This window comes from Gymnodraco acuticeps, unplaced genomic scaffold (assembly GCF_902827175.1).
Source record: "Gymnodraco acuticeps unplaced genomic scaffold, fGymAcu1.1, whole genome shotgun sequence".
Classification (NCBI taxonomy): Eukaryota; Metazoa; Chordata; class Actinopteri; order Perciformes; family Bathydraconidae; genus Gymnodraco; species Gymnodraco acuticeps.
The window spans coordinates 178539-250627 of NW_022991603.1; the positions used below are offsets into that span (position 1 = coordinate 178539).

Here is a 72089-nt window from a genome sequence, read left to right on the forward strand (position 1 = left end):
TGGCTGCTGGATAAACGCCGCCTGTGTAGGACAATAATTACAACTAATTTCATTGAAATAAAGTAAAATGTTGCTCAAGCACAAATAACAATGCACACATAAAAATAAAGTTTGGGACGACACACACATACGTATTTCCAGTTACTTTACATTCAGTATAAAATCACAGAAACACATATACATAGGCTACATCTGATTACAAAGTCTCATCTGTACAGGACGGTAAAATAATAACAGGCACACATATGAATAAATCTATGACAAAGTCTCATCTGTACAGAACAGTATGATAAAATAATCGATGGCAAAAACATGTCACTGTAAATGTCTCCGTTGTGGGACGAATAAATGATTAATTTAATCATCTACACATGTAATCTGACTTTACACACCAAAATAACGTTAACACAGAGTAAACGTTTGCTAATGGAGAGTCTATTTTGTCCAATAAAAAGTTCATGACTATCGATACAAAATATATATCAATAAACCTATTGTTCATTTTCGCGGTATTCCCCACACATTGCCAGTACACTATTACTATAATATTTACACTTACCCATGTCCAAATGGATCCTTGTTGTTGTCTTTGTATTCTTCTTCTTCAGAAGAGTCGAAGACTTCACGTTCTGAGGCTCTATCTTCACTGCTGCTAGCGAAAAAAACCTCTAGCGAAGTCGGCAACTGTAAAGTTTGTTTTAGCCATTTTATCTGTCTCTCTCTCTCTCTCTCCTCAAAGACGTAAACTGATGGGAGACACGTGGTTTATGTTTTGTTTACTTGGTGGGTAGGCCCTTAGTGATTTCTCGATGTCCATTGGTCATTTCAGACCATGATGGCTGCCGGCCGAGATTTCCTTGACGGGCACACAAATCCACCAATCCCACACAGTGTAAAGTCAAGCTGCTTTGAGCGGCCATATTGGCTGCAGTGCCCTGGTTACAGTCTCACAGGAGATACCGCTGGAAAGCTACTCATTCTAATTATTACTAGATACAACCATGGAGGATTCAAATATAACGCATGCATTTCAGCGTGTCACATTAACTATCGCGGGCCGCCAGAAACATTTCCAAGGGCCGCCATTGGCCCGCGGGCCGCACTTTGAGAACTCCTGGTGTAAAGGAAAGAATGAATGGGGCCATGTATCGTGAGATTTTGAGTGACAACCTCCTTCCATCAGCAAGGGCATTGAAGATGAAACGTGGCTGGGTCTTTCAGCATGACAATGATCCCAAACACACCGCCCGGGCAACGAAGGAGTGGCTTCGTAAGAAGCATTTCAAGGTCCTGGAGTGGCCTAGCCAGTCTCCAGATCTCAACCCCATAGAAAATCTTTGGAGGGAGTTGAAAGTCCGTGTTGCCCAGCGACAGCCCCAAAACATCACTGCTCTAGAGGAGGAATGGGCCAAAATACCAGCAACAGTGTGTGAAAACCTTGTGAAGACTTACAGAAAACGTTTGACCTCTGTCATTGCCAACAAAGGGTATATAACAAAGTATTGAGATTAACTTTTGTTATTGACAAAATACTTATTTTCCACCATAATTTACAAATAAATTCTTTAAAAATCAGACAATGTGATTTTCTGGATTTTTTTCTTCTCATTTTGTCTCTCATAGTTGAGGTAGCCTATACCTAGGATTACAATTACAGGCCTCTCTCATCTTTTTAAGTGGGAGAACTTGCACAATTGGTGGCTGACTAAATAGTTTTTTGCCCCACTGTATGTATAAAGCCATTTTAGGTAAGCTTCCACTGTACATATGTGCCAGATTTGCTCCAGTTTGTGACTCTTACAACCTCAGAACCAGTGCCTGGATACGGTTCCAGGTTCCTGCTGTGCGGACTGAGGCTGGAAAAAGGAGTTTTTTTCATTATGGTCCTTGGTTTTGGAATGACCTTCAATCACGCCTCAAACTGAGGACACTTGTCCCTATAGCCTGTTTTAAATTGAAGTTGTCTGAGGTTCTTACCACCAGCTGCTCTTGCAGTAATAAGTAGTGTACCTTTCTACTGTCCAAAATGTGCACAATGTAGTGACTGCTTTTCGTTTGTTGTTTTTGTTTACTTAGTTGTGTTCTCTGTATTTTATATGTCCGTGTTATGTGCAAAAATGTGCAACGTTGCTGCCTTCTTGGCCAGGTCATCATTGTAAATGATATTTTACCTCAATGCTTTTTATCTGGTTAAATAAAGGTAAAAAAAAAAAATCTATTTAATATATTTAGTTACTTTACAGATTTGGATTAATGATGTGAACAACACACAACATCATTCAATGCTAATACTTTGTACTTTTACTCGAGTATCATTTTGAACGCAGGACTTTACTTGTAACAGAGTATTCCTACCCTCTGAAGCTCTGATACTTCTACTTTTACTAAAGTACAAGATGAGTAGTACTTCTTCCACCTCTGGTTCTAGTAATAATGTCTGGGCACATACAATGGCACGTACCTCTGAGTTTGGCTAACATTAGCCATGTTTTACCGTGTTGTCCCGCTGTTTTCATGTTTGATAATCCTCTCAGAAAGATGTTTGATATTGTAGTGCCGTGAAAAGAGAGTCGGAGGCGGTGTATTAAGAATGGAGTTCCAATCTTTATTATCCATTACTTTCAGAGAGGTTAACACATGCACTGCTCTGCCTGATGAGCTAGCAGGAATGGCAGCTAAAGCTACAGGTGTTCCCCACTAAAGGGTCCGTGTGGCAACACAATAAGCAAGGTGAATTATGTCCAATAACGTGTCACCACACAAGCCCCCCCAGAATTCACACATAAACAAAATCAGCATGGCGGGGAGGAACGACACGCCGACCCCCACGACTGCTGAGCACGGGAGTCGGAAAAGTGACTCCCGCCTGTGCGGCCCCCGGAAGGGGAGGGACCGGAACAACAGGTCTTAAATCCGTGACAGGGGACGAGGCCGGGGGGCGGCCCCGTCGCGGAGGTGACCACCAGGTGCTTGTCCCCGTGCTCCAAGACCCGGAAAGGCCCATCATAAGGGGGCTGCAGGGGGCCTCTGTGCGCATCGTGCCGGATGAACACGTGCTCCGCCGAGCGGAGCTCTGCGGGAACCTGGGACACCTGAGTACCGTGCTGAGTAGTAGGGATCGGAGCAAAGGCCTCAGCGGCATCACGCAGGAAAGCCCGCTGGGCCGACGCCGACCAGGGAGCCGATGCATTTGGGAGGAAATCCCCCGGAACTCTCAGCGGCTGACCGTAGACCATCTCCGCTGTAGAACACTGCAGATCTTCCTTAGGTGCGGTCCTCAGGCCCAGCATCACCCAGGGCAGCTTGTCGACCCAGTTACCGTCCGTAAGGCCAGCCTTGAGGGCCGCCTTCATGGAGCGATGAAAGCGCTCGCAGAGGCCGTTAGCCTGAGGGTGGTAAGCGGTAGACCTGTGCAGCTTAACCCCCAAACCGCCTGCCACAGTGTTCCAGAGCTCGGACGTGAACTGAGAGCCCCTGTCTGAGGAAATGTCTGACGGGGTACCAAAACGACACACCCACGTTGCAATGAAGGCCCGGGCAACGTCTGCGGCTGATGTCGAAACGAGCGGAACCGCCTCCGGCCAACGGGTCGTTCTGTCCACCATGGTGAGGAGGTATGAAAACCCCTGAGAGGAAGGCAACGGACCAACCAGGTCAATGTTGACGTGATCAAACCTCCTCTCAGGCACCAGGAAACGCTCCAACGGGGCCTTCGTGTGGCGGTGCACCTTAGCGTGTTGACAAGCCACGCACTCCCTGGCCCAAGTCCTCACGTCCCTTTTCAGTCCTTGAACTTCGCCGCTACCAAACGCACCGAAGGTTTAACGCCGGGGTGTGACAGGCCGTGCACAGCCTCGAACACAGGACGCCTCCAGCTGGCAGGGACGACATGCCGCGCCAGGCCCGTAGAGACGTCACACAGGAGAGTAATGCCCGCGTCGCCGAACACCACGTCCTCCAAGCGCAGCCCCGCGCTCTCCACCTTCAGGGCCTGGACACCGGGATCTGTGACCTGGTCTGCCGCCATGCGAGTATAGTCCAGGCCCAACTGGACGGCACCGATGACGACCCTGGAGAGGCAATCAGCAACCAGGTTCGACTTGCCAGCCACGTGCTTAAGTCCGTAGTGAACTCCGATATGTAGGACAGCTGCCGCTGCTGACGTGCCGACCAAGGCTCCGCCACTTTTGACATGGCGAAGGTGAGCGGCTTGTGGTCGACAAACGCCGTAAATTCACGGCCTTCCAGCATGAAACGGAAGTGCCGCACGGCCAAATAAAGTCCGAGGAGCTCCCGGTCAAAGGCGCTGTATTTGCGTTCTCTAGGCATCAGCTGGCGGCTGAAAAAGGCGAGCGGCTGCCAAGCGCCCTCCACCCACTGCTCGTGCACTGCGCCAACCGCGTAGTCTGACGCGTCCGTGGTGATGGCGATGGGAGCCGTAGATGATGGGTGTGCCAGCAAAGCCGCCTGAGCCAACGCGGTCTTGACCTCAGCAAAAGCGCCGTCCGCCTCTGCTGTCCAGTCGATCTCCTGGACGGGGGTCTTGCCTTTCAACGCTTCATACAGCGGCCGCATGATGTGTGCGGCCCGGGCGATGAAACGGTGGTAGAAAGTCACCATCCCCAGAAACTCACGGAGCGACCGGGCTGTGAGCGGGCGAGGAAACGCCGCAACAGCCTCCACCTTCGCTGGCAGAGGTGTCGCACCGCCCTTGGTGACGCGGTGCCCCAGGAAATCGATGTCCGACACCCCGAACTGGCACTTTGCAGGATTGATGATTAATCCGTGTTCGTTGAGCCGTGTGAAAAGGGCTCGGAGGTGGGACAGGTGCTCCTGCACTGAAGCGCTGGCGACGAGTATGTCGTTGAGGTAAACAAACACAAACGGCAGGTCCCGCAGCACCGAATCCATCAGGCGCTGGAACGTCTGAGCGGCATTCTTGAGTCCAAAAGGCATCCGCAGGAACTCAAAAAGTCCAAAAGGCGTTATCACTGCTGTCTTGGGAATGTCCAGGGGGTGCATGGGCACCTGGTGGTATCCACGCACCAGGTCCACCTTGGAAAACACCCCCGTACCGGCCAGATGCGCCGAAAAGTCCTGAATGTGCGGCACCGGATAGCGGTCAGGCGTAGTGGCGTCGTTGAGTCGGCGATAATCCCCGCACGGGCGGAACCCGCCGTTCGATTTGGGAACGACGTGCAGGGGGGAAGCCCAAGGACTGTCGGAGAGGCGGACAATGCCCAGGCGCTCCATGGTTGCGAACTCCGCCCTCGCTACAGCCAGCTTAGAAGGGTTCAACCGCCGGGCCCTGGCATAGACAGGAGGCCCCCCGGTAGTGACGTGGTGTTCCACGCCATGCTTAGTGGTAAGCGCAGAGAAGGTGGGTAGCGACAGGTCTGGAAACTCGGCCAACAGTCTGAGAAACGTGTCTGCACCTGACAGCGAGCCTGACAGCTATCAAGTGTACACACGAGGGAAGAAAACGTTAAGGCATCAACCAAACGCCTATTCTTAACGTCCACTAAGAGTCCATGAGCACACAAAAAATCCGCTCCGAGGAGGGGAAAAGAAATGTCCGCTGTCACAAAATCCCAGCTGAAACGCTGTCCTCCGATGCACCAACACATAGGCCTCACGCCGTACGTGCGAATGGGACTGCCGTTAGCCGTCGTCAATCGCGGTCCATGCCCCCCACGGGCGACGTCTTCACTCGACGCTGGAACTACGCTCCGTTGAGCGCCCGTGTCACACAGAAACAAGCTCCCCGAAACGCTGTCGCTGACGAAGAGGAGCCTGCACATGCCGCCGACGCTCAGAGCCACTACTGAGCGCCGGCCCCTCCGTTTCCCGGGGGTTTGTAGCTGCACGGAGCGATGCATCTCTTCGCCCTTGTCCCGACACGTGCGTGGTAAACGCACTCTCCGGCGTCTCCACGCCGGCTAGCCACAGCCGTGTCCGGCCTCCGCCACGCTTTCTTGACTGCCGGTGGGCCGCTGAGCGTCGCGGCTAACGTCTCTGCCCCGGGCTGTTGCGTAGCCAGGAAAAAAACGATCCGCTTCCTCAGCCAAAGCACGGGGCTCCGTGACAGGCGTGTTGGCCAGCGCCGTCTGTACCCGGGGAGGCAAGTGACGCAGGAAAATCTCCGTGAATAAAATCCGGGGATCTTCCCCCCCTAGCAGATTTAGCATTTTCTCCATTAGATGGGATGGCTTGCTGTCTCCTAGGCCTTGAATGTCAAGTATCTGGCGGGCCCTCTCCTTAGCAGATAAGCTAAATGTCTTAAGGAGAAGGGCCTTAATCGCCTCATATTTGCCATGATGTGGGGGGGCTGCGATGAATCCCACCAACCTGGACGACGTGGAGCTCCCCAGCGCTGCTACCACATGGTAGTATTTTAGGTCCCCGTCACGGACCTGTCGGCAGGCGAAATGTGCCTCCACGTGTGCGAACCATGCCTCCGCGGCGTGCTGCCAGAATTCCGGCAGCTTTATGAAAACATCGCGCTCAGCCATGTTCGTTAATTTTCCGGAAACTTTCTCGGAAAAGTCGGGGTCACCAGTGTAGTGCCGTGAAAAGAGAGTCGGAGGCGGTGTATTAAGAATGGAGTTCCAATCTTTATTATCCATTACTTTCAGAGAGGTTAACACATGCACCGCTCTGCCTGATGAGCTAGCAGGAATGGCAGCTAAAGCTACAGGTGTTCCCCACTAAAGGGTCCGTGTGGCAACACAATAAGCAAGGTGAATTATGTCCAATAACGTGTCACCACAATATCCAGAAAGCCATTTCTTGAACACGTAGCCTATAATATAAATATAGAAAATACATGGGAAGCAAAAAAGCATATTCTGTATCAAGCAGTTAGCCTACTGTTCCCTGAGAACCACCACCGGTTTAATCTGATTATTTTTCACAAGAGGTTTGGTTTAACACTCGACTGGGACAAAGGTGTTTTATCTTGAAATTATCCTCAAAAGGCACAATTAAGGCACAGTTAACTTGTCTAATGTTGAAGATATACACATTTTTCACGGTGAGTCTCCTGCAGTAACTTATGTTTTTGTAAATAACTACCAATGGCTGACAGCCAATCAGATTGCAGCTGCTCGACAGGTGATTAGCCACACCTGGCATAAAATATGTGCCATTCTTTTTTATGTTAATCGTCATTTCATAATGCTCCCACACTGTTGAAACCCGACTTCGTGAGTAAATTAAAACATTACAAAAAGGTCCAATCAGTATAATGACAATAGAGGTATTTTGATTGTAATGAATACATATATTTGGAAGTTATATTGAGTGATTACCACTAACACCTATGTATGTCGCTGCCAGCAGGTGGGGCCATGCTCCTGCCCCTCATCCGGGTCCCCGGCAGTAACATGAGTTGCAGGATGGTACAGCCTCACAGTTGTTCCTTAATAGCTTTCCTTTCATTGTCAGCTATTTTATAATGTCCATTTCAAATGTAGAGGGTGTGAAATGTATTCTTCAAAACGCCATACAATGAGGCAGATGCTTGTTTTATTTATTCTAATGTGTGGCTTTTTAATTATGTACATTGCCCTTTTTGGTCCATGAGGTACCCCATGTTAAGTATTGTAATCTATTGACAAATAGGCAGTTCAGTCTCATTACAGTCTACATAAAATAAAATATAGCATTGTTTAATTTATCTTGAAGAAAGACATGAGCTACATTATGGCAGTTCACTTTCTGTTTGACGTATAGTAATATAAATATCCATAATAATCAAAGTAGTAATAATTTTTTATCCATAGTAAAAAAATTGTTTTACCATAATCATCGACCTACAGAAGCATCTGGGATACAGCTAATGTTAACATGAGTAACTGGTGGGAAAGAGAGCCCTCTGGAGGACAATCCATCTTTTATTTCTAAAATACATTTTAAAAAAACAGGCCTGAGTCTTTCATAGCAGTGCTGCTTATCCTTGCCTATCCTTGTTTTCTAAACCCTTATTTTTTTCTCAAATACAGATGAAAGGATGAATAGCATTACATTTTTTTAATAAAGAGCCAAATACAATTGCAATCATTGCACACATATATTTATGAAAAAGCATTTAACAGTAGACAAAGGCTGTTTTTTTACAACATATATTATGATATATAGATACTATAACTACTAGGCTTAAGTGGATTACATGAAGTTGTGATTTTTTTTCTTTACTTTTTTTTTACGAATAACAGAAATATGGCAAGGCACATGTTAGCATAGAAACATCAACACCGCTGTGAAGAAAACATTTGGCTCCAGGTTTTTCATAGTGGCTACAGTCATGACATGTCTGTATCAAAGTCCAATATCCAAGGCTGTTTATAGGCTGTCCTTACCGCCTCCAGTCTGCTTCACACTGAGATCCTATACTTTTTCAACACGTACAAAATGAGAAGCAAAAAGGGACACAGGCGAGAAGGCCATATTATAATGTGTCCAATCATTTTTAAGTGCTGTACTGAAAGGTTTCCAAAAGAACATACACAATTGTTTCTTAAGGAAAGGTAAAATACTGAGTGAGTTCCCACGGTGCAGCAGGAATACGGTAAAGCTGCCATGTTAATGCTGTTTGCGCTCAGGTTAATCCAAACCATTCATGCCGTTTATTGTAGTGTGGATATTACAAACACCTGGTGAGAAGCAGATACAAAAGGAACCAACACGAAGAGGCCAAACAGGAAACAGACAAAGCAAAGTGTATATGATCTGAACGCATTGTTAGACCAGTTTGAATATCAAAGTCTCTACACTAAATCCTCCGCTCATCAATGAAAGAAATCTTACCATCTCTATAGAGATAGGTCAAGCTAAGCATGTTCCCTTGTTTCCATTGTATAGGACGTTTTTGTTTAATGGAAAATGGACCAACAAATTCCTCAGAGCCTTGAAATGCACAATGCAGGATCAATCATTTCATTTACAGTAAGGATACTGTATTTCCTATATGGACATGGCTTCCCTTAAATTAGTACAGCTCTACAGGTTCGCCTTAGGAAAACAAAAAGGAACATATTATTTAAGATGCGTTATACAACAAGGCACAGATATATTTAATGTATATGAAGATATTTTAAGCTGCCGATCCGGCATGAAGGCACAAGAAAGTGTATATGGTCATGCTGATTGCTATATAAATTAATGTTTGGGTTGAAGCAAGATATATTTTAGGGTGTTCCCATGTAGGACCACGGAATATTGGAGAATGGAAAAGAGTATTTTTGTGTGAGGGATGCAGGTGGAATGGGCTGATTAATGACTTGTTTAATTCAGGCGATCCTCAATACTGCATCAAGTCAGTTGATTGCATTGTGTTTATCAGCCGTTTGCACTTGTAGACGTTTAGAAAATACATTAAATAAAGTGCACACCTCTGAGGGATGTAAATGAATAAGTCAGGCTGAGTCTCCACAAGTTAAAGTCATATATTACCTGAAACTACAATATTTCTTTCTTGCAATCACTGAGCATTTTGTTGAGATCAGTGCATAAAAGTTAAGGGGAGTATGGCGTTAAGTGATTTTTGATGGACTGATTTATTGAAGCTCAGGACTTGCAGTTTACTTTTAGTTCAATTGCTGTGAGTAAGATGCTTCTTAAAATAACCCACAAGTGTAGGTTTAGTTAGCAGCAGTGCATTCAAATCAACTCAACTGCAGCTATGCTTATTAAACTATGTCACTGAAATGGAAATAAAACAACATGTGAGAATATTTGCATTGCTCACAGTAGTTAGCAATTGTTCTTGATTTCTCTGCTTTTTTCTGCTGTGTTTACTGTCGCTCTTACATTTTGGGATTTGAGACATGTATGCATCCCTAACTGACAGGCGTTATCCAGAAAAGCACATTTTATACTGCACAGATTATCACAGATATCACATGCCGAGTATGTATATGAGAGATTGTTGTGAGCCAAAGCGGATCTCTTGGTGAAACAAATACTACTAATATAGTTACAGATTGTATTATACATTTACAATAACCACATTTAAGGGTTTCATTTAAAATACACAGATTATTTCATCTGTAATAATATTAATTTGAAGGTACAGCTGTGCTTTCAGGTAGGTCACTTTCAGCGATTCTGTACACTGATTACTGCAAAGATTTTCACGATGTCTTTTAGAAAAAGTCTCAACTTTATCAGCATTAAAGTGTAGAATGATTATATTTAATCAAAAACAAAGCAGTATGTTGAGTTTTTTTGTGTTTTTTAGGTATTTATACTTGGGAGATAATGGATGTCCCTGGCCTGGCTTCCCTTATAAAAACCTATTTCTTTGGCTCTTTGGATTCTCTTGACCAATCCTCCCAGCTGGCTCAAGCTCCATCCCGGTAAACGCGGCTTTATACTTCATTATTACTATAGTGTATCTTCACTAAAAACTGAAAGCCAAACATTTAAACATCACAGACTGGACAACATATAAATGATACAGTTATATAAAACACATGGCAATATGGGTAAGCATGAGAGTCTGTGGATAAGCACTGATACAGGCGAACTATATACTGAGATCTGTCCTTCTCCGGGGTTTTCTTTTCGCTACAGAAGTAACACGATGGCTGACTTCACTCTGTCAGGAACATGGCTACGTCACGGGAAGGAGTGGCAAACATCCCATTGAGTTCAGCGGAGACTCTCTCATCCTGCGGGATCAAGCAGAGAGCACACATGGTGAGTTTACGAAAACAAAGTTATTTCAAAATGTTGTATCAAGGAAGTACATCTATCTTTCTAAAGTAGTTATGTCTCTATTTTTTTGCAAAGAAACAAGCACAAATCAGGAAAATCTGAAAGCAGCTGTTTTTCTTTCTCAATACCTTCAACTTAATAATATTAAATATGTGCTGGAATAATTGGCCAAATACCCAACTAAAGAGCCAATGACAGAACATTTAAATGTTATTATTCTTATATTAAAAAATGACAAAACAAATGTGATTCCTGCTTCTTTAATAAGGAGAATCTTCTTTGTTGTATATCATGAAACGTAATTGTGGTATGGATGCATACATGAAGTCTCAGTACTATCTTTATATTTGAATATTACTACTTGTGGATCTGTTGCTATGTGTATTTCTGTTGTGTACAAGCTGTAAACAAATATCCTCTTGGGATCATAAATCTAAAATCGCCTGACAATAATCATTTTTCATTGATTTCTCCATTTCTGATCTTGTGGGGTGAGATGACTGTTTACCTGTGTGTGTCTGTGGCATTCCAGGTAGTGAGGAATGTTGAGTGTGTGGTCTGAGGAGGGCATGATGGGGGGGGGCCGTTAGAGGACTGATGTCAGCGTTCTCCTGGTTGATGGCGGACGATCCCACCACCGGCTCGCTGTGGCTCCACTGGAAGTAGCAGGACCCTTGAGGAGGACTCTGATCCAGGGACGGGTCGGCCCCCCTCAGGCCTGAAGTGCCAGAGAAAGCCCGGACGTCGACTCCTGCTGGCCCAGAAGAAAAGTGCTGTTCGAACATGCAGCTAATGTGAGTGGCTGCCTGACCGCACGTCAGCCCGCTCTGCTGAGCGTGGTTCAGTCCGGGGGCGCTCCGTGGCCAGAGGCCGGCACGCGGGAATGTTTGGCTTTCCTTAAGTTGGCTGTTGCACACTGGCATCAGTTTGTGTCCGTTCTGCATGATGCCAGAGTCAGGAAGCTGCTGCTGGCTCTGAGGCCACGGCTGCACCTGGGGGCTGTGCGTCTCAAAAGGGCCCCTTCCTTGCAGGGGATTTGTGGCAAAGGGAACAGGTATATTAGGCGTGCTAGCCGAAATAAAGTTAATGCAAGGAATCAGGGGTGGCAAAATGTCTATTACACCTGCGGCCACGTGGTTTGGTTGTTGAACAAAGCTCCGCAGTAAATGTCCGTTCGCTGCCATTGCAGGAGCTTGCACATTGTTTTGAGGACGCAGCAGGAACTGGCTGGACTGCGTCTGTGCAGAAATCCCACGAGTGCCGCCCATGTGGTTGTTAGATACCTGCCCGCAGGATTGAAACGGGGCTGAGGCTACACCAGCGATGTGGTTGGGGACAGTGAGCTCCGGGAGCTCTATAGACGGGCTGAAAATGTCATGGAGCTGCAGCTGCTGAAGAGGGAGCAGGTTGGTGTCGGCCTGAGAGATCAGGGGACCGTTGTGAGAGAGTTTCTGGGTGCTGCTGAATATCTGAGCAGACTTTGCTATCACTGGGCCATTCATTGATTCCTGCTGGTGAGCGTAGAGTCCATTCATCGGAGAGTAATTCAGTTCAGGGCTCATGGTCTGAAACAACTGCTGCTCCCTGAGTGCAGCGGCTGACAGCTGGGCAGTGAAGCGGTTCTGCTGGTTGTTGTTGGCCGCTGTCAGGCAGCTGGGCGGGCTGGTGCTCAGATCTTTCTCCTTCTCTTTGAACAAAACATTATCAATGTAGTCAAAAATGTCATCAGTGAGGATGGTGTCCAGGTCGGATTTGACGTTGTTTCGCTGATCATCGTCCTGACCTAATCTCTTGAGGGCATTTTCCCAGTCCATCAGCTCTGAATCACCCACCTCCAGGTCCTGCAGCGCTGCACAGAAGTCCCCGTCGTGAGTCAACTTCTCCAGGTTGCCAATGACGGCCATCACCGACCGCTTGGCTTCCTCTTTCACTACCACAGGCTCCGTTGTGCCTGTAGCTCCACTCTCCTGCCACGCCTTACCCACGTTGATCAGGGCCTCGCTGTCCATGAACACCTGATCCACAGGAAACTGGCTTTCCAATGCTGGCATGTAGGCCAACTCATCCTGCTTCATGAAGCAGTCCACCAGCGATCCGGGGATTACATGCTGGCTCATGTCGTTGGTGCTGCTGAACTTTTTGTCGAACTGATACTGCGCGAGGTCCACCGTTGGGCCGGTGTTGTAGAGGACGCCTTCTCCTGTGGTGTAGCTGAAGGGAAGCTGCAGGCTCCTCTGACGCAGATACTCCTCCCCCTCGGCGTTGCTGAAACACACCAAATAGCAAATGTTACATTACTGCCACCAGAGTTGGGTGTAACGCATGACAAAGTAACGCGTTACTGTAATAATATTACTTTTGGCGGTAACGGAGTAGTGTAACGCGTTACTTTTATAATTCAGTAATCACACTACAGTTACTAACATTGCCCCGACACGCGTTACTTCGTTACTTTTATAAAATAATCACACTCACTGACAGACAAGAGGGGTTTCCGCCGCAGGTTTATATACATGTAGGCCTATGTAATCTGCGCGATTTGCGAGACCACATCTCCACGTGCAGTGCTGCATAAACATGGCTGAGTCTTCTCATCTGTAAACTCCCTCAACGGGGCCGCTCGCTCTCTTTTGTTGATCGCCCTCTCACGGGTGAACAGTTCAATGTCCCGCTTCATTGTAGGAATTCTGCCGTGTCTCTACCACTTTAGTTTGAACATCTCTGTTACTAAGTTATGGAATACTAAATACATAAGTAATTAGATACCTTACCGTTATGCGCTCATAAAGAATGATAAGAATAATGCGTCTTGAACTGGTTTCATTAATTAGTGTCTTGACGTTTCACAGACTGTTAGCTTGTTGTGTGGCTGGTAGCCTATTTTAGAGCATATAAAAAGAAAGACTTGTGTTATGTCTTCCTTAATGCAATAGTAATTGGGGGTGCAAGTGGAGTCTCGCAGAGGCAAAACTGTGGCGTGCTTACACTGTAGGTGCGTCGCAGTCTGCGTGATCTGCCTGTAGGGAGGGGCGGGTCGGCCCTGCGAGTAAAGTAACGAGTAAAGTAACGAGTTACTTTATGTAGAGAGTAACGAATTAGTGTAATATATTACTTTTTTTTTAAAAGTAATATGTAATATATTACTTTTTTTTAGTAACGACCCCATCTCTGACTGCCACCAGGATAGGAGTCTTATTAAGGGGGTTGATTGAGCAAGTGTTTTTTTTGTTGCAGGTGCATCTAATGTTCTGCTGATGAAGTGCGCTATAGTAACATCTTTATTATCAACCCATGAAGCCACTGTTGTTAAAGGATCAAAAACTCACACTAAAGCTCTCTGGTCTGCGATGATGAAATCCGGTCTTCCATTTTTGAAGATCAGCTTGGCGTTGGATTTCACCCACACCCAGCCACTGCACTTACTGAGGAGCCTGAAGACAGTCAGACCGGTCTCCCCCGTTTTAATCACTGTGAGATAAAGAGAAAAACAACAACCGGGTTATCGGTAAGGTGGCCATGTATGTGTCTGCGTACATGTGGGTTTTTTCACGCCGAAAATCTGTAAGCTTGAAAGGTTATTGAAAACCTATAGATTCGTTTTTGTGGGGCAAGAATTGTCATGAAAAAATGTCATGTTCATTTTGGCAGTAGTCCAAATATTTGTAAGGTTTACACACATATACACAATATGTCAGAAAATAATATATTTATGAATATATACATTTAATATGGTTAATATATAAAAAGTTAGCAAAAGTGATTGAAACAATGTGGTTTTAAAATTCAATATTTGACAAAAAAACTATTACTTTTGGTTTAGTCTTTTTAATATTGTAATGGAGAAAAGTGACATACTGCGGATGTGGTTGTCGGCGCAGTACATCATGTCAGCAGCGTGGATGAATTGGTAGCCGGAGCCTTTCATACACAGTTCAGTCTCTGTATAACCCAGAATAATCTTCCCCCTGGAGAGTGACAGAAGAAAAACATTACGTTTGTTAAACTGGAAGATACTTGGAAGAAAGTGTTCACCCATTAGCTTGTCAAGATAATAAGAATAATTTGTTCTACCTGCTATCAACGCCCAATGGTGTGAAGTCCAGCTTGTGTTTGGTTTGAAAGAGGAGCATTTTAGATCTGATCTCCACGATGGTTGGAGGCTGGACGGGCATGGCGATGGAGAAGAGAGCCAGCTGAGGTTTGTTACCGTTCCCGTTGTCCCTCAGCAGCCTCTGGCCGTGGAGGTACTTCAGTCGCCCCTGGAACTTTAGAGCCTGGTATGGGTGAAAGAAAATCAGATGAGTAAGTCAGATCGAAAACAGGTCAACAAGATGTAATGGATAAATGGACTTCTATACTTAAACTGGTTAATTCAACTTCTCTATGTGCGCGTCACTGCTTAATTCAGTTCAAAGTGGTACATAGAGCTCATATTTCAAAAGTCAAACTATCCAAAATGTATCCTGATGTTAGTCCCTACTGTGATCCTGTCCCCGCCTAAGCACGTACTGGACGGAGATTTTCCAAACTCTATCCCAAGTGTTCAGTATTGAACTGGATCCAAATCCTCTGGCTGCCCTATTTGGGGTAATAGGAAAGGAGATGCGTTTAACTGCAGAATGGCGGCGATCTCTGTCTTTTGCTCTCCTCTTAGCTCGTCGAGCCATCCTGCTTAGATGGATAGACAGTATCCCGCCCACTCATCTACAGTAGTTGACAGATGTTATGTCCTGTATGAAACTTGAAAAATATCAGATACTCAGTTCTATACTCAAACAGCACATTTCAGGAAGCCTAGGGACCTTTTATAAATGCATTCCAAACTCTGTAAATCATTCTGTTATTGGTTTAGCTTAAGTGCAGCATATGTATGTATGTATACATGTGTATGTATACAGCAAATGTGTATGTGTAGCTTGCATGTGTGTATATGCATTTGTTTTACATGCATATATACTCATCCAACAATATGTCTGGCATATATTCGTGTGTATAAGGATCACTGGCAGTGATAGGGGATTACTTTAGTCGTTGTTATTGTTTGTCTGTGTTTTTCTTGTTTTGTTTTTTATTTTTCCAGCACAGACTAATGGCTCATTTGCATTGGCATATATTATGTTTACCATTACTATATGACAAACACTGCTTATTGATTGTCGAAACTAAATAAAAAGATTTTTGATTTGAACAAGATATAAAAGTTCATGCGTTTCCTGTAGGGCAGGGGTGTCCAAACTACGGCCCGGGGGCCAAATGCGGCCCGCGGACCATATTGAATCGGCCCTCAGCAAATTCAAAAAGTATAATGACTTAAGTATAATAAACTTCTGCACGTCTTATATTGTACTTCTTAAATATACATGTATAAATATATTACACAGTAGTATTCATGTGTTAATAAGCCCACTTTTCAAATAAATTCAGTCAATTAAAGTTGAAAATATGTTCTAACAAATCTAAGTTGATAACAAAAAAGCCCAATAACAAATTCACATAACCTTGAAATATACCCTTCATATTTCCTCTTCTTATCAGTAATCTGAAGCTTCTGTTTTAAGGAATGAGCTGCTAACACAATACATGAAACCCTCTGGAGAGCTGTGTTTTTCTTAAAGCATGTTCAAGTATCAAGAACAATTGACCTACATTGGATTGACTTTTCCAACTTATAACAGAACTTATGAGGCAAAATACCTCGCCTCTAGTGAGTGGCCCAGCCCTTCGTATATTTTTCTGTATGTGGCCCTCGGTGAAAAAGGTTTGGACACCCCTGCTGTAGGGGCTTCTGAGATGTTGTTTAAGAGTGGCTTTTATTGAATTCAAACAAACTTAAACAAACCACATTTTTCGGACAATTTAACTTGCTTTTCACATTTGTTGTACTAACCAGAAATCCAGAGGAGTTGTCCAGCAGGCAGCGGAAGCGACACACGAAGCTCCTCTCCAGGAAGGACGAGTTCTCTGGAGGAAGCTGATCAGGGTTGTACATCACCGTACTCCCAGAGGTCTTCATGACTGAGCACACGGGTAGAGATCACACGTAACACATCAGAATCATTCACCCCAAACATTGATTTAAGTCATGGCATAACAGGCCATAAGACTGTTGAACACCTGAACTAAGAACATCCATAACATTCACCTGTTTGTAACTTACACATTATGTATCACTTGTATATAGACTCTTATGGCACTACTTATATTCGATTTGATTGTATTTACTTGCACTATTTTATCTGTTTTATTGTGTTGTACTGTTGGAGGAGCCTGGGAGCTAAGATTTTCATCGACATAACTACACTGTAGCTATGTACTAGGGATGGGAATTTGAAAGCAAATGTATATTCGAATATTCGACCCCCAAAAAAACGGTTAATCAATTTAACCGATATGTACATATCCTATAAAAAGAAAAAAATGTGGGGAAAAAAAATTACAAAAAAATTACAATAATTTAGAAAAATAAATAAATACATGTTCAAATAAGTATAGAAACCAAGTCGAATTTGTCAAATGTCTTGAACTGGTGATCACAGTTTGAACAGTTGACAGCTATAGGCCTACAGCTTTCATGCTTAAAACATAACTTGGTTTTCTGATGGATTTGGACATAAACACGAGTGAAGTATAACCGGACGCGAGAGAGAGAGATCAGCACCTGCAGCTCTGCCCGCTGTGAGGGACCGGTGAGCAGAGCGAAACACACCTTTAGACCTAAAACATGTAGCTATGGCACTGTCGTATACATTGAATTATTCCATTTGATAATATGTAATCAACTTAGGCACCACTCCCAAAAAAATTATTTAAAAAAACAAAGAAATTTCAATAAAAATATTCTTAACTCATATTCTCATATTCGAATACCTGAATAATTTCGAATATTCGATTAATCGTTCCCATCCCTACTATGTACGAATTACAATAAAAGCCTTGAATCTTGAATTTTTAATGAGAGTGAGCTAAACAAGAATCATTCACAGTTCTTACCATCTCCTCCCGCTGCAGCAGTGGGGGGGTTCAGGGCAAAGTGGAGCTGCTGTCTGAACAAGGACCGGTCGTCAGTGTGAATGAGCTCAAACACACTCTGATGGACCACATCCGACTGAGGAGAGGAGACGCAACACTTCATCAGCAACTCATGTCATTTACACCTATTAGGGATCTACTTCCTGTGAAACAGTTCTCATATATTTAGCCTTTCTTTTCTTGCAAGCGTTTACAACAAGCTGAAATGACTGCTTTATGGTTTGGTCTATACAGCACACAATGGGTCAATAGATGGTTTGGTGAATAGTTCATAGAGATTAAATATGGATAGGAGTTTTTTGGATTCAATTGTTAGACAGCACTTTACACCACCATTTTAATGTGTCACCCCTCTCTTAAATGTAACTTACAAACTTCAAATAGGCCAACATTTTACCTCTACAAGGGCTGCCTTTTGAACACTCCTACACCTTCATGAACATCAAATCGAAGGACTTTTTAGGCCCAATTTCCTTCCACAGCCAGCAACCAAAACGGCATAGTTTAACACATGATTACTGTTCAACTACTGCCTTTCAGTGATGGAGACATAGACCTCTCAACAAGTTGAATAGCAAAGTAAAACAACATCTATTTCATTTCTTACACAATATATATACATTCTTATAATTTCATTAACACATGTCTATTAATGGCTGTTTCTTAAATGTGTTAAGGCCTTGATTTTTTCACCTCTGGAATTTATACACTTTCAAGGACTTTAACTGTGGGAACCATTAATGCTGCAAATAAATGTTGTTTATAAAATGATTAAGACAGCATCTCACCTCATGAAAGCCCAGGTAGTCCTTAATTGTGGAGGAAACATAAAACACGGATCCGTCTGACGTGACCACGATCACAAACCCGTTCAGCGCCTGCACAAAATAAATACAGTCAGGTTTGTTAAATAGCTTTAAAGTGATATTGGGGTTGTTTTTTTTTTAAACTTTGCATCACAAGCCATCATGTTTGATTATATTTCATAGATGACAGACACTCTACAGCTGCTCTTCAACACTGCAGATCAAAATATATCAATCTAGTTGGATATATGTCAGTTCAGGGTAGAGGAAAACAATATTCTTGATTGTTGGGTAAATTGTCCATATACAGTAAATTGTAGTGTTTGCTGTTACAATAGGGAAGTTCAGCTAGTTTACAGTAAACATGCTCCTCAGGGCACGGCTCAGAATATGCTCAACTTCAAAGAAGAATAACAGATTTGAATCAAACTCGTTTTTTTATAATTTAACTTTAGTTTCTACACAGTCCAAAAGAAAATACAGATTATCTCCCAATGTAACATCATTAAAAATGTTTCCAATTTCAATCTGAAATCCTGCCGCCTGTTTTGAATCTAGAGTAACCCCGACAGCTGCCGTTCTCAAAGCCCCTTTGTTTTACACACAATCACTGCCTGTTGTGGTCCTTCTGCAGGACGACGTGTGAAAATGTCCCTGACAGGTGAGCGTCAATAAACGAGGCGCAGGGCACTTTGACAAAGCACCGGTTTTGTGAAGCTCCACAGAGCGTGGCCGAGCTTTGGCAAGAGGCAGGAAGACGAGCAGCTCACCTGCCAAAACGTCCTCCTCCATGGACAGACCTGGATTACTTCCACACAGAGCCACCAGCTCACAAATAAACAAAGTGGAACAGTGCATTTATGCACCTGCTGGCCTCAGGCTGTCTGACTTGTTTCTATGTGCAGCAGTGACACTTAATAAACTATGTATTTAAACTGCTGTTGATTGATTGTGTGAGAGTTTGTGTAGCGATGCTTTCAGACTGACAGATTGGTTGGCAGTGGAACCGAGTGGGTAAAAGCACGTCATCTTACAAAGCTTCAAGACTGTGCTCTTCCTCACCTCAGTTTAATTTGGTTAGCTTCAGGTGTTTCTGTCAGGAGTTAGGAATTTCCCTATTGCATTTTACATTCATTTGACTTTTAGTTTATGCAACTGCTATAGGGCAAACACATGAAGAGAAAAAGAGAGACACAAGTAGCTGGTAAAGCATCTTAGAGACTCGGCTATATATTGTTTTCATCATACTAGACTTGATATCATATAAGATTTTGAATATCGTAATTTAAATATAATAATATAATAATAATAACAACGTAATATCGATATATGGCATGGTTGTTGTTTTCTCCTGGTTTTAAAGGCGGATTTGTTCTCAACTTTCCAGGCTATTATACCTGTTCTATAGTTTTGCCTTTAACCACCTAGTCATTATATTCACATTAATAATGATTATTTAGCAGCAAACTCATATATGTTAATATTTTGTGAAAGCACAGAATATATTATATATATATAAAATATTGTTGCAATATGGATATCAAGGTGTTTGATCAAATATATTGTGATTTTTGATATACAATATTGCCCACCCCCAATAACCAAACCAACAAGTTTTATGATAAATAATAAGCGTATGTCTAATATTAACTTTAATCTGAACGAGGATGTGAAGTTGGTTCCTACCTGGAGCAGCAGTTCCCCCTCGGAGAAGCTGCAGACGTCCATGCTGTTCCCATTCTGCCCATTGACTCCAGGAAACGTCAGACTGTTGTTGCTGTTGTTGTTGCTCTTTATGGTCGCTGCACAGAGGAGACAAACATAGAAGAGGTCAGCAAAGGGAAATTCACATATTGCATTTTCAGCAGGGTTACTTGTTATATAGGGTTATGGTCATGTGATCAGGATTCAAATAGGGGAAAGGATTGGGTTGACGAAAAGGAAAAAATGTGACATTTTTCTTTTAATATTTTTGCCGACTTTCATCTGTCATTCTGCATTTGTCTTTATTTTTCAAAGACACAGTCATTTCTGAGATCTGAGAACAAACCAACATCACTGGAATTGAGAATAATTCACATTTAAGTACAGTAGGTCGGGTTGGACCAGGGATAAGCTGTGCAAAGTCAATTGTAGGATTGCCTTTCACTTGGTTTTAATCATTTGGTTAAATGGGTCCGTCTGTCTTTTTGTATCGCTGCCCTACTGGACGTCTTTCCCACCACCGACCCTTACTTATTAACACGTCTTCCCTAAATGATCCTCCTCCTTAAAACACCAATAACACGGGTGACTCGTGCAATTTAACTAAAAAACATTAGAATATTATTTTTCCAAAGTCTGTTTCTTTTCAGGAAAGTTTGAGAAAGACCAGTTCTTAAATCTGCAGTTTGTATTAACTTTATTGTATTATTAAAATTATCTTGACAAAATGTCAAATCTGACGGTGAGCAGGCCACTGCAGTTCATTTCTTCAACACTATTAAAAACAGCTGCTTCAAAGACATTTTAATAAAGCAACATTTTTCCTTCTCTACTTTAACTCTGTCTTTTCTTAGAGCTGCTTCCCATCATTCATCACTGCCTTTGATAAAGTAGATATAATCATAATCATATTCACGTAGGGAAATAATGATGTCTTAAATGTGGCTTTAATGCAATTCCACAAAATATAGCTAACATATTAAGGCATTAAATGCTGCAGCAGGGTTAGGAGATTTAATTTAAAACATGAAATCACAAACACAGGCATGTTTGTTTGCTGTAATAACTGGTAGTGGTCTAATCTCTGGGTTTAAGTGTATATGCAGCGCAGAGCAGAGGAACACATAATGGCTCTCTCATAGTTTTCATTGCAGAGAATCACATGGCAGCAGCGTCACATTTAGCATATTGCCTGGAGACATGTTTGTAGTCTCTGTTCCAGATTCACAGTGTGCAGCTTGCTTGATTACTCCTTTGGATACAAAAGGTCTATCTGGTGACTCAGGACATGACTCGCTTCATATGCCTCGGCATGTCTGAGGCTGAGATCGGCTAAACAGGTTTGTTCTCTAAGGCTATAGATACACACTCCTCTGTTAGTACAATGCTGCCACTCAAACGGTTTGTCCACCAATCACATGTGTAACAAGCCAGCCCAGTGATCCCCACTTTCACCTGGACCACTTTAGAGGTCCTGCGACTTAGAACATTGAACGTAACAGGCACCACTGCATTCATTTGAGCCGCCGGGCGTAAAACATCAGCCGATGAACAAAGTCAGTTTACACAACCATTTCCCGGTATGAGATTACGAAAAAAACTTGGCAATGTTCCCCTTTTTTTTATTATGAGGAAACCTTTGGGTACCTTTGTTGCAAGCACCTAAACTCCCAGTGTAGGCAGAGGTTGCCTCACTGTTAATAATACTCAGGTTGTGCTTGGCATGTCCAAATCCAATGACAGGCTGCTGCACAAAGTACAACAATGACTCAGCTGCTCTGTTTGTGTTGGCTTTGCCTTGGCATCTTGGTAAAGTCACTGACTGAGCCCCTCGCTGAAAGCTCCTCACTGCTCAGCATTGTTCTCTGTGCAGCCACATCGTGTCACATCATGTTTAGATTCAAACGTGCAAGGTTTAAAAGCCTGGATGAGGTGCAACATTGTGCAAATAGAAGTGCAAGGTAGCTCTGGCTAACACACAGCAAGGCAAAAACAACATTCACTGTGGAGGCACTAAAGTTCATGTACTTAGTTACATTTAAAACTAGCAATAATAAGTGTGTACAACTCAGATTGATCCTGTTGTTATGATGTTTCTGTAAAAAATCCACAATAAATGGATATAGAATACAGTTCCTTTTGCACTACTTCCATGCCGTGGTGTAAAGTAACTAAGTACATTTACTTAAGTATATTTTTGACATCATTTTACTTTAATTGAGTATTTCCTTTTATACTCTTATTCTAATATGTAATGCAATATTGTACTTTTTACTCCACTACATTTATTTAACTTACTAGCTACGTTTTATATATAAAAACACACAATATGCTTATATGATATGATGCAGTTCTTCACTACTTATTGTATATTATAGTACAATAGTCTTTGAAAATGCTTTTGAATGTAATAAAAATGGAAAAATATAATATTCTTTGGTAATAAAATACTTCTGCATATTTGGTACATTTATTTTTGATACTAGAAGTATATTTGCATGCTAATACTTTTAAACGTACTCTTGTCAAGTCAGGATGTTTACGCATATTTTAAGTCCATAGTATTTTTACTTTTACTAAAGTACAGAAAGGAGTACTTTATCCACCTCTGCTTCCACGTAACCACACTAGGGCTGTCCTCTTTTTTCTTTAATCAATTAGTAATTCATTAAATGCTTTTTAGACAGTTCATTCCCAAAATAAACTTCTGAGCACAAAAGATTTAGAGTTTGTACGATTCTTTGTGGATAAAGAAAATCTATCAGAGGTCAACAAGTTGTGTGGGTCAATACATAATTGAATCGATGAACACAATTGTACCAAAGCTGAAAAAGCAAAGCAAGCTACCCTGCTTTAGCCGAGCTTTAAGTGTTGGTTCCCCGCCAGAAGACAGGTTTTCTCATTGCTGCAGAACACACACACACACACACACACACACACACACACACACACACACACACACACACACACACACACACACACACACACACACACACACACACACACACACACACACACACACACACACACACACACACACACACACACACACACACACACACACACACACACACACACACACACACACACACACACACACACCATATATACATCACTTCAGGGGACATTACATTGACTTACATGCATTTCCTGGAGACTTATCCTACACTATAACCAACACATGCCTAACCCTAACCCTTACCCTTACCCTAATCCTAAACCTAACCAAGTCTTCACCCTAAAATTAATGATTCCCCTCATGGGGACCTCCAATTTGTCCCCATAAGGGAGGCGAGTCCCCACACGTGACTGTGTAAACAGATTTAGGTCCCCACAAGTATAGTAATGCTAGGCCACACACACACACACACACACACACACACACACACACACACACACACACACACACACACACACACACACACACACACACACACACACACACACACACACACACACACACACACACACACACACACACACACACACACACACACACACACACACACACACACACGCACGCTCTCGCATCTGACCCTAGGGGTTTTCTGTAAGCAATAGCCGACAAGAGCGCTTCCCTTATCTGGACGGCCACTACAGGAAAATCCCAGGATATGGCCTCTCCCAACCCGTCCTTCCAGTCCAGTCACGCAACTTTTAAGGAGGGAAGAGGCCCCTGAACACTCACACACAGATACTCCCCACCCTTCAGCTAGAACTCACACAGTGTTTACACACACACTCCGACCTGCACAGCCTGACAATCACAAAGCGAGCTGCAGGCCTCACACACACAGGGGCCATGTACCGTCAGCATCAAATGTTACATGTGTGTGAGTACATCGACCCGAGTACTGTACTTAAATACAAGTTTGAGAGACTTGTACTTTACTTGAGTATTTCAACTGTGTGCTATTTTGTGCTATATAAATTGAAATTATTATTATTATTTGTGCTACAATTCAGAGATATCTTGTACTTTTACTCCACTAAATGTATTTAATACCTTTAGTTACTTTGCAGATTTGTTTAATGATGTCAAATATAAACACTTAAATAAGACTTTAGTTACACCTGGAGTAATTTCACAAGCTACCCTGCAGCATACATCATACTTAGGTTAGCTTCACCGTTGCTTTGATAACACTTGAATGCATCAATCATTATAATCAAAACATACATTATCATATATATTATTCTGAAATGAGTACTTTTTGGTACTTTAAGTATATTTCGATGCTAATACTTCTGTGCTTTTAGTTGAGGAACCTATTGATTGCAGGACTTTTACTTATAACAGAGTATTTTTACACTCTGGAACAATATCTGAGTACTTCTCCCACCTATGAGTGCAGCCAGTTCAGAGAGAAAACCACCATATTAGAAATAAACGCACGTGCACACATTCACAAGTCCAACACACACAGGCAGAAGTAAACCATGCCACTTCAAGTCGGATTTTTCTTTCCTCTATTCAGGGTTTGCATGAGTAAGTGGGCCTCTTTGTGGTGAACTCTGCATCGTGTTCTCCCTCCCGTCTTTTTCCACTGCTAACAGCTCAACAGTTTATGCGCTTACAGTTCTCCATGCGGCTGCAGGAAAGAATATGTTTAATGATACTTGTCCAGAGCTTGACCAGAAGTTGGAAAGACATTCCTGTAAGTTCGTGGGAGTCGGCAAAGGAAGAATAAAGCTAACATTAAACATACCTCCACACAGCAGGAAAGGGGTGTTGTTCGTGTATGACCGACACATTGTTGCAAAAATGATTCTTTATATACTTTGAAGGAAATCATTTGATGGTATCTGATGGTGTTTAAATGTCAAGAGACATATAAGTTAGATTTATTCTCCTTTTGTTGAGCTGTTGCTGCTGTGGTGGTCTTGCTAGTGATCGCACGAGAGCTGATTTACTGTACGGTTCAGCATGGGGTTTTCACCAGACGGTAGCAACATGAGTGTAGGGAAACTTAACCGATGAGAAATGGACAGTAAATTGACAAAAATGTCATTTTCTAAACGTGTTTTTCTATATTTATCCCACAGAAATGCTCAAGGATTCTCTGATAATGCTTCAGCTGTTTTCCTGTTTGATGGAAACCCCTGGTCTCTGTGGTGGGATGTAATCCTGAAACACCCATGAACCCCTGGAGAGTTCTAACTTCTGCCTCTGACATCTGAGCACTACAAAAACATACAGCAAAAGAAACAAAATCACAATGGGAAATGTACAATGTATGACTTTTGGCTTTTTAGTTTACCATATTTAACATGATTATACACTCCCATACTAAACCCTGCAGCCATAAAAGCTTCTTCCAATACTTAAACATGTAATTGGACACCAGAGGTCACTTTTAAGCATATAAGTGTAGCTTCCTGTTTCAGAAAACACGCCATTATGGGATTGGTGAAATGTAGTGCATGCCTTTGATGCAAGATTCACTCCAGGCGAACATCCCTGTCACTCTGGGAATGAGGTCGCCTTTAAAGGATTTGATGTCTTTTGATCATGGGGTAATTAAGTGAAATACAAAGAACCGCGAGAAGCCATAGAGGAGTTTTTCTAAAGGGGAAACATGTTAAAGCAAAGCAAAACAAGTCAGAGTAAAAAGTTGTGAACGTGAAGAATTAAAACACAGAAACAGACCTAAAATTATGTAAAAATAAAACCAACCAAATCTTGAAATGCTTCAACTAAACTAAAGAAAACGATGTACACACTCTCTACTTCAAAGTATTAGCATGGGGAGTTGGGACTAAGGAGAAAAAAAGGAAATGCTGTCACGGGTTGGACGTCTGCCAGATTCAGGGAGAGAGTATAAAGCATGCCAGCAATGCATAGGGGAATATTATCTTGATTTGAAAACATTTAGTTCCAGTAGATCCTGTACAGAGATCTGTGTTCTCACGCAGATGTGCAGGAAAGGGCAGTGCTTTGCAACAACTAACAGCCAATGAGCGGGGTCACTCAGTCCACAGGTTCAACCTCCCATTAGTCTTTTGATTAATGTCCCCGTGTACTTCCATGACTTTAGGGGAAGGAAACAGCCTCCACTTTTTCATGATCTGACAAGAGTGTCATGTAGGCATGTCAAGGAAGAGAGGAAAGAGCAGCTCTGGGTGGAAAACAGAGGCTTGCACAGGCTTATGGAGGCATTTTTAAAATAATAGGGACTTACTTTGGAAATTTTTGGATTTTAAAGAGCTAATAAAAGTAACGATGGGGTGTATGAAACATGGGGTTGTTTAGGGACAGCCAGAAGGTTTGGAAAGGGTTTGTTTGCTGCAGCGCGGGAACCCACAAGTGGACCTTGATGATCAAAATAAACACTGATTATATACTACATTTTACATTTCATTTCATTTAGCTGACGCTTTTATCCAAAGCGACTTACAATTACCAATTACAGGGACATTCTCCCTGGAGTAACTAAGGACTAAGTGCCTTACTCAAGGGCACACTAGTGGTGGTGTTCCTGGTGGGATTTGAACTCACAACCTTCCGATCTTCAGCCCACCTCACTATCCATTAGACCACCACTATCCCATACTATTCATGGCACAATGTCTGTTTTGGTGGTGGTGGTGTTGGTGGAGTCTGGGGGCATCTGTTTTTTTAATCAACACTGAGCTATTTTTGGCTCCTTTTATGTGCTTTGGGAGTCATTTCATTGGATGGGATTTGGCAAACAAAGCATTGCAATTGCTGTGTTGGGTGTGTCTCGCATTTCATATCACTACAATGATTCTTATCAGTCTTCTCTGCGAAAGTCAAAGCTCTGAGAGGGAAGGATCGTGTGCACAGTGGTGTAAAGTAATTAAGTACTTTCACGCAAGTGCTGTACTTAATTACAATTTGAGGTACCATTTTATACTACTTTCTACTTCTACTCCGAAGTAAATATTGAACTTTTTATTCCACATTTATTTGACACTTGCAGTTACTAGCTACTTTTTCTACATGATGTTTTTATACGATGTATATATTCACTTATTAACTCAGTAGAACACAAAGTATCCAAAATGTGTACTACGTGCATTGACTTCATATGTATGTGTTTATGTTGTCTCAGTACTCACAGATGGTGAGTACTTGAATGTTGATATTGGAAGTCCTGAAATATATGCAAATGATCAACACTGAAAGCTAATTTACACTCCTGGATAAAGAGCCCTGTTTATATTCTCCATCTGAACCCTGACAGATGTTGATCCGTCCTTAAATAAATCCAATAAAACATCTTCCGTGTTTCTGGCCCTCCAACCAAACGTTGAGTGGGAAGACAGCTGATTTCGTTTCGGCACATAAACAAACACAAGCGTTTTTTGGAAGACTCTAAATGTCACAGAAAGTCTCGGTGGGCGATCGTGGCTCCAGCCAAGAGGGGAACCGGGGGAACAAAATAAGTTTGGGTATGAAGGGAGATGTAGCGCTGTGGTTTTTGAAGCTGGAGAGAGACGGGGAAAGAAACCTTCCAGAGAATGGAAATTGGAAAAAAATAAAAACATGATTAAATCTGTCTCCCAGCGGTTGCTTGCATTCTCACGACATACTGAAAGGGGAGTCATGAATCAAGAGCCAACAGGCATCTTCTGTTACCCCAGAGATGTCCTCCTCTCGCATATTATTATACCGAGTTGACAGGTGAATTGTGATGAGGTTTTAAGGGCATGTATAGGTAAAACACACACAACAAAATGAGCCCATGAGCATTCAATAACAAACAAGAATGGGCTTCCCTGTACGGATATTCTCGTCCAAATATTTGCCAGAACTTCAAAAGTTATTCCTACCTCTTTATTCCTTCTGTTACAAGAGTGGCATGTGTATGGCTTTGTGCATACATGATTCAGATATCCCAAATACCAAATGATATCAAATTATAGCACATGATACGGTGTTACCACATCAACTGTGATTGCTAACAGGCCCTGGATGTTTTCAATGAACTTGGAAAGCAAGTCCACATTTTTCAGCAGCAGTGAGCCACAAGTCTTTCATAATATCCAGTATTGCCTCATAATGTCACGCGATGAGGCTAACAGTCCAGCTCTCTCCGAAAGATCTGCCGTTTCGAGACGGCCATAAATAGCTTGTTTCATTATCAGGTCTTTAATCTCCCTCGTATTCCTTTAAATTGCTTATGTTTGTTCCTTTCTCTAAAGCCTTTTCTTTTACCTAATGATGTACGAGATCATTATCTTACATTCTAGGCATGCCCACACATGAACACCCATCCTAGGTTTATGTTTAGACTGGGATAACCCCTGAGAGGCAGCTATGATGATCTCCCTTAGACATATAGAAAAGACTGGAAACCCACGATCTGTATAGAAGCATTGTAATAAAACATGAGGGGTGTTAACCGCAGATTTATCATGACAGAAAAGTACGATTCTTAATCAGCAATACAATAATATATGATATAACACAGTCAGACACAATAGGACTTTGATTGCATTTGACTCAGGGGCCTGCAATCTATCCATCCATCCATCTTCTCCCGCTTATCCGTGGTCGGGTCGCGGGGGTAGCAGTTCCGGCAGAGAGCCCCAAACTTTCTTTTCCCTGGCGACATCAACCAGCTCTGACTGGGGGATCCCAAGGCGCTCCCAGGCCAGCGAAGAGATATAATCCCTCCACCTGGTCCTAGGTCTACCCCTTGGTCTCTTCCCAGCTGGACGTGCCTGGAACACCTTCCTAGGGAGGCGCCCAGGTGGCATCCTAACTAGGTGCCCGAACCACCTCAACTGGCTCCTTTCGACGCGAAGGAGGAGCGGCTCAACTCCGAGTCCCTCCCTGATGACCGAACTTCTCACCTTATCCCTAAGGGAGACACCAGCCACCCTGCGGAGAAAACCCATCTCGGCCGCTTGTATCCGCGATCTCGTTCTTTCGGTCATGACCCATACTTCATGACCATAGGTGAGGGTAGGAACGAAAATGGCCCGGTAGACAGAGAGCTTTGCCTTGAACTCCTTCACTTGGGGTAAGGACTCATTCCCTACTTGGAGTGGACAGTCCATCGGTTTCCTGCTGAGAACCATGGCCTCAGATTTGGAGGTGCTGATCCTCATCCCAGCCGCTTCACACTCGGTTGCGAACCGATCCAGTGAGTGCTGAAGATCGCAGACCGATGAAGCCATTAGAACCACATCATCTGCAAAAAGCAGTGGTGCAATCCTTAGTCCACCGAACTGCAGACCCCCTCCCCCATGACTACGCCTCGAAATCCGATCCATGTATATTACAAACAGGATTGGTGACAAAGCGCAGCCCTGGCGGAGGCCAACCCTCACCGGAAATGGGTCCGACTTACTGCAGAGGACCCGGACACAGCTCTCGCTTTGGGAGTACAGAGATTGGATGGCCCTGAGTAGAGACCCCCTCACCCCATACTCCCGCAGCACCTCCCACAGTAACTCCCTGGGAACTCGGTCATACGCCTTCTCCAAGTCTACAAAACACATGTATACCGGATAAGCGTACTCCCAGGCCCCCTCCAGGATCCTTGCGAGAGTAAAAAGCTGATCCGTCGTTCCACGACCAGGACGGAATCCGCATTGTTCCTCCTCAATCTGAGGTTCGACAATCGGCCTGACCCTCCTTTCGAGTACCTTAGAGTAAACTTTCCCGGGGAGGCTGAGTAGTACTGAGTAGCCAAGCGTCAACGCAGGCCACTTGGCGGTGGGCGTGTCTTGAGCTTGGGGAGTTTACGCGAGCAACAACCAATCACATGAATCTCTCCTGTCAATTGCATAAAAGGTTTTACATGTCACACTTTATATGATGAACATTTATGACATGAATGCCTATGGTGCTATTTTACGCAACATTCCATGCTGGCTAAATACTGTCTATGCCTGCTAGCTGTCCATTCAAACGAAATACACTGGTTATAAACTCCCCAAACAGGCGAAAACCTACCAGTTTCACCCACTGTCTCTGCCACCTCCCTCCATGCCTGGCTCCTCCGGTTTGTATCCCGGTAGATGAACAGAGACTGATCATAAAGCACCGGTCTGGCTCTCCCAGCATACACGCGGTTTGATTGGCTAGCGCTTGTACTGGCAGATTTGCATAAATGGGATTTGATTGGCTGACGCCTCCGTCGAGGCGTCAAAAGTAGAACATTGCTCTACTTTTGCAGCGAGCACCGCGAGAAAAGCTATGCTTTGCTCCCACAATGCAGTTCGGCGAATCGTGACGTCACCCCATTCAAAGTGAATGGGCAGAAGCGTTGAAGCGGCAACGCACGCCGCCGTGTGTAGGGGCCGTAAGGAGAAAGTTGGCATGGTCAACTCTGCATATCATATCACAAGTCACGAAGCCTATAGGACAGGGGGATACCGGCTGTGTGTCCATGTGACGTGCGTTTATGTGTGTACAAACATTCAGGTGCATTCTGTTTTAATCCACACCCTACTATCACCTTTATGCAGGAGACAACCGTCTGGCCTTTTCATGTGACGCGACTATCGTGAGTTAATTTGACTCTTGTAGAGACTCAAGTCTGCAGTGCTACAATTTACTGCTAAACCATTTAATTACAATACATAACAAGTTAAGTCTGCTTTCTCTTGTTCTTTCTCACCCACACTCTTTCTCTACAAAGTTTAAAATGACTTTAAAGATCCCATGGTAGCCACACAGGGTTTCCCCCCCTCTCAGGTCAGGAGGAGTGTCATGAGGGCCGGCTGATGTGTGTGACCCAGATTTGACCCCCTGACTGTCAGTAATCAGAGGAAATGTCACATACATGATAATGCAGTTAAGTAGTATATTGATTTATTTCCATATAGTTAGAAGGCTCACGAGACACAGGTCGAAGGCAGAATAGTACAAACTGAAAGGAGCAGAGATAAGCATTTATTCTACATTTGAAAAGATATTATCAAAAGCAAACTTTCCCTGCCAGGAAAACATCAAAAACTTTGTGAATGAATGTTCCCGGTTAGTAACTCAAATCTGCTGATAAAGCTTAAATCATTGTATCGGACAAAGAGGGCATTATCCCTTGATCACAGGCTGGATAGCGCTCCTTATGACTGGGAAACTGACCTTTATGTGTGAAATTGGTAAAGCAGTATTGTGAGTTAAAGTGATAAGCACCAGAACTGAGATGTCCGTGTTGTAAAAAGGGCCTGTGAACACACTGAACCATTAATGGCCCTTTATCACCCGTAAACATACCAGAGATGTTCTGTTAATGTCATGACCTCTTCCATTGTTTTCTCACTTTTTATCGATGCTCTGAAAGCTAAAACACACTTCCTGTTCTTCCAGCTAACAGCCTGCAGAGTGCTGCGTCGTTATTCCAGACAACAATGAGCATCTTTTAATGGAGTCCAATGACCAACAAGGCTCCTAAGCAAGAAAAACTAAAAGAAAAATAGTCAAAAACAAAAGCGAACAATGATCCAGTATTAGCAACGCATTTGACCTTGAGTATCTGTCTAACTATTAGCCATCACTGGATCATTTTACATGTATTTACACAAACCAATGAGTAACAGAACATATCATTTCCTGCTGTGACAGCAACATAAACTAAACGTGTGAAATGGCCTCCAGTCAGCAAAGATCCACCGTGACAAAGCAGCGTTATTTATAGGGAGATGGGCTGCACATGGGCTGTGTGATGCGACATGTGATTTTGATCCTGCACTCCACTGCTACAGGGCACAGACCCACTCTCAGTGTGCCTGATATCTGCTGATGTCAAATGAACTCAAGGAGAGGGTGAAGAGTAGTGTCAGGGCATAAACACTGAGAAACTGCTGGGAAATATCTGCCGTGAATAAACTGAGTCCTATATCTGCAGTGAGAGGCTAACGTTGAGTTTTTCTTAAAAAAGGGTTTTCAATGAAGGTCATTGTTCGTCAAAGAACCACTGAATATAAAACATTTTGCAGTTGTTGTCAGCGATTCCCACAGTTTTAAAGTGTATTTGTGATCAAGAGACCAGTCAGCTGATGCATTCACAACCAACAAGGATTAGATATGCACCATTACCACATCATTTAAATTACAGGGTTCATACACAAAAAGTGTATGAACCCTGTAATTTAAATGATGACCAATGATTTTCAATGACTTTTCCATGACTTTTCAATGACCTTTACCTCATTTTCCATGACCAAAACAAAATGACCACTGAAAATGGTTTATTTGAACATGGAACAGGAAAATAAGGTCTGCATATGAAACATGTAATGCCTATCTCAAACAAATCAAATAGTAGGCTTACTAGCTTTTACACGCTGAAGCAACTGTAGTCAGGGATGCAAACTCATCAGGTATGAAAAAGGTGACAAGGACCCGAGCCCCCGACCCCACGGAATATCGGCTTTAAAATGAGGAACAGAGGATGTTAGCAGTCAGAACAACTAAAGCAGCAGGTAATAATAACAGAAACGCTAAAGAGTCACATCTAATAGAAATATATAAAAGCATTTATTTTAATTGTGTAGCAGTCAGTTTATAATTTTGGCAGCACTGTTGAGCATTTTGAAAATGTATTTTCATGCCTCTCTGCAAGGCTTAGTCTTTCTATCTTTATAGCCAGTGGTGTAAAGTAACTACGTTCATAAACTCAAGTACTATACTTGGGCACAATTTTTAGATACTTGTACTTTATTTAAGTATTTCAATGTTTTGCTACTGTGTACTTCTACTCCTCTACAGTTCAGAGGTACATGGTGTACTTTTCCTTTACAGTTACTTTACAGATGTGGATTATTGATGTGAAATATAATCAAGTGTTAAATCAGACTTTAGTTCCACCTGGAGTAAATTCACAAGCTACCCTGCAGTATACAAAGTCATTCAGACTAGCTGCTCCTTTACCAGCTTTGAGAACACTTTCATGATCAATCATTATAAAACATATCATATATATTATTCTGAAATGGACCAATCTGCACAACGACTACTTTTACTGTCGCTACTTTAACTATATTTTGATGAGAATACTTTTCTACTTTCACTTGAGGAACATTTTGAATGCAGGACTTTTACTGTGACAGAGTATTCCTACACTCTGGTACTTCTACTTTTACTCAAGTACAAGACCTGAGTACTTCTACTTTTACTCAAGTACAAGATCTGAGTACTTCTACTTTTACTCAAGAACAAGATCTGAGTACTTCTACTTTTACTCAAGAACAAGATCTGAGTACTTCTACTTTTACTCAAGAACAAGATCTGAGTACTTCTACTTTTACTCAAGAACAAGATCTGAGTACTTCTACTTTTACTCAAGTACAAGATCTGAGTACTTCTACTTTTACTCAAGAACAAGATCTGAGTACTTCTACTTTTACTCAAGAACAAGATCTGAGTACTTCTACTTTTACTCAAGAACAAGATCTGAGTACTTCTACTTTTACTCAAGAACAAGATCTGAGTACTTCTACTTTTACTCAAGCACAATATCTGAGTACTTCTACTTTTACTCAAGTACAAGACCTGAGTACTTCTACTTTTACTCAAGTACAAGATCTGAGTACTTCTACTTTTACTCAAGTACAAGATCTGAGTACTTCTACTTTTACTCAAGTACAAGATCTGAGTACTTCTACTAAAGTACAAGATCTGAGTACTTCTACTTTTACTCTAGTAAATATCTATACTTAGCCTATACCACCTCTGTTTATAGCCTATGAAAACAACTATTAGAAAACGAAGGCTAAAGCTAACGTTAGCAGATAGTGACAATGTATGCTAGCTAGCTAGCTCAACGATTCCTTAAATGATATTGCGACAGAAACACTTTTCAGTTCACATCACGCTCTGCCGCTCTGCTCTGAACACCTGAACTGCCCGTTCTAACAGCTGTTCACCAGCGGCTCAGTCTGTGCCACAGTGACCCTCATTCCGGAGCAGCAGAATTCAGCCGGCCCGACAGGCAGGAAGACTCGAGCACACAGCTCGCGCTTCATATATTAAAACATAATACCATGCGCGTCATGATGGCACATAACAGCTCGCGACCGCAGATTATTTCGGCAATTAGATAAAATGTAAATTATATTTGACGCAACTTTGGTTACATTTCCATTACTTTTCCAAAACTTTGGGAAAAATATTGTTTTCCATAACTTTTCCAGGGCCTGGAATTTGCATTTTGAATTTCCATGACTTTTCCAGGTTTTCAATGACCGTACGAACCCTAAAATTAGCACACACTTTCAAAAACTAACAAATCTTTTCTATGAGAAAAACATGAGCCAACATTTAGGTTGACTTTGACTAAAGCTAATAAATTACATTTAGAACAGTAGGATAAGAATATAGTTAAATGAGGAGGGCAGTAGTCTGTCATTATTAAAGGGGGACATATCACGCTCATTTTCATATATCTTTTTATTCTGTGTCTTTACTGTGACATGTCTCCATGCTTTAATGTTATCGGACCTCCTCCATCCCTACACCCCTTCTCGGAGTCTGCGGTCCTCAGACACGGGCCTGCTCTCCATCCCCCGCTCTCGCCTCCGAACTGTTGGTGACAGGGCGTTCAGTGTTGCGGCCCCCACCCTCTGGAATGCACTTCCTGCCGAGATCCGTAATGCTGCCTCCCTGGACATCTTCAAATTATCACTAAAACACACCTGTTCACCCTGGCCTTCGGGCCCTAGCCCTTTTCTGGTCCCCTGGCTTCCTTTAGTTATTTCTTTGGTTTGCCCGTTGATTGTCTGTTTGTTTTGTTTGTCCACCATGTACAGCGACCTTGGGTCCCTTGAAAGGCGCTATATAAATATCATTTATTATTATTATTATTATTAATGTTCAAAAAGCTCATTATTTTTCTCATAGTGCCTGTGCTGCAGCACCTCTTTTCACCCTCTGTCTGAAACCAGAGCCCAGTCTGCTCTGATTGGTTAGCTGGCCGGCTCTGTTGTGATTGGTCAACCCCTAAGAGATGTCCCGCCCCTTAGCCTATCACGTACAATGTGTTGGAGCGCTAGCCAATAGAGGCGCAAGTGTTACATAGTGACGACACTCTGGTGTGAACTTTGGAATGTTATCCTCTGCAGACCATTAACATGCACAGAAACCTATATAACACAGGAAAGGGAATACCCCCCCCAAAAAAAGCATATTAAGACGTTTTTAAAGTAATTCGAATTGCCATGGAGGGTTCAAGACCAGTGACCAGACGCGATGCGATTTTTGGGGGCAGAGTGATTACATGTAAAGTCAATACAGAGACGCGGAGAGACACGAATTCGCTCCGACGGTGCACATGAAGCGGTGGACGCGGCGCAAATCACGCGATTGAGGCGATTTGAAGGGGTCAAACGCGAGAGTTCATTTTTTTCAACTCGAGCGTCAAATTCACGTGACGCGTTCTCTCGAAAGCCAATCAGCGTTGGGATTCCCTCTGACGTTCTGCTGTTGATCAGTTGTAAAGATGGAAGAGATGATCGTTGTGGCTGTGAGTGGGTTCCCGGATATTTACGATACAATGTCGTAGCCTATATCTACCGGGACCGCAACAAAACGGAGCTGGCTTGGAGGAGAATAAGAACCCAGACACGGCGTTTGTTGCTACGTTTGTAGGACTTCCACAGAAGGTACAAAGCAGCAATAGTTGTTATATCCTCCATAGTCAAGGACAGAAATAACCAAAACAATCTTGCATGGAAGTGTAAACAACCTCAACTGTCCGTCAACGGCGCGGCGCGTCAACAGTATGTCTGTTTTGAATGACGGGATAAAACAAACTGCAAGCCGCGGTGAAACTTGAGCGATTGGAGCGAATATTCGCATCGCGTCCGGTGTGAACGCAGCATTAGGCTTCTGCACAACAACATTTAAGGCTTAATGTATTAAACCAGAACATTTCATACCATTCCTTTCATCACATTCATAAAGCCTCGTGCACATGTTGTTCTTTTTTGGAACGTAAATAGCGTGGGGTGTAAGCTGAACTTCAGATATTAGAAATAACCTCATCTTAATTTGCACTTCTTTTCATAGCCCTTTTTTGGCACTGTGTGAAGTATGTGTGAAGATAACAAATGACTGCATGTTCCCCATTTATCATCATGTTAGAGTGTGTGAGAAATGCATGGTCTGTGCATAGATCAAGTGTTAAAGGATGAATAAAACATCTCGCCCCAGGTGTTTGATGGGACTTTGACATGACTCCACTGATATTACACATGTGCTGTCTGTCTACATATAAATACAGAAGAGGAACAACCATGTAGAACATTCGTTGTATGGAAAAATAGCTTTTTTTGATGATTTACAACCACTTATTTGAATGTCATAAATGCTGTACATGGTAATGAAAGAACAGAGAGACATAAGCGGACTTACTTTTGGCAAACTTTTCAAAAAAACATTTCTTTACTCGGATCAAGCCAAAACTACCTATGAGTTATAGTTCCTGTTATCCACCAACTGCATGTTAAACATCTCAGAGAGATCTAGGAAACATCCTTGGGAAATAAATAGCTGATTATTTATACCAACTCAAAACTATCAATAGGAAAACATACCGCTAAAACAGGTAATCAAGGCTGGGGGAGAGTTTATTATATGTTAGAAATGCTAAGTGATAAAAACACTTTATTGAAACTGCTCTCTAAAAAGATGACATTGTGTACTTGAGTCTATCTCGCCTGCTTAGACAAGAAGTAGGCAAAAGGGTGTGAGAACAAGCAGCGCTGGAATGTCACAACTGCAGGTAACTCATCCATTCATGCTGGATGTTCACAGTGCACAACTACAACATGGCTCATTACAGTCTGCAGCTTCACACGTTTACGTCTAGCCATGTTAAACTAGCTGTGTAATAACAGGTTGTAAAATATACATTATAGACGGACGGCTGCTGTAGTGATGAAGCAACTGCTGTAAAGATATGTGTAAGATAATGAATACGACTATAAAGATGTCTATCTTGCGTGCACATTACTTAACTATCTAGCCACCAATTCATGTGAGATTCAGGGTTTTCGTTGAAGGAGAAAGTCAGTGCAACAGGTCAAACAACAAGATGCCACAGGCTAAACAATGCACAGAAAATGTTTTTAAAAAGCAACGAAGCGAGACACATGCATTTTAACAACCTCTGTGAAGCCAGAGGCAACCAGGCAGATTACTCAGCAGCCAGTCTGCCAACACCTCGACTAAAATGTCTGTTTGACAACAACCGCAAAATAATCTGCGGGTGGTGGAGATGTCATGTGTGTGACTCTAATTGAATCACACATCATGATTCATGTGATCATGATTCATCCGGCTTTCACAGCCAGGATGTCTGCAAGATTAATCAACTCATAGTGTTTACTTTCTACACATCCATAACTATTTTGTTATAGAGCCTATTGTAAGTGTTGCTAGGTGAAGGGTGGCATTACAAGTATTGAGGACGTGTTGTTTCCGAAAACCAGATTCCTGCATGCTTCTCATTCCTGGCTTGGCTGTCGGATGCACAGCCTTAACCTTTGAATATGTTTCACTCAGATCAGTTAAATGATTGTTTTAGCGCTGGCTGCTATAGGACCCAGGTTGATGCTCACCTCTGAAGTAGCTCTTGGCCCTCAGGTAACCCACGCTGAGGCGAAGCACCGACAGTTTGTCCAGACGAGAGCGGATGTCCCCGTTGAACGGCAGGAGCTCCGTCAGCCGGTCCAACTCCCCATTCAGCCGATCCCGGTGGCGCTTCGAAGGGTTTGATTTAACAACTTCATTTCTTTCAGGCTGCTTCTTTCTGCGGAGTGAACATAAAACACATGGTAAGTAATTGAAGAGTTCATTGAGATTAGACTCTGATTCAGTTCAGGCCTGGCCAACCGGCCGTGCCAGTCATACCATCTGGTGCGGTGTGCATTGTGACACATGCCAATTAAACATACGCATCAAACAGCTTCAAACATACTAAGGGAATAAAAACGCAGCCATTACATCTGTGAGTGACTAATACACACTGCAGTTCAGGTGAGTCAACAGGACATCAGCTCCAATGTTGACTTAAGATACAGGAATGCTGTCAAAGCCACATAAAAGAAAACTTGACCTTGTTTTAAAGAAATTACAAGATCCTTATTTAGCTTTGATCAAGTTTTGTCAAGTTAGCTTGACTCTATAAATAGCAGATAGAAACTCACTGGTATAGAAACAGGAAGTAGCATTGTGTTTGAATGTCCCGTACTGTTAAATCATATGATTGATATGTTTGATATATGGTCAATCAACTTTTTGAAGCTGAAGTCGGATTTTAAAGAGGCTCTAATGTGTTTTTTGGGGTTTTCCCTTTCCATGAAAATGGTCTGCAAAGGCTAAAATCCCAAACTTCCCTCCAAAGGAAGTTGTTCCCCCCCTACAACACCCCCTGAAACGCCTCCATTGGACTCCTTTGTCTACTTCTGTAACATAGAGACATCACTACGTAACACTCACGCTTCTATTGGCTGGCACTCCAACAGATTGAATGTGATAGGCTAAGGGGCGGGACATCTCTCAGCGGTTGACCAATCACAACATAGCCAGCCAGCTAAGTAAGCGAATAAAACCCCTAAATAGTCTTTGCAGTTGTGGACAGGATATTAAGTGGACATGTAGCAAGAGAAAAGGAAGCATCCCAAACCTAACATTATAAAATAGTTATTCATACAAAAATAAACAACAAAAGGTGATGTTCAAAAAAGTCAACTTCTTACTTAACTTTTGTTTTTGTATAGTAAAATGGAATTGATAAGCAAAACATTAAATAAAATAAATCTACCAACCCTGTTAATAAAGAGAAACTACTGGTAATGTTAAACTTTGGATATCTGACTCCTAATAAAACCATAGACACTTTTGCAGTTTAGCTGCTTAAGCTAACATTAGCATCTGCGAGAAAAGCTTTTTTCTTGAGAAAGATGGACAAGCTAAAAGATCTTCTCCTCTTAACTTGAAAACAATACCATGATTATTTTCCTCAAGGACACAATCTTCAGCCAAGAATAAATAGCAGAGACACCAGCATGCAACATATACAACGTTACCACAAGTCATTCCATTGACCACTTATGTCGTTTTTCAAAATGGAAACTATTTTTCAACATGACAGCGGCTTTATTTTCTCTGCCTTTCTCTCACTTTAAGGGCGACGGGGTCTGAGACCACCCATGCTCCAGTGCAACATGCAAACTTACATGGCTCGAGGACTCGTTACTCACAAATCAGACACATATGCTACACCGGGAGAGAAACCAAGTGTCAGTGAGAGGGTGGGACGGGACGACACATAACAACTGTCGTCATTCCTCCACTACAGACCTGCTGAGAAAAACACCTACTGCTAATATGGACATGGCAGTTCATTACTGACAGGAAATAAGGAAAGATACGTCTCAGAGTACGATAGCATCTGATGACATAGTACACCAAACTATGATAGCATTAAGATATATAGTGTATCAAATCCCATTTATGACTGACTCATCATTCTTAATTTTTTCGGTTGGTCGATTTATTTGATAACTTAGTTTAGTCTGTTTAGTATCAAAATGCAAAAATATAAATGAGATGAAACACAATTAAACATCTCTGCAAAAGTGTCAGCTACTGATTACGTTCATTTTTTAAAAATTGATTTAATTAAGTACCAAAGTTAACATGAATTAGTCATTTTGTGTGTGTGTGTGTGTGTGTGTGTGTGTGTGTGTGCGTACGTGCGTGCGTGTGGGTGGGGTCTAACGAGATAACAAGGTTATTCAGCAAATGAGACGAATGTGATGTTAATAAGAAAGGCCCATAGTGTACTTTAACCACGTTTATTGAACAAACCAAGTGCCATGTCCTCTGCCAAAAGCATGTCTTTAATCCACGTATTGACAATAGCTTCTCTGTTTGCACTGGGAAAGCAATTCATAATATGAAATATGAATTATGGAGGTCAATAAACTTAATTGGCGACTGCCGGTCAGACTGATCATTTATTAAGCATGAGACTGATTGTAGATGTTTAATTATCTTTGATAAGTCCACATTGACGACAGCAGAAGTGGAGACAGATTCTGTCCAAATGCATGTACATATGCAGAAACCCAATCATTGCCTCCCCTCAATGACAGCTTGGTTTTTACTTTTGGTTTGAAAAATGTACGTCACCTATTGTGTATGAAAACTGCTATATACATACATTTGATTTGGATTTAAATCTGTGTGGTTGAGACTGCACTCAAAGCATCAAACAATCAATACTTAGCAAGAATCAATCTGTATGTTTTATTTAGTCTGTTTACAATTAGGATCTTTGCACTGAAAGAACATTTATTCAAAAAGAGCACCGAACAGCAGGGTATCATCTGAGAGTGCTAACATGCATAGACAAATGTATTTTCAAAATCCATGGTATGATGACAATAACAGACGAGACACGATTACAATACATCTGTAAACTTGTCAGCACTCAGAAATAAGTATTATTTGTTCTTTGCGAGTTCTGACTACTTTTTATGCTAATGTTCGTTAGGCCACTCATTAAACTCTAAAAGACATTTGAGTTGAGCAAACAAGTTCTTTTGTTTGTTATACATGTGTTTAAGAGTAACTCTAAAACATTAAGTACAGGCTGTGGCTCTTTCAGATGTAATTTCTATACATATTTATTAACACGAACTAATAAGTGATCTGTCCGCCAAATCTGATCACATTAAATCAATTGGTTTCAGCCCTGAAACACATGCTAAGCATAAACAGCTTATCCAGGTCTATTACTACCAAAGCATGTCTGCAGTTTCAGGCTGCGAAATTCCCTGCCTAAATTCCTCCCTAAATTTCACTCTTTACCGAAACTTTGGCTAATGATAGGCTATAAAGTGTCCTCCTCTGCCACTGAATAGTCTGCAGGGAATGCAGCCTGAACTTGATTGCTGGCTTCAGACCCGAGCTGTACCGTCTCAGAAATAGAGCAGCACTGATCTCACTCTCGAGAAATGCCTAGAGGAGACAAAAGCCAGCATTCAGCACAATTTTTCCACCTTGATTTGCTCTGGATCACGGCGTTGAGTAACACACATCAGAACGTCCATTGTGAGAGAGGCAGATGTTTTAACTCATCCTTACAGTAGACTTTTATTTAGTTTACTTATCTCAAGATCAAAAGAGTAAAGATCTGAACCCAATCACCTCTGCCTCAGAGTCAAGGCTCCCCATGTAGCTCTCAGTAATGACACTGACACACATTTGTCTGCTCGAGGCAGGCGGAGCGTCAGCCAGATCCACAGGGATGACTCAGTGGATCAAAAGTAGGAAAAGCGTGCTTTCTATACACGTTTGGCTGCTCGAGAATAAGTAGGACGGTTTACAAAAGCGGGCCTAAGAGCTTTCCAGAGAGAGAAGTAAAAAATAGCATCGAGAACTCACACAAAACACATGTTGTCCGTGAATGTAGAAAACAAAGATGATGAGTGGGTTTCAGCGAGAGTAGCTCTACTTAAGAATAACCTTAAAAGTTGACTTGTATGCTCATGCTGAGATAAAAACTACCCTGGTTAAAGACACAGGAAATGTGGTCAAGTCTGCTCTCCAGTTGCATCATACAGCATAAAACTAAATTAAGAGGCAGCATGAAAGCATACAAAAAATCAAGGACCGATAGAATCTGATCACTTTGACAATACACTGCTACATTTGCTGTGTCCAGGGGAGCTTCAGAGATATGCAGAGGCCATAGCGTGACAACTAAATGATCTATTCAGCTGTGCCTACAGAAACAATACATGTGGAAGAGGGTTAGAAACATGTGGATACACATTGGAGAATTGGATGCAGAAGTTTCTATGCATGTTTGTTTGTCAGCTGCGACTCTGTGGGGGCACCGTGGATCCATTGAAGCTACCATCCTCTGGGAGAGGGCAGTCCCCAAACGCTTTAGTGCCCTTCAAACACTGGCTTCAGATCCCATTTGCACCAAAGGTTTTAAAAGCTCTCGGGCTGGGATTGGTTTGGGCTGAACTTTCTGTCCAGAGAGGAGAAACAGCCTATTATATTGCCAATAGGGAAAGAGAGGGGGGGGGGTGCTTCTATCTTGGTGTCCTGCATGCACAATTCATTATTTAGATTATATTTATTTGGCAAACACTTCTGTACTAAGCATCATTTTCCCCTAAACCTACACAAATCAAGAGCATTGTGGGTTAGGTTACTTCCTTTAAGGCCCTTCAACACGTGGACCAGAACAGCCGGGGTTCTAACTTTCAACGGTTAATGGCTGGCCAGCGTTACCACTTGAGCAACAGCCGACTTATTTATATTTGCCTTGCTCCACCACACAGGCAGACAGACATAATTATACATTAGGGTGCTTGAGAAACATTACAGCTTTCAAATTTAAATGAGATAATAACATAACAATAACGCATTGTATATGTATGTATATTTTACTTTTGTTAGCTGTACACAGGTTTTATTTCACAAACGGGGACATTTTTCCTGTAAGAGTGTTAGACTGGTATTTGTGAAGACTCGTCTTTGAAATGAAACAAAGGGCAAAGAACAAAGGGCAACTTTGTTGCTGTTCACCGGGAGTGTTCTGGCTTCCTGCCAAACCTCTTATCAGCACGTCTGCCTGTGTGTGCGTTTCTCACAATCCCCTTAGATTACCGTGCAAAACACATTTGCACTGGTGAATTTCCTTATCCTTTATTATTAAGGACACCATTGTTTGCTAAAGTAAATGCTTAGTCATTCTAGAAAGCTTATAACTCATAATCCACTTGCTCAGTGTTACGTACACATTGCCATTGTACGATGTGGGGGGGCTTTCATGAGCCGTATACACAATAATGAACTCATATTTTCACAGCAACTTGTAGGAGTGCTCTTGTTGAAATACCATAATGTAAAAAGCTGAGAAAGGAATAAGCCACTTCCAGATGAATTGTCTGTTTTGTTTTGTTTAGTTATTCAGCCAACTATTAGCATAAGCTATGCAATAGATCACCGTCCTCTGTTGTTGTTTAGTTAATTTGGGAGATTACAGGTTTTGTAGAGTTTTACATTTTGGACTCAATCTTGTTTTTTTGCAACCAGAGTGACACAAGAGGGTGGAGCAAAGAACACCCGAGACATTTTTTGCAGATCAAAACAAAAACGCAAAAAACACCCTGACTGGACACCGCAGCACAAAGCCATGAACCACAGCATTCCCTTCTTTAACAGCTTTTCAATCAAAATGGGGCCTTCATTTACAAAATGCACATCACGATGTATTGAAGAGGACTTGAAACTATAGCAATTGAGGCCATAAACTTGTCAGGAAAATGTTTACGGAGATAATTAATCAAGTGAGAAGTAGGGTCATTTTCTCATAGACTTCTATACAATTGGACTTATTTTTGCAAGGGGGTACACACTAATGGATATCAAATTTGAGGCAGTTCGGCATTCATTAACAGACCTCGAGGAGGCTGCCTTGTGATGACATGAGGAAGTTATGAGTTTGCATTTTGACAAGGAAAGACACAAGACAACAGTTAAACACATAAAACACAAATTGCTTGCAAACGGACTAAAACAGTTACTGTAAGAGCAGAGGACCTTTTCTCTGGTTGCACGTAAACATACTTTACATTTAATAATGCAGTTGGACACATGGCGGAGGACACTGGCAACATACACAGAAGGCGTCCTCGGTAATAAAAGCCAGAATTTGGATGGCCAGATCTGCCGTGGAATGCCCCTGTGTAGTGACCACAGCTTTGTACAGTCAGGCTCAATGGTGCCTTTGTGCAGCTGAGCCCAGCTGGCTGTCCAGGAAACCTCAGTCCTCGCTGCACAGCCCCACATCTTCAGACCCACAGACGGCTGCACACAGGCCACCTCTTTATTTTGGGAATGACACTGGGAACAGCCAATACCCACATTTCCAGACCCTTATAAGCACACATATGTTTATACTAGACTCAACGCTCATCTGTGTTAAAAAATATGATTCAATATCACTTGCTGAAATGGTCAAAACTCATTCATTGCCGCGACATGTTTTCCATTTAGTACTTATCTAAACAAACTTGGATTCAGTTGTTTTTGTTATTGTTAATCCCTGATTGAAATAGATAGTCAAGTAATAGCACTGTGTGGTCTGAGCGATGATGGAGGGTAGGTTCTTTGGTTAACATTTAGACCAGAAAATATGCCTTAATTAACAGTTGACCAACGTGACTATACTATACTTTTGCTTTAAGTTTCACATTTAAGGAGAAAACTTTAGGTCAGCTGATTAATGTTGAATATTCACTCTATTTTGGTCTCCTCCAACTCCAGAGAAAAAGATCTGTTTATTGTTTACTTCTGCCTCCGTTGTTAATGTTATGGACTTTTTTTCCCTCTTTTTTGAGAAGTTTCATAATCCAGAAAGAATTCTAGGAGATAATTGATGATAAAAATAACACTGCAACACTACCAATATGGTTTTTAAATAGTTAGACAAAAACATACCATAATGCAGTAATGAGACAAGGCCTGCAACTGGACAAACTCCACGTTTCAAATACTGCTTACTTTAATGCATCAATAATTCAGCACTGAAAATGTTTTTAACTAGTATTTTAGTATATTTCATTATGAAGTACATCCTGAAAACCATCTTCCTAAGAAATGCAGTTTCTCTATTGTGTGTATGACTATTATTAGTAGCCTACTTTTACCTATCTTTTTCTACCCTGCATGCGTACTTTTTATTTTATCCTAGTGTGCTTGCCTCTTTATTTTTTATCTGGAGTCTACACTGTTCCCTTTGCTGTCCCCTCTATGGGACTAATAACTAGGATTTATGTTTAGTAGCCTTAAAATACAGCATGTGTGTAGTTCTATATAGCTGTAAAATCATGGCTTGCTGTGGAACAAACTTTTACAAAGTAAGAAACTAGAGGGGTATAAAAGGAGTAGAACACACACACACACACACACACACACACACACACACACACACACACACACACACACACACACACACACACACACACATACGGCCATATCAGATTACAATAACATACTCGGAACCCGCGAGCCCTCTCCCTCCCCCCCGCCCTCCTCGGAGCATCGCGTGAGAGCAGCAGCCGACTCTCCAACTTGATTGTGATTAATGCGCGCGGGCAATATATCCATGCCAGATCCAAGCGAGCTAGACACATTCTTAAGGTGGTCCAGAGGAGAGGAGAAACAAAGCCAGCACACACCATAATCCTCCACACTAAACACCACACTTCACCGGGTGTGTGTTACAAGTTATTCAATCACAACTTTTTTTTCTTTCGAGTTATGAATATATAATTAAGATATATAAGTTTACAGGAGCATGTGGTCGAAATGTAACTTCATTTATCTTGCATTTTCTCAACGGTGTCTAATGTGATAACGTGAGCTAATCTAATTTATCACAACGTTTTACTTTAGAAATATGGATATTTAATGAAGACATGATACAAGTTTACAGGAGGATACGGTCTACCTTAACTTAGTTTACCTTCATTTTCTCAACGGCGTCTGATCAGATACTTTACCGACTGTAAACTAATCTAATTTGTAACAACTTTTCAAAAGAAAGCACATTCATTTTAACGCCCACCTTATTGTTTAATTTACAGCACTTAATGTAAGTGACTAAAAGTTAGTGACGCTCTTTAGGTGGTGCGTTCAGGTACTCAACTGTACCCTAACTTCCAAATGTAAGCCCATACTTTCGCATATCTACTCAGAATAGCGACACAAACTTAAAAAAAAAGTCAAGAGTAAAGTTTATAAGTCACACAACTCGAGTTTCTGACAAGTCTTACTGTTTGAGAACGGGCTTCTTCCTCTTCTTGTTCGCATAAGACCCTGGGTTTCCCAACATGGTTTCACTGCGTTTATCGCTCATTGAGTTGACTTTTTCGGGCTATTTCACTCCTTTGTTTATGAGGCTTCCTCGGGCTTCCTCCATCCGTACTGTTACAGTCTGTGGTGGTCCGTCGTGTATTCAGCCAGTGACTCAAACTCCCATGTTAGAAAAAAAAAATCCAGCCGGGGTCCACGGAGCCCGCGTTGCCAGTTCCCGTGGGCGGTCACTGACGCTGACCTTGGGTCGGTGAGATTGAGGCAGTAGTGTGGATACAAAGTTTAGTGAGGGGGGAGAAAAGGGAAATTTAGAACAGTTTTGGCAGAATTCAGCCTATGCCCAACCCCCCTTCGTTGGATAAACAAGGCAGCCTTATTATTATTATTCGGAGTCACTTGAGTTTTCCTTTTTTGTTTTGTTTCTCCTTCCACGGGGCGTTTTCAGGAAATGTGTATGAACAGTCTGTCAGAGCTGAGTGTTAAGGTGGACTGGAGACTTTGTGACTTTCAAGCCGTGTTTTGCTTCTGCTATTGTAATATCCAGAGTGTGCTGTGATTTTTTTGACTTAGTTGGGAAAGTTCTTTGGCTGAGTTTTCTCACCACAGCAGGAAATGTTATAGAAACTTTTCTTGTTTTTGTAACTCACTACCACTTGATTGGCCACTTTTGTATTAGCTTGTATCACTTTATGATGTTGATTTTTATTCAAACCTACTCTATACTCTTTATTATCAATTTAGAATAAACTAATGCATACAAACATATGTACACTAGTAAACTAGTAAAATAATGCTAATTAAATTCAAGGTACTCTTGTGATGGATTCAAAACCCTATCTTTGCATGTTAATGATTTTCATTTCAGCATTGGCCTGCACAGAGCTTCAAGCAATATAATGTTCACAGTGTGTAGTGTGGCCAAAAGCTGCTGCCCTAGTGTATAGTAAATACAAAAGCTATGTTAATGGGGGCTTTTCACTTGTAAATGGTGCCTTTTATTTTATTCTACGTTAAGCATGTCCAAATCTCTGACACTGGAACAAAAATATGTGCACATTCAAATATGATATATATTATTTAGCATATTTTTCCAAAAGAAAGGTAATTAATATGCTAATATCAGCCTTTATTCTACTTTACAGGCCTTGTACAATATATTTGGATTTACTCCCTTTAGTCACTTTAGTGAGATTGATCGCTGTTGTTGGCCGATGTTACCTTCCTGATGGTCTTGAATCTTTTCCACACCAAACTGGAAAAGCATTTTTTTTTACAAACCTGTCTTTGTGCATAGGCGCATTGTCATGTTGAAACAGGAAAGGGCCCTCCCCAATCTGCTGCCACAACACTGGATCACACTATTGTCTAAACTATGCTGCAGCATTAAGACCTCCCTTTTAAATGTCTAAGAACTAAGGAGCCAACCCCAAACCATCAAGTACATCCCTTTAGACCAAAACTACTCACAGATGTGTCCACATACATTTTGCCAAATAATGCATTTCTAAGCATCAGTCTTGGGTACAGTAGTCTATGTAGTGCATTTCACACTGGTACTGTAAAGCAGTAAAATAAGTCAGTATGCATACGAAATACTCTTAATGTTAATGTACTTGGTCATACTTTAGTTAAAGCCCCCTTTTTAACATGCAGTATTTAAAGATGTCATAGTTGGGTTAAGAGAACCTAATACATGTGGTTTGAAGCAACTATACACCCATTTAGGAATGTCATAATAATAAAAAATTCACAGTATTAACAGTTTTTACTTTTCCTATGAATATGTATTCTTTATAACTGTGTTTTAAGTATTTCCAATTTAATATTGTTTTCTACGCCAGCCTATGGGTGTACCATGTATACAAAATGAAAATAAAAAGAGTACACAGGATCATACACTCAAAAACATATACATCTACATTCCTCTGTGAAGAATGAAATGGAGGTTTGTGTTCACGTCTTAGATTTTGTCAAACCTTTTGTATGCTTTTTGTGACCAAATGTAAAATAATTGGTTGGATTTTGAGAAATGCATTTTTTCGCACTGAGAAAGTTGTAATTTTTTACCCCCCAAAAAGCCTTTTGGACATGAAGCTATTTTCGAGGTTCAAATCCTTAACACCTACTTATCATAACATTTTGCAGAGCATCCTACAAAAAGAGCACAACAAATCTAAAGGATTAAAAGGCAGGTTTTAAAGTGGTGTTGAACTTTATGATATTTTTGGAGGCGACAGTTTGTGTTGCTGTTTGACTGCATTGTGTTACCATTATTATTCAGTCCTTCCCATTTCTAGCAATGAGGTCAGACTAAATAGACAAATGCCTCACTGTTTGATGGTTTGATGTTTTGATTTCCTCAGTTATTTGGAAAGCAGCCTTTCATTTCACTTCACCACACATCAGTGACAGCTATAGACATGTTGCCAACAGTTGCCATGGAGACCATTCACACCATAAGCTCTTCCCATACTTCCTCTGCAAACAGCGCTGTGTATCTTGGGCACACTTTACTTCCTCATAACGCCTGTCATGTTCACATTCCCCGCAGAAACTTTGTCACTTATTCAAAAACTAGACGCTGTTTTCCTTGTAATCATGACAGACTGACATTGTAGACAAACCTGACTGCAGGGTTATATAGGGTCAGAAAACAAACAGACAGTACATAGGGAAATCAAGCTCGGGGATATTTGCATAATTTAAAAGTAGCCCACAGCCCTCAAATAACTATTCATATTTTACACTGCTCTGTAATTTTTTTTAATTAATTTATTCTATTTTAATTTGTTTGATTTTTATTGTGTTCTCTGGGCTTTTTAAGAACTGTTTTTAAATGTATTTCAATGTATTTATACCTGTCTAATTCCATTTTAATTAGATAAATTCCAAGTCAAATTTGAACACTAACAATTGTACCTCTAAATGCACAATTTCATGTTGACTTGTTTTTTGTTTTGCTGTGTTTTGACATACATAGTTGAATTTTGTGTGTGAAAACAAGAGTTATCATTCTAATTTGCATATGAAAAAGAGATAAACTGTCACACAAACACACAGCAACACAAGGCGAAAAACATCTTAAAAAAAGAGAAAAATAGACATGTGGTGCTTTCATCAGGAACCTCTGTGTTTGCAGTATTCATTTGACGGTTTGACTGCTGAGAGCCTGAGGTGGAGACGTGAAGCGCTGCCACGACTCAAAGAGAGGAAACACTTTGCCTGAATGCAGCCATCAAGAATGAAATTGGACAGGTAAAGTAAATACATTTTCCTTTTTAAAGGTCATGCATTTACTCTGTGGACAATACAATTTTTGTAATAGTTGGCAAACATCACAAATATCTTGAACTTTTTGTATCATTTGTTTGTAAAGTCCCCCAAGATCTTTGCAGATAAACCTGTGAAGATCAAAACTAAAAAGTAGAACCAAAGATTTTCCCATAATACATTTGAATTATGATTGATTTTATACCTACAGTATATCCCCATTGCATATCACATTATCACTTATCTCACTGACAGATACTATAGGTTTATTAACTCCCGTAATTAATTTACTTCCACATATCTGTGGCGTATTCATTATCCATCAGCCTCTGCATGAAGTAGATTTATGAAACAGCAGGTAATTATGATTATACACAATCATTACTTTATTTTAATGGTTTTGAAACACAACCGTCTACAAGTCACAATGATATTCCCACGGCTTCAAACTCCACAAACAATCAGCCCCTGATCAGAAAACACGCTCACAGCAAGGTGGTGGAAAAAGAGCCACTTCCTGAAGGAATAATGGTGAGAACTGCTTGGCCCGGTTACAAAAACATATTTTAGACCTGTCTAAAGTGTTTCACAAGTCATAATGTTGCTCTCATACATAGACATTCATTTTAAAAGTATTAAGAGGCTGTACTTAAAGAGGACATATTTTGCTCATTTTCAGCTTCATATTTGTATCTTGTGCCTCCACTGTGACATGTCTCCTGCTTTAATGTTCAAAAAGCTCTTTATTTTTCTCACACTGCCTGTGCTGCAGCACCTCTTTTCACCCTCTGTCTGAAACCAGAGCCCAGTCTGCTCTGATTCGTCAGTTGGCCGGCTTGGTTGGCTGTAGGAGATGTCCAGCCTGGTTGTTACATAGTGATGTCATTATGTTAAGTAAGGAAGCAAAGGAGTCCAATTGAGGAATTTAAGGCAGGGGGGAGTGTGTGAGAAACTTCCTCTGGAGGGAACTTGATTTGAGCCTTTAGAGATCAATTACATGCACAACAACCTATAACACACTACAGGAAGAAAGAGAAAAGCCCCTTTAAGTAAAAGGTTCAAGGTTCAAGGTTTGTATTGGTCATACGTGCATAGCTACAGTGTAGTTATGACAATAAATATCTTATGTCACAGGCTCCTCCAACAGTGCAACACAATAAAACAGATAAACAGAAAAAAATAGTGCAAGTAAATAGTAAATACAAAAGGAAAAATAGTGAAATAGTGCAAGTAATTGGAATGATATATTAGATCAATAATTTCTAAGTTAAAAGTAAAAAAGTCCTGTTATTAATGTCAAAGTAGTCCATAATTGGTCCTGGCTCTTTTTTTAGCTTAAATACTAAGCCATTGTGAGAGGCCAACTCAGAACTAATAGCCAGTTTCCATGGTAACAATCAGTGAAACCTTCAGTGACTAGTGTTTCCACGGGTACAATCAATTGCAAAAAACACAGACAACAAAACATGGCTTATGTTGTGGTTTTGTTAACAATGTCGTGGTGCAAGCAAAGACAAAGAGAAATATTTGAGTAACCACAATAAGATTTTGGAAATGTACAAAGTAAACATGAGGGCATTGTAAGTCATTTTTCTTTTTCTTTTAAAGTATTTTCATATATTGCCATATATGTTCAACAATTGGAGTCATTGGCAATCACATTCTTGTTGTCCTTGCTTTTTTCCAACACTTCTACTGCAACAAATAGGTATATAAAAGATGACAACCCAACACAAAATGTAACACAAAAAGTTGAAATAGTCTGCAGGAAGAAAATAAATCAAGGGCATGACTTTGTGGACATATTTCTTTTTTAAGTGACTATTTTGTTCCCCCATAATTCATACAAAAATTAGTCAGGAGACATTTTTTATTTGATTTACTTCATATAGATTTGGGGACAGTGTATGCTAATGAATATCAGTATAATAAATTAACTAAAAGTGATGAAGTTAGCAAAAATGCTATTACAATTAACCTCATAGTCCACAGGCAGGAAACAGAAGCGCACACAATACAAGTCCATCCATCCATCCATCCATCCATCTTCTCCCGCTTATCCGTGGTCGGGTCGCGGGGGTAGCAGTTCCAGCAGAGAGCCCCAAACTTTCTTTTCCCTGGCGACATCAACCAGCTCTGACTGGGGGATCCCAAGGCGCTCCCAGGCCAGCGAAGAGATATAATCCCTCCACCTGGTCCTAGGTCTACCCCTTGGTCTCTTCCCAGCTGGACGTGCCTGGAACACCTCCATAGGGAGGCGCCCAGGTGGCATCCTAACTAGGTGCCCGAACCACCTTAACTGGCTCCTTTCGACGCGAAGGAGGAGCGGCTCAACTCCGAGTCCCTCCCTGATGACCGAACTTCTCACCTTATCCCTAAGGGAGACACCAGCCACCCTGCGGAGAAAACCCATCTCGGCCGCTTGTATCCGCGATCTCGTTCTTTCGGTCATGACCCATCCTTCATGACCATAGGTGAGGGTAGGAACGAAAATGGCCCGGTAGACAGAGAGCTTTGCCTTCTGGCTCAGCTCCCTTTTCGTCACAACGGTGCGGTAAAGCGACTGCAGTACCGCTCCCGCTGCTCCGATTCTCCGGCCCATCTCACGCTCCATTGTTCCCTCACTCGAGAACAAGACCCCGAGATACTTGAACTCCTTCACTTGGGGTAAGGACTCATTCCCTACTTGAAGTGGACAGTCCATCGGTTTCCTGCTGAGAACCATGGCCTCAGATTTGGAGGTGCTGATCCTCATCCCAGCTGCTTCACACTCGGTTGCGAACCGATCCAGTGAGTGCTGAAGGTCGCAGACCGATGAAGCCATTAGAACCACATCATCTGCAAAAAGCAGTGGTGCAATCCTTAGTCCACCGAACTGCAGACCCCCTCCCCCACGACTACGCCTCGAAATCCGATCCATGTATATTACAAACAGGATTGGTGACAAAGCGCAGCCCTGGCGGAGGCCAACCCTCACCGGAAATGTGTCCGACTTACTGCCGAGGACCCGGACACAGCTCTCGCTTTGGGAGTACAGAGATTGGATGGCCCTGAGTAGAGACCCCCTCACCCCATACTCCCGCAGCACCTCCCACAGTAACTCCCTGGGAACTCGGTCATACGCCTTCTCCAAGTCTACAAAACACATGTAGACCGGATAAGCGTACTCCCAGGCCCCCTCCAGGATCCTTGCGAGAGTAAAAAGCTGATCCGTCGTTCCACGACCAGGACGGAATCCGCATTGTTCCTCCTCAATCTGAGGTTCGACAATCGGCCTGACCCTCCTTTCGAGTACCTTAGAGTAAACTTTCCTGGGGAGGCTGAGTAGTGTGATGCCTCTGTAATTGGCACACACCCTCTGATCCCCCTTTTTAAAAAGGGGAACCACCACCCCGGTCTGCCACTCCTTCGGTACTGTTTCCGACTTCCACGCAACGTTGAATAAAAGTCACAATATATTAAAACGTAGTTCTTTAAGGACAGCTTTGTGTTGCAGGTGAATTTAGATGTACATCTGAAGATAAAAGTACAAACTCAGGTTACATTAGGGAGAGTATGTGCAGCAAGACAGTCAGGCTGGAAAATGTAGACAAATGTCAGGGAACTATAAAGCAACAATTATCAATACTGTGCAGGTACTTTCTGAAATACCTTGTTTTCCCACATTCTAACAGTGAAAGTAAAAGGACAATAAATCAAGAGAGGTTTTCAGTGCTGCCTGACATTGTTACAGTATCTCTATCCGGCCGCTCCCATGAGAGCTAACTAAAGCTAACCTACCTGCCAATAGGCTGAGGAGAGACCCCCACATTCAGCAGGATAACAGGGCAGCTGAGGAACATGGGAAATGTGAACATGGCAGCTGCCGTGCCACAGAATTTGGCGTGTGGTTGCTGGTGAACGCTGCGCAACTGTTCCCATGCGTTTAATCCGCTCTGTGTGCTTATTTATTTGGCCCCGGTGCATTCCTGTGTGACAGCCATCGCTGCACAGCCAACACCAGGCTCGATGTCTTTATTTCACACTAACTTTAGAGTCATGTTTTATTCAGCCTGCCCTGTGGTGGTTTCCATCCAGGAAGGCCAACTACCTCCCTGCCTTTTATTGTTCTCCACCCACTGCATAACTTCCCTCACACTGCTCTTTACGGGTTTCATTTCACCATTGGAACAGTTCAATCTTGACCTGGGGTCTGGTGCACTCAGAGACAAAGTATTTCAAGCTGAAGCAATGAGATGTGCAATCTATGTGATTCATTATTATTCATTATTTGCTCTGAGCAAGATTTAAAGAAGATTATTCCCTCCTTGGTCAAAACATGCAGCCGAAATACAAATTCTCATCCGACAAAATTAGGGATCGAAGTCAAGTGATTTCTTAGTATATGATGTGTTAAATCAAATATGTGACACCATATCTCATCGTTATGACTAATAGGCTACACGGCAAATATATAATTATTAGAAAGTAAATCATAGTTATTATAAGATACATAAGAGTCATTATAATAATAATAATAATGCATTACATTTTTTATTAGAGCGCTTTTACAGGTGCTCAAAGCGCTTTACAATTACACATTACACATATTAGACATGTAAGAGTCATTACTGCGGACATTACCCACAGGAGCAAATGCAGGTGAAGCGTCTTGCCCAAGGACACAACGGCCTGACGCAGTGGCGGTTGATAAAGGTTGATTGTGATTTAATAGGAAGTATTTAAGAAATATTACCTCATAAAGTTGACGTACTTTGTGAAAATAATAAGAATAATGATAAAAATAAAAACTGCCATAAAAATGAAATAAAATAAAATGTAAAATAAATCATACAAAAATAATCACTAAAAATAAATATAAAAATGATTCCTTCTCATTAATCAATTTAATTATAAGTTATTAAACGTCCTATTTTATCTTTAAGAAAAAGAAACAGCCTTTTATCATCATTCCTCCAACACACATGACCTATGAGATTTCTGCCTTTCTATCAACTTAATTGGTGTACTTGTTTTCTTGGTGGGAAGGGGTTTCATAATGATTTGGTAAAGTGGACACCCTTGCATGGAGCATCAGATCCCGAGTGCAGAGTCCTTTTCAAACAGGCGGAGGCTTGACAAGAAGCAGGACTGCTGCCCTCTGGGAAGGGAAGAATCGCGTGTGAAGGACAGGAGGGCAGTTTTTAGCTGTAACTGAGATCCATTATACCCTCAACCACAGCGCTATAAAAGTGAACAGAAGGTCGTATAAAGCACCCTGTTTAGTGTCATGATTTCTGTTCATTCGCACTTGTGTGGGCAATTAGTTTCATATGTTATTAGTTAGCAGTGGAAGTACTGTGGTGTTGGTCTGACAGTGAGGGACCTCACTGTCAGGAAAAGTAGAGCAGTAAGTTAGATAGAAAGGCACAGGACACATATACCCTTAACAGGAAGTACATACAAACACACAGTAGTCATGTTTTGAAATCCTGTTTTTCCATACTGTATGTGTCCACTCAAACTCTATGTTACCACTAAGAGAAATCATGAGCCCAGTTCAGTGCTCAGTCTGAAAAGAATGCCCTCAAGTACTTTAAGCTGACTAAAATAACCATCATGCGCCTAGGGTGTATCTCGATGGAAAACAAATTACGGGAAATATAAAGATATATATATCCTTTCACATTGGACGTGGCATCCTCATGTGTCACTGTGATGATACACAAATTGGAGGTCATTACATTTAATCTGCAAATTAGCAGTATATTTTTAGGAGACAGCCACTCCATGCTTCCTCTAATTGACATTGAGCCACCTGCTGCTTCTTCTCATGAGGCACAAAGAGGTTCTCACTTTCCCCTTATTGCTTTTACATCCCTGAAACATGGGGCTCTTGGGCTGCATTAAACTGCTGATTATTGACATCATCCATCAATTTATCATCCAAGGTGATGTCAAAGCTAAAGATATTAAGTTTGCTATAAAGACAACGGAAATAATTAGTGAAGTTCAAAAGCTGTACTGGCAATTTTTTTGATTGATAAATGACTTAAAGGATACATCTTAACACTTAACTTGGCTTACTTCTGTAACCTATAGTGACATCACTATAACACTCACACTTCCATTGGCCAAAAAAATGTACAGTATAGGCGAAGGGAGGGACATCTCTAAATGGTTGACCAATCACAACAGAGCCGGCCAGCTAACCAATCAGAGCAGACAATCAGAGCAACAACAGCATCTTAGGTAAAACATTTTATTTATATTTTTCTGCTGTGTTGTTCTCACACATAAGACGCTGTGTAACATCATGTTCTAACATTGACAATACTTGTTTAGCTTTGAGTATAAAATAAATTACTACAACAGGAAATGATTCAAGGCATGAGCCACAAGCTGTCAATCAAGCAGTGACTTTGAAACGCTGGTGCCCATTTCAGATTTGAATACGCCACAAATAGCCTCTAAAATATATATCAGAGAGAATTAACAATACACCAGTCCACAATGCACTACAGATACACAATATAATCAGAAGCTGGAATACCGGTTGTTTTCTAAAGTCACAATGATCATGAAACTGCTGCTGTAGGTTCCTTAGTATGGTTTATAAGGCAGGTGTAGAGTTGGGCAGAAAATGTAAGCTGCTATTTGCGTTGCCATGCTTTTGAGTTGTTTTAATGAAAAACAATGCAGGCAGCCTCCTCCCTGCTGGCACTGTTAAACCAGTCCAAACTGCAGAGGAGTGAAATAAAACCTGCTGTAAAACCAGCGGAAATTTGGCACAGATAGATTTGCCAAACCCCTCCGCCGGCCTCACAGGGCTGCAGCCGTGAGACCTGAATGTGGAGTATTGTTGTTTTACTGTTGACTAATTACTCTGGGTCCTCCGGGGGGGGGGGGGGGGGGAGGGGATGGGAAAACAGGAACGTGTTGGTGCTCTACCTGTAACTGTGTGTGAGGTCATCTCTCAACATCGGCTGCAAAGACCTAATGGTTCAATACTTTTCTTTAACAGTAACCCCCACTGCCCTTGCACTTAACAACGTATTTGTACTTTTGCTCTTCAAGTCAACTTCTTTACCAGGTTCTTGTTAATCCATGGAATTAACAAAATATATCTAAAGGTGTTGATAACAGATAGAAAATGGTCCGAAAATGGTCCGACCCTAGCTCCAAAACAAGTGAAACCTTGAACGCTTTTAGCCTGACTGACATGTTGGATATTCATAGTCCCCAGAGGATGAATCACAATGTTTTTGGTGACCCCTTGACAATCCCGAAGTGTCAACAGCAGGTTCAAATGTCTGCTTGCACATAAGATATTTCTATCTATCTTTTGTCATTCTAAGACCCTGTTGATTATGAAGACCCTTGTGCAACACAGTGTTTTTCAGTGTAGTTTTGCCTAAAATGTTTTTGGACAGGAGTTATTCGTTCAGGGAAAGTTTATCCGTGCCGTTCACTCACTGCTTTGTAATTTTCTTCACAGACGTCATAGGGAGGGCTGGGGTTGGTGATACAGAGTCCAGAGCTTTGGCAATGGAAACATTTTGGTTAGGGAAATATCAGGTTTTGGTAAAAAGTAAACACATCCAGTCTCTTGTTGAGCCACAATCAAACATCTTTTCCAAAACCAAAACCAAGGATTTGAGTTTCCTAAACAAAACCTTGAGAAAGTTAAACATGATTGAGTTCCTAAGTGGATATTGTAGGGAAAACAAATATTTTGAAGATAACATCAGTTTAAACATAACGCAACTTTGCAGATGGTTGTGTTATATTATATTTTAGAAGCCAGGGTTGCCATGTGACTTTATCTATTGATCTATTCTGCAAACATGTGTTTACCATTACAAATGAAACATTTCAAATGGCTAAATAATCAATTTCATGTCATGTTGTGAAGTGGACTAAACCCCCTGGTCTGGCAGCAAATATTGGTGCTTGGACTTTAGTTCAGTAGGTTCAAGTAGTCTACATTATGAAGCGTGTTTAGAATGTGTTATGTCTAAAACAGGCTTGTAAAAGGAACAGGGTGCAGCTGTTAATATGACAAATACATGTGAAAAGAGATGCCATTGTTGGTGTTGTGTGCTTTGCCATGCTGAATTGCATTTAACTCTGCCACTCTGTTTTGTAGGAGCAGAGTTGACTGTGTGAAGCTGAAACACTAGCGCTCATACTGAATGGCCTATGAAATATGAAGCGGTGTAGTTCACTGTCAGCCGTGTTTACATTAGTGGTTTCCTAGCCTACAGAGGAAACAGCCAGTGAGTCACACTTGCATGCTGACAGACTGGAGGCGTTATGTAAAGTCTCGAGAATTCAGGTGTGAGTGCATTGAGCTCGTATAGCTGCGAGGGGAAGTGCAGGACGGGTGAAACGTAAAAACCTCCGAAGGTGATTAAATATAAGGGAAGTGAAACCAAAGTAATTACTAGAAGGAATTTGTTCTGGTGTCATTCTCTGCAGTGGTGGGAAGAAACTTTAATTCAGTATTTTTATTTTATTTCTGCCACTTAATTCTTCTTCTCTGCTTAATTTAAAGGGAAATACAGTCATTTTTTACTTCACTTTACAAGTATTTCACATATTTACCTAAATGCATAAAACACAAAAGTGTGTATATGTGATATTTTGTCATAAAGTAAACTTGCAGTTCACACAAGAAAAAGCAAGGTCGATTCATAAACTAGAGATAATTATAAGTAATTTTGTAATTATTCTGAATATTTTTGTGTGTGTTTAAGGAATCCAAATACTTCTCCCAACACTGTTTCTCTATGTTACAATAACAGCTTATCATGATCTTATCACCAGCATCTCTACCACACTATAGTGAATCATCTCTGAACTTCAAAGCCATGATGATATTAAAGGCTGGTTGATTGTTGTTGTGTTATGACCATGCACATTATGTACATTGCAGTGTAGTCATAAAGATGAAACAGACATATTTGTAGAATTACTTTGAGGGTTTTCCCCTTGGAGAGATGCTGAATTCAGGGCCGTAGTGACAAAAGAAGACACTGAGATCATGCTGCTACAGGCTGAACAAAGAGGGCCTTCAGGGGGGCGTTTCCTCCCCAGATACTGCTGTATCTCAAAGGATAATGTGGTTTAAATCCTGCTGCTCACCTCCTCAGATACACAACCTCAGAGATACTTTTCCCTTCCAGTGGTGTAATGTTATGGCTGCCTATATTTCTTGTGAGGAACAGATTTAACTTAATTATTTATCGCTTTTATCTCATGAACCTGGTCTAAGCCTTTTAGCTGTTCTCTCAAACCATGAGGATGAAATCACAAGGGCTTGTCTGAGAACCAGACCATTTGTAAACCTGACAGTGGTGGTAGCACAACTCGGATCTTAAAAGAAGTATTAGCAAATGTATTTCAAGTATCATAAGTTAAACTAATCATTGTGACTAAAACTGCTTATTATACTGTATTAATGGATAATTATTATGTATTTATGAATGTGTTCATTGCTTTAATGTGGCATCTTTGAGAGGTTGGTGCTAGTGTGTGTCATAATTATACTGTTGTGTAGTTAAGTCAGAAAATAATAGATCCTTATTCATGTGTTGATTTTAATTTGTAATCATAATTTTTGTCTGCAAAGTCCGTTGTAAGTAAATATGCTAAATCACTGTCAAAAGTAGCATTTTCCCTCCAAAATGTAGTAATATAGATATACTCAAGTACAACTAACACTAGCACTTTCTTTTCAAAACGTATCACTGCCTTTTTTTTGGGAGAGTTTTGGGATTGACATCAGTGGGAAAGCAGGATGTATTTAAATAAAAATGGATACTGCCACCTGCTGGTGTGAAAACAGACACACAGCATGCAATTGATCTCTATTAAAGGTTACCGGGACCTGACAATGATATGAGAATAGATTAAGCATGCATTAAAGACACTATTGATTAGTTGAGTTACTCCTTTGGGGGAAGCTTGCATATATGTAAGATATGTCAAGACAATAGTGATAAAAACAAAAAGGTAACATTTTAAGTTAAATATTTATCAAATACACTTGGCTCTGATTGCCTTCTTATCTTTACTCATTTTAAAAGTGGTGCCATATTGTTGTAATTAAGTAAACATAATATATAATAATACATATATTTATTCCGGCAATATTGAGACAAACTGCAAATAAGTGCTGCTTAATTTTCAAATGTTCAACATCTATTTATTTAATTGTATTCCCTTATTTCAATGATTGCAAGTGCAGACATACTTGGTTGATCACATATAAACACTTGCTTAAAAAAACATTATTCAGGCAACATTTAGACATACTCATACGAAATATACATGAGACACCCCCATGTAAAGACCCCACTCTCCCTCTGACGTGTTATTTAGTCGCCCGGTAGCTGTGTTTGTTTCGGGTCAGGTCGGAGGGTCTTTGGAGGACAGTTTATTCATCATGGCCCTGAGGGTGATCCGACAGATCGTCCCATCGGGAGCAGCTGCTCTTAGAGCTGCACACATCTCACAGAAGGTGAGGGCAGAAACACAGAAACTCTCATTTCTCCTTGTTCCCCTGTCAAGTTCACAAGGGCAAGCTAACTAGGCTAGGATGCTAACTAGCTGCTAGCATAACAGTCGCTCGCCAACAGGCTTTCTGCTGGTTTGTTATTGAAATGATTTTGTTTGGAGTTCAGAGCAAAGGCAATGAGCTGTTAATGGGACTGCATATGAGTACTTTTTAAATTATATTTTATTGATGCTTTCACGGTGTTCAATCTGCTGTTTGGTTAGGCTACTGCCAGCTAACTCTGTAGCATTTGGGGTTTTGACAGATCCATTACATTTAGCTGAGGCTTTATCCAAAGCGACATGTGTGCAATAAATCACAACGATTCAAATGAAGGACAACTGTCTTTTCCTGCTATACACTTGTTCTATAATATCTAAAATTATAAACATTGTAATCTATTTATGAATTTAGGGCAACGTAAAGAATGAGCTGTTGGAGGCATGTGGTTACCCAGATGTTACAGCTGTTCTTGTGTATTTCTTGTATGTCATGTTGCATAATGTGTTGTGATTATACAGCTGCCTGGTCTCTCTTGTGAATTGATCTCAATGAGACTTCCTGCTAAAATACATTTTTTTAAAAAGCTACCCATGGTTGATGAGGCCAAATGTTAAACTTTTAACCACATATTTGACCAGTTAAAGTTCTCATTAGCCTGATCACCTCAACACTGGCGATTGGTCTTTAATAGAGCTTCAACGATTAGTCAACTGAGCAGAGGAAATATATTAATATATTTGATTAATTGTTCCTATATGGCCGAAAATACTGCTTTCTCAAAATGAGGACTTCTCCTGCTCCTCTCTGTTTTATATCATATCAAACTTCATATCTTTAGGATTGTACTGCGGTAATACAAATGGAAATGGTAAAGTCCGGATGGTTGTTTGGGCCTTTGACCTTAACTTATGACACTCCTTGGGTTATATCTAGTTTTCAATCCTGTAATATGCCAGTTGAAATTATATGTCATATTCTCAAACAAATGTAAGTTTACATTTTCACAAATGAGTTAATTGTGCAAAGTAGTGTACATTAGGAAACAGGTTGTTTTTTTTTGGACCCAGGCAACATTTGATGCAGGGAATCTCTGTGAAATAATCTGGATCTGGTCAGTGCTACAATGTTTTTTTGTCTCTGTCATCCAGGCTGGTGTTCACACGAGCTCAGCGAGGAGCCTCAAGTACGGCTGGCTGACCTACTTTATGGGCGAGAGGACGACGCCACGGTTAACGTCGACCAGCAAAATCATCACCTTGGATGGAAACCTGGCCTCAGGGAAAGGAGCTCTGGCCTCCAAGCTGGCTGACACACTGGGTATTTATCTCACTGTTAGGATCAACTTTTAGATCAGTGATTCCCTTTAGGGTTACAGTCATACAGGAGACCGAGAAGGCACTTACAGGCTAAACCTTTTCTCAATCAGGGGGCTACATTTGCTGAAAACTTACTGTGATGCTTGCCTACCAGGAATTTGATATATCTTTGATAATTTGATATTGACGCTATCAGTCAGCCAATTTATTTATTCACAGGCTTTCCTATATACATAACTGCTTTGAAAGGATTACTCTGCATGTTTTTGTGGTATAATTACTTCAGAAACAGGTTTATTTCCAGGTAGGTTGACACGCACAAGCAGTTTGACTTGGGGTCGTGGTGCATACATACAATTTAAAATAAAAAAACACAGATAGAGAAATATTATAAGAAAACTATAATAACATTACAAATATACTAAAATATAGCAGTATTTACAATGCAATAGAATAAATTATGTGGAATAATAATATACAGATATTGTGTGCATTAATGTGATGCATAGAGCTGATGCAACTGGTTGTCCTAATGGGAGTTATGAGGATAAAAAGTTCACTCGGCAAATAACTTGGATACTTTTACGTAAAGATGGCATGGACAGTATTTGCGTTGAAAACAATAAAGTGTATTTCTGTATCTACAGGGATGCTGTACATGCCGGAGGTGGACAACCACTACATTGACAGGATGACCGGGCAGAAGGAGCCTCTTTCTGTGGTCTACAACGGGATGTGCAGCCTGGAGAAGTTCTACACGGATCCCAAAGCTGCGGACGGGAACAGCTACAGGCTGCAGCTGTGGATGTACAACATGAGGCTGCTGCAGTACGCAGACGCCATCGAACACATGCTCACCACAGGTATCATTGACATTTAGAGATTTAGTTTCCTGTGCAAAAGTTAGGTCATTTACATTGATGTAGCGAATTTTAGAATCTGGTTTATTACATTACATTTAGATGACGCTTTTATCCAAAGCGACGTACAATAAGTGCGTTCGACCAACAAAATACAAACTTGAAGAAAACAGAATCATATAAGTACATCAGGTTTCATAGAGCCAAACATTTCAAGTGCTACTCAACTGGCTTTAGGTAAGCCAGTCCTTTATTAGTATAAAAGTGCTTTGTTAATAGTTCTATCGCTCGAAGTGGAGTCGAAAGAGATGAGTTTTCAGTCTGCGCCGGAAGGTGTGTAAGCTATCTGCCGTCCTGATGTCAATGGGGAGCTCATTCCACCATTTTGGAGCCAGGATAGCAAACCCACGTGTTTTTGCTGATGGAAACTTGGGTCCCCTTCGCAGCGATGGTGCAGCGAGCTGTTTGGTTGATGCAGAGCGGAGTGCACGTGCTGGGGTGTACAGTTTAACCATGTCCTGGATGTAGGAAGGGCCAGATCCATTCGCAGCATGGTAAGCAAGTACCAGTGTCTTGAAGTGGATTCTAGCAGTCACCGGAAGCCAGTGAAGGGAGCGGAGGAGCAGAGTGGTGTGGGAGAATTTAGGAAGGTTGAAGACCAGACGAGCCGCTGCATTCTGGATGAGCTACAGAGGTCGGATGGCACATGCAGGTAGACCAGCCAGGAGGGAGTTGCAGTAGTCTAGGCGTGAGATGACGAGAGCCTGGACCAGAACCTGCGTCGCTTTCTGAGTCAGCTGGGGACGCATCCTCCTGATGTTGTAAAGCGTGTATCTGCAGCAGTGGGTTGTAGCAGCGATGTTTGCAGTGAAGGACAGGTTGTTATCTAGGGTCACACCCAGATTCCTTGCAGTCTGAGTCGGGGAAACAACTGAGGTGCCGATGTTGATTGCTAGGTTAAGAGTGGGACAATCTTTTCCCGGGAGGAAGAGCAGCTCAGTCTTGTCAAGGTTGAGCTTGAGGTGATGAGCAGACATCCACTGAGAGATGTCAGCTAGACAAGCAGAGATGCGTGCAACGACCTGGGTCTCTGAGCGGGGAAAGGACAGAATTAATTGGGTGTCGTCAGTAGTGCTGTAGCGACGCGTCGACTTCAAAATATCGTCGACGACATATTTCCGCGTCGACGCGTTGCCACCATAGACTGTATATATGGTCGCTACACACACGTGGGTCACCCAAAGCAACAAGCAGTTCGCAATCGCACTTCAAACACAATGGAGACTGAAACGGCTACCACCTCCTCCTCACAGGATTGCGCACGAAGCCCCCAAACGAAAACATCTCGCCCTAGGTCTTCAAAAGCATGGGAATATTTTAAAGTTAGTCCAAAACGCAAAGATATTTATTAGGGCCGGGACTCGATTAAAAAAATTAATCTAATTAATTAGAGGCTTTTAATTAATTAATCGAAATTAATCGCATTTTTAATCACATATAAATATTTGACCTAAGAACAGTGAGAAGCAATTTTTTTCACATGGATTTTAGTATACCATTAGGCGCATTCACACCGCAGTACTTTTCCCACAAAGGTTCATGAGAACTTAGTTCATGAGAACTCTTTGAACCTGGGGGTGGATTAGGCAAATGAAGCCGCTGACGTCACTTCTTCTTCTTCTGCTTTGGGTTTACTGGCAGGCCGCAAACCACTTCACGGCGTATACTGCCGCCCAAAGTCCCCGGCCGGAAGTCCCCGGAGTTGGGGACTGGCTTCAGTAGAAGCTGCTGGGACTCCCAGCAGCTTCTACTGAAGCCTTCCGAGTAAATCGCCAGAACGCCGACACCTCCTCATCTCCACCGCTCCCATGTTTTATGTTGTGTTGCCATAAGTTAGTCTCTCTGCGTTTCTGCGCTGGGCTAATGCTAATAATGCTAATGTGAGGATAATAAAATGGCGGCTTCACAAAACTTTTTGCGAGTTTTACGGGGCGTGGTTTGCAATCCGCCCAGCCAATCAGACATATAGCTCTTTTCTCACAAGAGAGCCGTACGAAAGCCCCTGCTCTCTAGCAGCTCTCTGCTCTCTAGCAGGGACTTTCGTGGGGGTAAAAAGGTTCTCATGAACTAATTTTAGTACCGGTTCTTTTTGGTGTGAATGCGATAAAAGAGGCTAACGTCCACGCTAGCTTCCACGCTAGCTGCTATATGTTTTGCATTGAGGTGATACTTGAGGCTTGATGTGCTGCGGTGATATGCGAATTCCTTTTTGCATAATTTGCACATAACCGTGCTCTTATCAACGCTTCCATCCGTCCGTTTTTTAAAACAACATTTCCCACTGTTGTTCACTGTGGTTTGTTGTTGTCTGAAGTCATGAACGTTAGTTGGTGCTCCAGTATAATCGGTACGCCTGAAACTCATCCAGTGAGAAACGTTCCGCGGTGCAAAAATAAGTGCGATTAAAATGCGTTAATTTTTTTAACGCGTTAATTTTTGTGTAATTAATTAATCTTAATTAACGCGTTAAAGTCCCGGCCCTAATATTTATATATTTATATCTCACTGAGACTGCTGCATAGCCTAGCAGAAGCAGCAGCTAGCTGTGGTGGCTACCATTAGCAGCTAGCATTTGCTCTCCGATTTTTACATAAAATGGAATTATGGATTATAAATTAAATCATTTTTTTATACATAGACGTTAAAAACCTATGGATTAACCGATTCAGCCGCGTTTTTTCTCATTTTAATGCCATTGAACACGTCTTTTGATCAGATTGACAGCTACTTGTGAGACGATCTCCCTAGAAGCTCTGTGAAGGTACGTGTTGTGATGACTGTATTTGCTTCCCCTGTCGCGAGTCCGGATCACTCAGTGATGATACTATATACCTACATAATCCGTGGAGTCTCAGCTTTAATCGGATATCTTGTATGTGCAGCTACGATAAGTAATAAGGGTACTTTTATCTTGAGTTCTGTGCCAATGTCCGTTAGCATTTTTCGCTCAGGGGTCATTTAGATGCTTCTTGTGAGACTTGTGTTTTGTTTTGGTAAACATGGTTTGTATCGTCAGTTAGCTGAGATTATTTCCGTTAATCTGGTATAACACATTAATAGGTTCTTAAATATTAAGATCCCCTGAGACACAGTATCGTGACATTTTTTTTGTTTACATTACGTTTTTTTTACATTACGTTTTTTATGAATTGAACAACAGAAAAATAATCGTTAGATTAGTCGACTAATCGATCAAATAATCGCCCGATTAATCGTTTTCAAAATAATCGTTTCCCCCCAGCACTAGTCGTCAGCGTAGCAGTGGTATGAAAAACCATGCAGGCTAATGACCGATCCGAGCGAGTTTCTGTACAAGGAGAAGAGGAGGGGACCAAGAACAGAGCCCTGAGGGACCCCTGTAGTTAATTGAAGGACTCCGACCCTCTCCAAGTTACCCTGTAGGTGCGGTCTTTGAGGTATGAGGTGAGGAGGGAATGTGCAGAGCCTGAAACTCCAAGTTCTTGGAGAGTGCGAAGGAGGATCTGATGATTCACCGTGTCGAATGCAGCAGACAGGTCCAAAAGGATGATGACAGAGGAGAGGGATGCAGTTTTGGCAGTGTGCAGTTCCTCAGAGACAGCAATGAGAGCAGTTTCTGTGGAGTGACCTGCCTTGAAACCAGACTGGTGCGGATCCAGAAGGTTGTTCTGATTGAGATAACAGGAGAGTTGTTTAAAGACAGCGTGTTCAAGTGTTTTAGACAGGAACGGGAGGAGAGAGACAGGCCTGTAGTTTATAACATCAGACGGGTTGAGAGTGGGTTTCTTTAGGAGAGGGTTTACTCTTGCCTCCTTAAGACTATTTGGAAAGTGACCAGAAGTTAGAGAAGTGTTGATGAAATGGGTGAGAAACAGTAGAATATCAGGAGCGATAGTCTGAAGGAGGTTTGAAGGGATAGGGTCCAGAGGACAGGTGGTAGGGCGGGCAGAGGTAATGAGGGTAAGAACCTCACTTGGAGAGAGAGGGGAAAAGGAGGTAAGTGTGTTGGTGGAAGGAGGGTCTGGTGACCCAGCGGTGAGTAAAGGTGAGTCAGAAAAAGAAGAGCGAATATCATCAACCTTTTTTTCAAAGTGGTTAACAAAGTCGCTTGACAGAAGGGAGGAGGGGGAAGGGGCTTTGGGAGGGTCCAAGAGGGTGGAGAAGATGGAAAATAGTTTTTTGGGATTGGAATAGGAAGATTGGATCTTATCTTGAAAGAAAGTGCTTTTTGCCTGAGAGATCGAAGCAGAGAAAGAGGAGAGGAGAGCCTGATAGGTTAGGAGGTCATCATGGTGTTTGGATTTCCACCGTTTCCGCTCAGCTGCCCGAAGGATGGTTCTATTAGCACACAGTGCGTCATTTAGCCAGGGAGCAGGAGGAGACTGACGAGCCTGCCGAGATGTGAGAGGACAGAGAGAGTCCAGAGTGGATGAGAGAGTAGAGAGGAGAGTTTCTGCAGCAGAGTTTGGAGGCAGGAGTTGGAACGAGTCAGAGGAAGGGAGGGCTGAGAGCACCGATGAGGCAAAGGTAGAGGGGGAGAGGGGATTTATTAGCAAGTAGGTCTATTCAAACAAGGAGATTGCTTTGGTGTATCATTATCATGGTGCATACATGAACACAGTAAGATATATTATTGAATCAACTACGAGCAAATATATTACAAAATAAAAAGTCTCTTGACAAGAAATATATAATAATATACAAAAAGGCAATACAATAACAATATAACAAAATATGTGCAGTATATGGGGATTGAAATTAATCGCACATTTTGTATCTGTTCTAAAATGTACCTTACAGGAATATTTTTTAAGTTTGTAATACTCTTATCAACATATGAGTGGACAAATATGCTTTATGCAAATGTTTGTTTATTATCATCAAATATTCTCCTGAATATTCTCAACACAACTCTCTCTCTCTCTCTCTCTCTCTCTCTCTCTCTCTCTCTCTCTCTCTCTCTCTCTCTCTCTCTCTCTCTCTCTCTCTCTCTCTCTCTCTCTCTCTCTCTCTCTATCTCTCTCTCTCTCTCTCTCTCTCTCAACCCTGTGTACTTCTTTGAACTGAGCCAGTTGCTCAAACAGGCAAGCCTGTTTACAGTTGTCGGCGAAATGCCGCTCCTCTGTCTTCATCTTCAGACAAAGCATGAGACTGAAGTTCCCACTGTGGGTCAAAATAATGCGCTGTGATGTGCAGTCGACACGTTGGATGCGATCCGAATGATCTAACGCAGCCCCTCGTCCTCCACAATGTTAAGCTGTAGCTTATTGCTGTTGTTGTCCAGGCGTCTCCCCGGCAAACTTTCAAACATGGTCTTCCGCAAGCATCAGCTGTGTGCTTGGCTTGTTGTTTAAAACACCTTTTTTTGTATCCATTCCATATCTCTTGCTAGAATTTCCCACCATCCAACTAACAACAACAACGTCAAGCCTTTGGGCTCTGAAACTACGGGGCGGGCCGAGGACAAATACACATGCGTTAATCGCACGTTAAAATAATTTGTGGCGTTAAAAAAAAAGGGCGTTATTAACGCATTAACTTGACAGCCCTATTTTTTATAAATATGTGGAATATAGGTTAGGGGTATAGATAAAGGTATTTACAATATGGCAGGTATAGTTTAAAAGTTTTAAAACAGTTTAGATGCAACACATGTTTTATTCCTCAACTACTGCCCCTAGAATGAAAATGTGGTCAAAACAACACTGATACAGTAGTTTGTTTTAAGTCATCTTATTTGTAAATGAGTATGACAGTATTTATAGTGTACTAATCATTCTCATGCATGCTTATTCTCTGTGTTTAAGGCCAGGGAGTGATCCTGGAGCGCTCTCCCTTCAGTGACTTTGTGTTCTTGGACGCCATGTTGCAACAGGGATACATCAGGAAGGAGTGTAAGTATCTACGTCACTAACAACAGAGAGTCAGGCAAATGCTCCTGATTTAGCCTCTCTCTGAAATTGCCTCAACTTAAAAAAACTATTGACAATATTTGTAGATTTTTAAAATTTGATTACGATGTGCATTTGCAAAAAACGAATTGTTCTCCAAAGGTCTTAAATGTGTGTTTGTCCTGCAGGTGTGCTGCACTACAATGAGATCAAACACATCAGCCTGTGTGAGTTCCTGCCTCCTCACATCTCCATCTACATCGACGTGCCGGCTGAGGAGGTGGAGAAGAAACTGAAACAGAGCGACAAGGTAGTGAGACGCAGACCCTGACAACACAGGATACTGAATGTAAAAAAAAAATGATAAAGTGACATACACAAGAAAGGGAAATGCAGTTAACACAAAAAAAACAACAATCCACAAACCAGAATTAACTATAACTTATAGAATAAAGGTAACTGATACAACATTATTTCCCACAAGTACATTCATTGTCCCTTCTAACCAGAGTGTCATCATCTATAACAGGGGTCGGCAACCCCTGGCACGCGGCACCGTAACCAGTGGCACACTAGGAATTAGTGGAATAAGCGCGTCTCCCCGTTACCTGCAGAAGGAAGCCATGCACGCAACGCAGCCCCGCTCTCTTTAACTCCAGGCGACTTTCTGCCGCTTTCCTCCGTGGTGCAGTGCTGATCGTTTCACCACGGAGGAAAGCACTTCACAAATTGCAGTACCCATAAGGAGCTGTACAAATGCCGCAGTTTTTGCGTGGCTGTGTATTTAGTTGAAAGCCCAGTGGCGATCTGCTCATCTCTCATCGAAATAATATGCTACAAAGGGGCGGACTGGCCATCTGTGTGTTGAACTTTCCTGTCGGCTCCCAGACCGTAGTCGAGGAAACGGGGGATGACTCTGTCGTCTCCCAGGGCAGAAGCAACAAGCTTCAGGTTCAATAACCCACTTTAGCTTAAATGACTGGAGAGAGGCGAGCTCTTCTTGGGAGGCCGTTGCATTTATTTAGCTGTTCTTCTGTTTCACAAAATACATCACAGACCTCTGTTTTTCTGCTTCCTCGTTTCACTTCCAGAAACATACACACGCTCGCTCACTGTCGCTCTACCATCCACACACACATGCACACGCCACACCCCTCTCTCTCTCTCTCTTAAAGGGACAGCGATCTCATCTCACTCTGCATGACCCTAATATCATAACATGTGTGTTCTGGAGGATCACAGAACGGACGATCGTCCTTATTATCATGCCGTTTAAACCAATTAGGTCCACACACTGCTTCCCCGCAGCGAGGCTCCCCCCCGTTGATAATTCACGATCGTCGGCACGCTGATAACATTTTTTTTTTTTGTAATGGCACTTCATATCGAAAAGGTTGCCGACCCCTGATCTATAACACACTGGTACATTTCAAGGCATGTTAGCTTTCAGGAAGACATGATATAGGATTATTTTCTGAATAATTAACACTTCAGATTATCAGATACACTCATAACAATTTAGAAGTTGAGTGTAAACTGGAGTGTTTTAATCTAGCTTGTGTTATAATATATATTTGTAATTCTCTTTTTCTCTCAGTCCTATCTTCACAACGTGCCCCTGTCATATCTGAAGAGCATTGAAGATGGCTACAAGAAGACATTTCTCCCCCAAATCATGTGAGCACTAACCCGTTGAAGGAATATCTAATCGCTCAGTGTCGAATTTCATGAGAATAATTGATATCCTTGTGTTCTTTTTCTTTTAGCGAAACATCCGAACTGCTTGCTTACGATGCAAACCAAGCCCTAGATTTTGAAAGGGTAAGACTGCGATGGATTGTAGAGGATGGATAATGTTTTGGGTGTATTTTTAATACCTTAAATCGATTTACTATTTCTGGATATCGTTTATTTATTGTGTGCAGGTGGCAGAAGACATCGAGTATCTGAAGTGTGAGAAAGAGCCGTGGGTGAAGCAGGACGACGTCACCTACCACCACATGAGGATGCTGTGAGTTCTTGATTAATGACATCAATTCCACATTTAAATGCAAATTACACCGAGGAAGACCTCCAACAGGTGAAGTCGGATTCTCAATCTCAGCCTCAGCTTGTCATACTCATTATGGATAAATATGTAAAGTACCTGAAACGAATCACGGCGAGGACTCAAAATGCAGATTCATCCCTGATTGCCTTTTTATATGCTCTCCTCCACCCATAGATCAGCATACATCAAAGTTTGCTATGAGCTGATTTTTCTTTGCTGTCTGTTTCTGTGTTTTACAGAGTGGAAGATAAACATGCTGTGGTGTCGCTGACCCACATCCCCTTGTTCCTGCCTGAGATCACCATCGGGGCCCACGACTACGACGAAAAGTTCTACGCCTATAAATCGGTATGTAGAGAAATCTCTCACTTACATTTTCTTATATGACCCCATAAAGGTACCCTGTTTTTCGACTACTTGTGTGTTGGTATAAAGTGTGTTTGCGGTTTCTTTATGCTGATATTTCTCCAAAGATATTTTCTGAACGTGGTCTGGTGTCATCAAGCCAATTTAGTGTCCAGTTCTGAAGACTCGGAAATGCACTATAAAGCATAAAACACCTTTTAGTATGTCAGTACTGCTATAAAGTGGTGCAGCGACGACATGTTTTTGCAGAAGTTAGCATTACCAGGGCTAACTTGACAAAAAGCAATGGGATATTTATATTGGATTGTGGAATATTGGAGAAAATAAGATCTGTGGCAATCACACGTTTTTGATAGGTACTTAATCTCCACATATTAACCACCACTTTTATCATAGTCGAAGCATACTTACGGTGGCCCTGAAGTGCAAGACACCACAGCATTTCAGAAAACACCACAGCATTTCAGAAAACACTACAGCATTTCACATTGGACGGAAAGGGTATTCCTTAGGGAGAACACTTCTTGTTTATGATTGGACAGAGCCAGCCAGAGAAGCACTGCTGTGATTGGTTGTTTTTGCTGCCAGTCAAGAAATGACGCTTCGTGATTGGCCCAACACATCAGCCGTTAGCTGTTAGCACACACTCAGAGCTCACAGCTCCTCATATCTGTTCAGAAACTGGACAAAAGTTAAACATGTACAAACCACAGACTGTCTGTGTCATGGCGAATACAGTCGCTGCTTTATTTATGTCTGTATGACGTTGTTGTGAGTGTGGACGGAGCAGCTACAGGTTAGTTTAGCCTGATGGATCCGATTCCATTCAGAAAACACGTATTTTAAAAGCTTTTCGCCTGCCGTCTTGTCTGCAGACTTGTCAAAGCGTTAATTCATGGGTTTTACTAACCGGTATCAGTATGTTGTTACTTCGGCATCACTTTGAAACGTGTATTACAATTAAATCACGGTCAAATATGTTCATTTTGTTGTAGTTGGTATCTCCCATAGGATTTACATGGAGATACGCCCCGCCCCCTCTCCAGCGCGTCTTGTTTGAATGACAGGAGCAAACACAGCTGACAGCCGCTGTGAAACTCGAGTGATTAGAGCGATGCGAATATTGAGTAGTCTACCATAGTATTTACATGGAGATAAGCCCCTTAAAAACCATGAATTAATAAAGCATTAATTCTGTGTTTACTCCTGGAGAGGGGGCGGGCCGTATCTCTATTTAAATCCTATCGGAATCAAATCGATCAGGCTAAACTAACCTGTAGCTGCTCCGTCCACACTCACAACAACGTCATACAGACATACATAAAGCAGCGACTGTATTCGCCATGACACAGACAGTCTGTGTTTTGTATATGTTTAACTTTTGTCCAGTTTCTGAACAGATATGAGGAGCTGTGAGCTCTGAGTGTGTGCTAACAGCTAACGGCTGATGTGTTGGGCCAATCACGAAGCGTCATTTATTGACTGGCAGCAAAAACAACCAATCACAGCAGTGCTTCTATGGCTGGCTCTGTCCAATCACAAACAAGAAGTGTTCTCCCTAAGGAATACCCTTTCCGTCCAATGTGAAATGCTGTGGTGTTTTCTGAAATGCTGTAGTGTTTTCTGAAATGCTGTGGTGTTTTCTGAAATGCTGTGGTGTTTTCTGAA

General features: G+C 41.8%; 2 protein-coding genes across 2 annotated transcripts in view; one reads left to right on the forward strand and one right to left on the reverse strand.

Annotated features, from left to right (window-relative positions):
* Positions 1 to 8016: 8016 nt before the first annotated feature.
* Positions 8017 to 46499, reverse strand: LOC117533972 (aryl hydrocarbon receptor-like). Its single transcript, XM_034198001.1, has 11 exons — positions 46047 to 46499; positions 37800 to 37990; positions 20241 to 20356; positions 18537 to 18626; positions 17710 to 17824; positions 16607 to 16734; positions 14791 to 14993; positions 14575 to 14684; positions 14046 to 14187; positions 11228 to 12984; positions 8017 to 10673 (listed from the first exon to the last, which is right to left on the reverse strand). Exons 1-11 carry the CDS (start codon positions 46127 to 46129, stop codon positions 10669 to 10671), a joined length of 2940 nt encoding a protein of 979 aa, XP_034053892.1. The 5' UTR covers positions 46130 to 46499; the 3' UTR covers positions 8017 to 10668.
* Positions 46500 to 59709: 13210 nt separating this feature from the next.
* Positions 59710 to 72089, forward strand: part of ndufa10 (NADH:ubiquinone oxidoreductase subunit A10) — a 15518-nt gene continuing 3138 nt past the window's right edge. Inside the window, exons 1-9 of the mRNA XM_034197999.1 lie at positions 59710 to 59860; positions 61048 to 61216; positions 61863 to 62078; positions 67922 to 68008; positions 68194 to 68315; positions 69603 to 69682; positions 69772 to 69826; positions 69931 to 70016; positions 70295 to 70403. Of these exons, the coding sequence (XP_034053890.1) occupies positions 59786 to 59860; positions 61048 to 61216; positions 61863 to 62078; positions 67922 to 68008; positions 68194 to 68315; positions 69603 to 69682; positions 69772 to 69826; positions 69931 to 70016; positions 70295 to 70403 (999 nt within the window). The 5' untranslated portion in view covers positions 59710 to 59785. The remainder of the gene's footprint in view (positions 59861 to 61047; positions 61217 to 61862; positions 62079 to 67921; positions 68009 to 68193; positions 68316 to 69602; positions 69683 to 69771; positions 69827 to 69930; positions 70017 to 70294; positions 70404 to 72089) is intronic.

What these genes read in the sequence shown, in the direction of transcription:
- LOC117533972 (XM_034198001.1), bottom strand. Translation starts at nt 46,129, where the DNA reads ATGAGCGATAAACGCAGTGAAACCATGTTGGGAAACCCAGGGTCTTAT. An exon ending in AAGAAGCCCGTTCTCAAACA is followed by an intron (nt 37,991 to 46,046) that starts GTAAGACTTGTC and finishes TTCACTCCGCAG; the next exon opens with AAAGAAGCAGCCTGAAAGAA. An exon ending in ACTACCTGGGCTTTCATGAG is followed by an intron (nt 17,825 to 18,536) that starts GTGAGATGCTGT and finishes TCCTCTCCTCAG; the next exon opens with TCGGATGTGGTCCATCAGAG.